This window comes from Perognathus longimembris, chromosome 7 (genome assembly GCF_023159225.1).
Source record: "Perognathus longimembris pacificus isolate PPM17 chromosome 7, ASM2315922v1, whole genome shotgun sequence".
In the NCBI taxonomy this organism is placed as follows: Eukaryota; Metazoa; Chordata; class Mammalia; order Rodentia; family Heteromyidae; genus Perognathus; species Perognathus longimembris.
In genome coordinates, this window is record NC_063167.1 from 25,726,693 (window position 1) to 25,796,570 (window position 69,878).

The window sequence follows — 69,878 nt, forward strand, 5'->3', positions numbered from 1 at the left end:
CTGTGTGACCTCACTAAGACACCTAACCTCTTTGAGCATCCATTATTCGTTATTAAAACTAGTCCAGTTATAGTCCTCCTTGCAGCATTACAGAAGGGTTGTTTTTTTTTTGGCCAGTCCTGGGGCTTGGACTCAGGGCCTGAGCACTGTCCCTGGCTTCTTCCCGCTCAAGGCTAGCACTCTGCCACTTGAGCCACAGCGCCACTTCTGGCCGTTTTCTGTATATGTGGTGCTGGGGAATCGAACCCAGGGCCTCATGTATACGAGGCAGGCACTGTTGCCATTAGGCCATATCCCCAGCCCCACAGAAGGGTTTTGATGTGACCAATACTCCACAGAGATTAGCTCCCATGCTCACCCTGTCTCCAGGCCTGTAAGTTGGAGAACTTGGATTGCAGGTGCCCCTTGCTGTCACTCACATTTTGGACTCCAGCCTCTTTCTTTCCCCATCAAAGCAGAGCTGAGCTTTCCTGGCTTTCACACTTCCACAGCTGTTCCCAGACCAGACAGACTGCTAGACATGACCAGCTGCATGGACATGAAACCTGTGTGCCACACAGGGCCCACGCTTGATTCAAGGGAGTCACTAGCTTGCAGTGTGTGTGTGTGTGTGTGTGTGTGTGTGTGTGTGTGTGTGTGTGCTGGTACTGGGGCTTGAACTCAGACCCTAGGTGCTGTCCCTGATTTCCTCCACTTCTTTCTTGCTTTTCTGGTACTTAAGATTCTCATGGACTCTCTTGCTTAGGCTGGCTTCAAACCATGATCCTCATATCTCACCCTCCTGAGTAGCTAGGATTACAGGTATGAGCCACTGGTGCCCTATCTAATGACTTTTTTGGGAGTGGAGGAGGACTTTGCATTCAGCACTTCGTGCTTTTGACTGGATTTTTCACTCAAGGCTGGAGCTCAGTCACTTGAGCCATACCTATTCTTCTGGCTTTTTGCTGGCTAACTAGGGTAAATGTTTGGGGATTTGTCTGCCTAGGCTGGCATTTAAGTGTAATTCTCAGATCTCAGCCTCTTGAATAGTTGGGATTACAGGAATAAGCCACCATTGCTTATGAATTTTTCATCAGGTTTTTAATCATAAACTATGTCTTTAGGGGGCTGGGAATATGGCCTAGTGGCAAGAGCACTTGCCTCGTATACATGAAACCCTGGGTTCAATTCCCCAGCACCACATATATAGAAAATGGCCAGAAGTGGCGCTGTGGCTCAAGTGGCAGAGTGCTAGCCTTGAGCAAAAGGAAGCCAGGGACAGTGCTCAGGCCTTGAGTCCAAGCCCCAGGGAAGGCCAAAAAAATAAAATAAAATAATAATAAAATAAAATAAAATAAAATAAACTATATCTTTAGGACATAAAACTCAAAGGTACAATTAAGTACTGAAGCTTCTGCTGCCACACAAATCCTCCAGCCATCCAATCTCCATAAGAGTAACTAATATTACCAGCTGTTAGAAACATATTCAAAGTTACTGACACACAAACCACTAAATCGCTCTCCAGAAAAGATATGTTGTAAGAGACTGATTGTCTTATAACTTTGCTACACTTTCATATTCTTTTATTTTTAATTTTAAAATTTTGATTAAGTTTTTAAATGTAATGCTCCTTTTTCAGTTTTTAGTTACATGGCAAGTCAAGCTCAGTGAAATAAATTTATCTAATAAAAGAGAATATAAAAGCCAGGTATTGGTGGTGCATGCCTGTAATCCTAGCTACTCAAGAGGCTGAGATCTGAGGATTGTGGTTCAAAGCTAGCTTGGGCAGGAGACTCATCTCCACTTAACCACCAGAAAACCAGAAGTAGCATTGTGGCTCAAAGTGGTAGAGTGCTAGCCTTAAGCAAAATGTTCAGGGACAGTGCCCAAGTCCTGAGTTCAAGCCCCAGGACTGACCAATCAATAAATAAATGGAAAATAAAAGTCCTTTCCTACCACTCCACTTCATTCCTGCTGCTGCTTCTTCAAGGGCATCCTTAATTAATCTTGGAATATTTCCTTCCTTCTAGAACATTCTTTTTATTTATAAACCTTACACACACACACACATACACACACACACGTGTGTGATTGTTTCTAATTCATTTAATCAGTTCCCCTATAAATGGGTATTACTGTGGTTTGAATACGATTTGAGTATGTCCCAAAGGAGTCATGCTGAAATTTAATCCCCATTGTGAGTTGTTAGAAGGATGGAAACTGAATCTGACTATGGCATTTAGAAGTGAGGCTTTGAGAGATGATTAGGATTACATAAGGTGATCGGGGCAAATCCCCATCATTGAATCCTGCAGCCTTATAAGATGAGGAAGAGAAACCAGAAGAGATACACACATTCCTACCCACCGTCCCTGTCTCTTGTCAAGTGAAGCCCTGTACAACCTTAGGGCACTGCCAGCAAGGCCATTGTTCGGTGTGGGCCCTTGGCCTTAGACCAACACTGTGTGCCAAAAGCAGCCTCTTTTTAAATACAAGTTACCCAGCCTTGGGTATTTGCTTATAGTAGCATAAAACAAACCAACACAGATACTTACAATTATCTTCTACTTTTCATTGCTAGCAAGCTTACTTGAGGAAACCTGTACATATAGTATAACTGTTCTGTAAGCTAAAATCATTTGCCTATCTTATAGGTATCAAAGTTTTTTTTCTGTTTGTATCTTTTATGTTTATTTAGTGTTTATTTATTTATTTGTTTGTTTATTATTTATTGGTCATGGGACTTGAACTCAGGACCTGGGCACTATCCCTAAGCTTTTTCATTTAAGGCTAGGGCTCTACTGCTTTGAGTCACAGCTCCTCTTCCAGTTTTTAAATGGTTAATTGGAGATAAGAATCTCACAGAGTTTCCCAGCCCAGCCTCCTGAATAGCTAGGATTACAGGCATGAACCATTAGTGTCTGGCTATGTTTAGGATATTTTTGGTGCACAGAATTTTCTCATTTCACATAGCAAAGTCTGTCATCTTGTTCTACATTTCTTTTTGGCCTCTTTACAGTTTTGTTTTGTATCTTTAGGTTTTGCTCAAATTGCAACTTATTTCAATATATGTTGTGAACTACCTATCCAATCTTAGTTTTTTCCTTGAACTCAGGGCAGGAATGCTTTCCCTTAGCTTTTTTGCTCAAGATCGGTCCTCTTCCACCTGAGCCACAATCCACCTCTGGCATTTTTGGTGGTTCATTAGAGATAAGAGTTTTATGGACTTCCTTACCCAAACTGGCTTTGAACCGTGATTTTCAGACCTCGGCCTCTTTAGTAAGCTAGGATTTTATGCAAGAGCTACTGGCATCTGGCATATTTTCCATTTTTTATTTTTCTTTTTAAAAAATCCATTCCTAGCCAGGAAGTAATGGTGCACTAACCTTGGCACAAAAGCTCAGGGACAGCATCCAGGCCCTGAGTTCAAGCCCCAGACTGGCACGCATATACACACCAAAAAATCTATTCCTAAAAGGGTTGAAATCATTTTCGTAGGGTCTAGGTAGCAATGGTGAGATAGAAATTTCCCAGGGGAGATGACTGAGAGTTTGTTAGGGCCATGGTAGGATAATGGTAATTATTCTTTGACTATGTTCCACACCCAAATTCTTATGGCATATTTTGAGGCAGGAACTATCTATGTGTGTTAGATTCTGGATTCTGTGTTCCCGGTTGAGGGCTGTGATTTTTTTTTGAGAGGAAATGGAGGGCAAAGGAGAAGCCCAGGAAGGTTCATGAGGAGCCTGGGGTGGGTTTGTGAGGGAGGGAAGTGTGAGGAACAGTGGGTGGAAAAGAAAAGCCTCAGAGTCCAATAGATGGGAGGAAAAAAGATGACGACACAGGGCTTGGCTGCATAACGGAAATGATTTTTCTGCTGAAAAAGAACAAGCAAATGGAAAATCTGAAAGGAGAATTTGCAGGTGGGGAGAGATTTGTCACAAAATAACCCAGCTCTGCCCCACCCCCCATTCACTGGAGCGGCAGGCATGAAACAAAGCAGGTAGGAAGGAGAGTTGCCAGGACATTGCCATATCCACTTACTGGTGGAGAAATGGTAAACAGCTGCAATGCAGAGCAAAAATTTGAAAAGCAAACTAATTTTTTATAAGATGTGATATAAACTCGTTAGGATACCATCATGACCATTGATAAATGAGTCTCCCAAAATAGCAAGCTCTGAGAAACATTAGCAATGCTCCCGTTCCCTCCTTTCCTCGCCCACCACCTCCCAGCAGACAGCGAGCAGCACTGCATTGCTCATTCTTTATGAAGAACTCAGTGCTTTAGAGGAATCATCGTGTTTATCTTTATCCTAAATTACCCACTCGTCAATTCTTCTATAGAGTCTAGGCTTCACTTTGGCTCCCTTGATTGCCCATTATAATAGTTGTAGTAAATGTGCAGGGTTTGGTATTTTCTCTCTCTCTCTCTCTCTCTGTCTCTGTCTCTCTCTCTCTCTCTGTCTCTGTCTCTGTCTCTGTCTCTGTCTCTCTCTCTCTCTGCCACTGCTGGAATTTAAAGTCAGGGCCTGAACACTGTCCCTGGGCTTCTTTTTGCTCAAGGCTAGCTCTCTACCATTTGAGCCACAGTGCCACTTCCAGCCTTTTCTGTTTATATGATACTGAGGAATGTGCACATTAGGCAAGCATTCTACCATGAAGCCACATTCCCAGTCCAGGGTTTGGTATTTTTACAGGATCCAGAACCTAAAGTTGAATGCCCAAGGCTAAACAGGCTATAGCTTTTGCATCTCTACTCCCAAAGACCATCCACTTCTTGCATGGATAACTGGAAAAGCCTTGAGTTTGCATCCCTCCACACCCACCTGCTGCTATACACCGCATGTAGTTATACCAAAACCGGAGTGGCCCAGTGCTGTGGCTGTGGCTCACACTTGTAATTCTTGCTATTCAGGAGGCTCAGATCTGGCGATCACAGTTCAAAGCCAAACTGGGTAGGAAAGTCCATAAGACTCTGCCAATTAACCAGCAAAAGTCAGATGTGGAGCTGTGGTGGTAGAGTGCCAGCCTTGAGAAAAAAAGCTAAGGGACAATACTCAGGTCCCGAGTTCCAACTCCAGTATCAGCACACACATAAAAAAGGGACTGGCCTTTCAAAAGCAGAATCTGTTCTTTTAGCCACCCTCATGCTTCCCCTCTGCCCCTGTGTCATAGATCCTATTCCTTCTTCACCGTCCTCCGCTACTCTGGTCTCTATTAGTGAAAGTCCTCTAGAGCAACAGAACCGGTAGAGTACATATGAGATACACAGAAATGCAGTTTTTTCTAACAAATTGGCTCATATGATTGCAAGACCAGCAAGTCTGAGATCTGTATGGCAGGCCAGCATGCTGGAAATTCAGGCAAAGTTGATTGTGCAGTCTCTGAATGGGAAGGTTGGAAACACAGAATCTCTATGCTGCAGCCAAAGAGGCAGGCACTTTGTTTCTCAGAAGACCTCAGTCTTTGCTCTTCGTGCCTGCCCGCATTACAGGGGGAATCTGCTTTACTGAAAATCTGTTGACTTGGAGGTTGATCAGATCCAAAAGAACATCTTCACAGTGATAGCTAAACTAGTGTCTAACCCAACTGCTGGATACCACAGCCTGGCCATGTTGAGCCGTAGGAAATTTAAATCCACAGCCTCTTTGCCATCTTTGAAGGTAGGCATACATTCTATCTAAGGTCCATTTTGCTTCCTATCCTTTCTGCTCAGAGGCTCTCTTCCCAGATATCCACAAGGCTCTAGGATATGTCCTTTGGAGTTTTCAGGATGTCTCTGTAGTGCAGCCTTCTTTGACCACTCCATTGCAGGATTTCTCCGACCTAGCCCTCCCTGTCCCCCTCTGCTGGCCTTCTGTGCATGGCGGTCTCAAAGTGTGGCATGCTTCACAAAAGAGACGTCTTCTACTCTGTTGCCTTCTAGGCCTAAACAATTTTGTCCTGGACTTTAAGCTCCTTAATAGTGTGGGCCTTATCTAACTTGCACACGGTGCCAGTGATTAAGCTGTGATCCCTCCATTCCCAGCCCTCCCTTCTATAATCTTCTTTGGGTGGCTGGGACTGCAGCTCTGCTAACAGGCTCCATGTTAGGGGGTGTTTTCAGGCCACCTAGGTTTCCTCAGAGATGGTAAGGCAGTCATAAAGGAAGTGCCTTGCAGTTTCCTGGAACCTGAAGGGAGGCCCCTTGGTGGCTGGGGGGAGGGGACCAGAGAAGCAGAGAAGCAGAGAGAGCAAGGGGGAAATGTGGACAAAGACTTTTCCCTAGAAGAACCAGGAGAGGGTGGGTAAATGGTTGTGGGATCAGCCAGTTTGAATCATTTCATCAGGCCCTGGGGGCACAAGGAGCTGTCTGTCTTTAGTTGTTCCATTACCTGACCCTGGTGAATAGGGTGCGTGGATGGATAGTGGCCCAGTAACAGAGCTCAGTAGAACTGGTGTTTGGGATTACAGGTTATGGCTTGAGGCGTATGAAGTGATTTATTTTGCATATGAAAAGCATGCTGTAGAGTGACTAATCCTTTTCTGACGTAACAGAATTAATACAATATACACAATTATAAAAGGGGATGTGGGGGGTTGGGGATATGGCCTAGTGGCAAGAGTGCTTGCCTCGTATACATGAGGCCCTGGGTTCGATTCCCCAGCACCACATATACAGAAAACGGCCAGAAGTGGTGCTGTGGCTCAAGTGGCAGAGTGCTAGCTTTGTGCAAAAAGAAGCCAGGGACAGTGCTCAGGCCCTGAGTTCAAGCCCCAGGATTGGCCAAAAAAAAAAGTAAAAGGGGATGTGTTGGATTGACTCACAGAACCGGAAGCTGGTAGTGCCACAGTGGTTATGGGCATGCTGAAGAGTAAGAGAACCCAGTAGCTGCCTGAGAAGCTGATGTAGTCTCGGTCCAAGGCAAAAGGTCTGGCAGCCCTGCGGAGAGTCGCTAGCATGAGGCCATAATGCAAGGCTGGAGAAGCCAGTGTCTGATGTCCCTATGTAAGAGGAACAGACATCTAAATATGCTCACTACTGTGGTTTCAGCTCAATGACTAGCCAGGATGCTTTCCATTACACAAGTTTGAAAAACATTTATTTTTCTTTCTGGATCGCCAATCTCCTCTTCCAATTCTGCACCAAGCAAGGTCACCATGTCTCCTTCTCTCCTTATCCTGATGACAATGACAATGAAGGAATGTTCAGGAAAGCAGGAAATACGACTCCAGAGATGAATGTCTGTGCACCAGGAAATAAGTGGGTCCGATGCCACCATCCAGCCTGAAGTCAGCTCAGCAAGTCTGGAAGCCCATGTTACTGGAATTTTCTATAATATTCCATCTTCCTACACTCTCCCTCCCCTCCCCCGCACATACACAATCAAATTGTGCCATGTGCTAGATTGTTTATAGAAGAAAAATAATGGTTCCAATGAATATTCAGTTGGGATTATAACCAAATTTGGCAGATAATTAATATACCTTAGAAATTGATTCTATGTCTCTCAAAGATTAATATCACAATTATCAAAACTTTGTATCATCTCATTTGGAAAGAGAATTAGATGTGTCTGTGTGAAAAATAGTTCTATCCTCTCAGGCAGAAATATAGGCAAGAATTTCCAAATTAATTCAGGAAAAAGAGTTATGGTTTGGACTTGAAAAATGAAAAAGGCAAAGGATTTAAGAAACCAGAGTGTGGTTTGGATCTTAAATGTCCCACAAAAGCCCACGTGCTGGTTTGGTCCCCTGTGTAACAGTGCTCAGGGACTTTGGGAAGTAATTGGATCACGAGGGCTCTGATCTTGTGATTAACCCGTTTGTGGACTCATAGCTTCATGGGTTCAGGGAAGGACATTGTTATAAAAATAGGCTCTTCCTTTTTGTTTCCTTGCCACCATGAGGTGAGCAGCTTTGTTCTATGGTGAGCTCTCACCACAGCCCCAAAGCAGTGGAGCCAAGGAGCCATAAAACAACACCCAGGAAGCTGAAAGCCAAAGTAAGTCTGTCTTCATTTGAGGTGATTTTGTGTGTATGTGCTGATACTGAGGCTTGAACTCAAGAGCTCACCTAAATACTCTCCCTTAGCTTTTCAATTAAGGATGTTTTTGCTCTACAACTTGAGTTGCACCTCCACTTCTGGCTTTTTGCTGGCTAATTGGAGATAAAAGTCGCAAACTTTTCTGTCTAGGCTGGCTTTGAGCCTGAATCCTTAGATCTCAGCCTCCCGAGTAGCTGGGATTATAAGTGTGAACTAGCAACACTTTGTTGAGTTGCTTTTCTCATATATCTTATCATAATAACAGAAAGAGACTAACATAGAGATATCTAGATTTATTATTTTCACAAATAGCCCTGCACTGGTGTGCCATCTGTTGGAAGGGAAGCAAAGAGATAAGAGTAGCCCCAAGCAAGAATACCACATTAGGGTTCACGTGGTAGAGCACTACTCTTGAGCAAAAAGAGCTCGGGGACTGATCATAAGCCAAACCAGTTCAAGACCCAGGATGAGCATCAAAGAGAGGAGGGAAGGGGAAGAATGCCACATTATACTGGCATCTTGTTGTCTTAGAATTAGCTTGGATATGCTTAAGAATGTCTTTATTTTTTTCATATGAACCATAATCTATTTAATTTTTTGCATAATAAGTCCTGCTGAGTTCTTATTAGAGTGAGTTAAATTTAGGTGTAGATGATTCATTAATATGTAGAAGGTATGTTAATAGAGGTAGGTTACTATCTCCCATCTATTCTTTTTTGCAATATACAACTCCCAGGGACTAATAAATTACTTAGCTTTTCTAAGGCTCCATTTCCACACTTGTAAAATGTAAACAATAATACATATTTAAAAGAGCACAAGGTTTAATTGATTCTTTTAGCATGTGTGTGTGTATACACCAATCTATGGTCCATGACTGCCCCCTAGAGGTAAAATTAAAATATTGATTCCATAACGAATTCCTAATAACCTTTTTCTTCCTAAACTGCTCAAGCAAAAAGCCAGTAGTTCTGCAAGTAAAGTGATTTGTTAATAACTAGTCATTCTGTGTGTGTGTGTGTGTGTGTGTGTGTGTGTGTGTGTGCGTGCGCTGGTCCTAAGTCTTGAAATCAGGACTGCAGCAGTGTCCCTGAGCTTCCTTTGCTCAAAGCTAGCACTCTACCACTTGAGCCACAGCACCACTTCCAGCTTATTCTGAGTAGTTTATTGGAGGTAAGAATCTCATGGACTTTCCTGCCCAGACTGGCTTTGAACTGTGGTCATCAGATCTCAGACTTCTGAGTAGCTAGGAGTACAGGCATGAGTCATCAGTGTCTGGCAACAAATGGTCATTCTTGTCTCCAATGTCTTTGGATAGCAAAATTGGGCTTCTGCAAGGGAAGCAGGAAGACCAAGTTAGGTTCTACAGGGCACAAGTGCACCAAAGAACGAATTCCCATGAAAAAAAGGAAGTTTTCCACTACCCACCCCCCGAGCTCATACAGATTTACAAACAAGTTTCCCACGTTTTTTTTTGTTTTTTTTTGGCCAGTCCTGGGGCTTGAACTCTGGGCCTGAGCACTGTCCCTGGCTTCTTTTTGCTCAAGGCTAGCACTCTGCCACTTGAGCCACAGCGCCACTTCTGGCCATTTTCTGTATATGTGGTGCTGGGGATTCAAACCCAGGGCCTCATGTATATGAGGCAGGCACTCTTGCCACTAGGCCATATCCCCAGCCCCCCACATTTTTTTTTAATGGACCAAGGATTGAACGCAGAGCCTTGTGTTTGTGTTTAACCACTTGAACCACATTCCCAGTCCTTTTGATTTTAGTTGGTTTTGCAGATACATTCTTGTGCTAACTTTGTCTGGACTAGCCTTGAATCATGATTCTCCTACCTCTGCCTCCAGAGTAAGTGGGATTATAGGCATGTGCCACCACAGCCAGACCCCCATACTTTAAGGAAACATATTGAAGTTCCTAGCCAGCATAATAAGAGAAATAAATAAGAGGTATAAAAATTAGAAAGAAATAGCAAAACAGGAACCTTACTTACTTGCAGGTGATTATTACTGTCAATTAAAAAAAACTAAAAAAATCTGGGAAACTAATAAGAGAGTTCAGGGACGCTTTTAAAAACAAGATCGATATACATAAATCAATATATTACTTATAGGAATAAAAATCTAGAAGGTATAATAGGGAAAATATACCACTTACACTGTCGATTAAAAAAATAAGGCATTTAGGGGGGCTGGGGATATGGCCTAGTGGCAAGAGCGCTTGCCTCCTACACATGAAGCTCTCGGTTCGATTCCCCAGCACCACATATATGGAAAACGGCCAGAAGTGGCGCTGTGGCTCAAGTGGCAGAGTGCTAGCCTTGAGCAAAAAGAAGCCAGGGACAGTGCTCAGGCCCTGAGTCCAAGCCCCAGGACTGGCCAAAAATAATAATAATAATAATAAGGCATTTAGGAATAAAAGGTGTGCTAGACCTTTGTGGAGGCTGAGATCTGAGATTGAGGTTTGAAACCAGCCCAGGCAGAAAAGTCCATGACAGTCTTATTGCTAATTAACCATGTGGCTTAAGTGGTAGAATACTAGTCTTGAGCACAAAGCTCAGGGACAGCACCCAAGTCCAGTCCCTGAGTTCAAGCCCCAGGACTGGCATACATGCAAATAAAGCAATAAAAATACAAAGTGTGCTAAGTGTGATTGTGATGTCCAATAGCACTCATCAGATATGTAGGATAGAAAATGATGTCCCTCACTCTCTCGGTGACTTCATCTACTTTAGGTGAAGCTCTCCTGCCAGGTGCTGGTGGTTCATACCTATAATTCTAGCTACCAAGTGGGCTGAGATCTGAGGACTGCATTCAAAGCTAGCCTGGGAAGGAAAGTTCGTGAGACTCTTAGCTCCAATTAACCACCAGACAACTGGAAGTCGTGCTGTGGCTGGGAGTGTTAGAGCACTAGCTTTGAGCAAAAAAGCTCAGGGACAGCATCCAGGCCTCGAGTTCCAGCCCCATGACTGACAAAAATAAACTAAAATTGTAATAAAAAGCACTCTTGCTAAAAACAGTAACTGTAAGATGGGTGCTAGTGGCATATAGCTGTAATCCTAGCTATTCAGGTGGCTGATATCTGAGGAATATGGTTCAAAGCCAGCCTGGGAAGGAAAATCGGTGAGACTCTTATCTCCAATTAAACACCAAAAAAGCTGGAAGTATACTTAGTAGTTATTATGTTAAAAATGAACCATACAATTAATGGGTAGGGACAGGAGGGAAAAACTGGGAGAAACTAAGGGAAGGGGTGACATTGTCCAAAAAGAAATATATTCACTACCTGACTTTGGTAACTATAACCCCTTTGTATGTCACCTTTACACTAACAATTAAAAATTTTAAAAAGATGGAAGTGGAATTGTGGCTTAAGTGGTATAGTGCTAGCTTTGAGCACAAAAGCTCAGTGACAGTGCCCAGGTCCTTAATTCAAGCCCCAAGATGGGCACACATACTTACATAAAGTCACTATAGCTTTGCACACTCCACAGGCAAACTGAATTTCTACTTTGTTTAGGCAAGCAAACTACTTGAGTTCACTCACTGAAAGCCCTATGTAAAATGAGATGGTACCTTTATCTCCAAAAGCTTGTATGGAACTGGGTAAGGTGTTGTAAGCCTGCAGTCCCAGCTGCTCAGCGAAGCAGAGGCAAAAGAATCTCTGGAGCCCAGGAGTTCAAGGCCAGCATAGGCAACATAGCAGATCTCCCTCCCCCTCTGTCTAGAACTCTTTCCAGCACAGGACTTGACACAGCATGACTACTCTGGTTTCATTTCATCTTCCCTTTCTAAATGTGCTATATGTATATAGACCTGTGAACTTATGCATGTCCCTGGCCTCTGTGGCATTTATATGCCACTGCTTCCCCACCACAGACTGAATTCAGTCAGACCCTGGCTTCTCCCCTCGCCCTGGACACAGCATTCAAGTGTTGTGTGGGTGGACTGTTCCACCTTCAAGCTGTCCCTTCCTTGGTGCTCACATGCGGCCTCTCCTGGTTTCTGGATGCTCCTGCCAGAGTCTATGTACATGGGGAGGAGCCTTGATTTTTTTTCAAAATGGAAAAACTATTGTTTTTGTTTGGTTTGTTTTGTGGTGATACTGGGGCTTGAATTCAAGGCCTCTTGTGCTATTGTTTGGCTTTTTCTGCACAAGACTGGTACTCTACCACTTGAACCACACCTATACTTCCAGCTTTTTGTTGGTTAATTGGAGATAAAAGTCTCTCAGATTTATCTGCTAGGCCTTGCTTCATTCAAACTATGATCCTCAGATCTCAGTCTACTGGATAGCTAGGATTTCAGGCATATGCCACCAGTTTCCAGCTAAAGATATTTTATATTGCCACTTAATGTGACTATAGGACTAGGACTCAAAGGTGTAGAAAATTGAGGGGCAAATAAATACTAAATAACTACATAAAGCATTAAAAGCGCCTTTTTGGGGTTCATCCTTAGTGTGTGGACTCAGGGCCCAAGCAATCTACTACCCGAGCCACACATCCCAGCCGTGTGTGTGTGTGTGTGTGTGTGTGTGTACTTTCGTTCACTTTTCAGATAGGGTCTTCTTTCAGATAGGGTGCTCCAACACCCACAGACAGCAATCCTCCTATTTCTGACTCCCACGTAGGTGAGATGACCGCTGTGAGCCCCCACAACCTGCATAAAAAACCATCCCTCCCCTCCTGGATTGTCCAAAAGCAGGCAGCCAGATGGCCCCTAGACCACAGCTAATTTGTGGCTGATCTTTGACTTATAAAACCCTAGCTGAGTAAGCCAAGGTTTGTTTTCCAGGACGCCACTATCTCTGACACTATCTCTGGAAGGGTCCGCCCCACGTTTATCCATCCATTCATCGCCGGTAGGTAAGGGATGGCAGGAAGCCAGGGGCTACGGGCTGCACGAGAGAGAGAAGAGTGCGCAAGCGCCGGCAAGGAACAAGCCTCGAGCGGGCGTGGCTGTGGCGAGGGGGCGTGGCATCCGCGGAGGGGGCGGGCCGAGCATCGGCTTCCGGCGGAACTGTGCGGGAGCAAGATGGCTACCACCAAGCGAGTGCTGTACGTGGGTGAGCAGGCGCGGCCGCTGAGCGCTTTCCGGCGAACCGGCCGCGAGTGGGTCGGGGCGTGGGGAAGGGAGGGGTGATGGTGCCGCCGGAGCTGGTGTGCGGGAGCCACACAACGGCAGAGGCGTTCACTGCCGGGGAGCCGGAGGCCCCAAGGTGCCCACTAGCCTGGCACTTGTGTCAAGTGGGCTCTAATTTCATGAAACCCCAGGGAAATTAAGCAAGCCGAGTGTAAGGTGCCGGAACAGTTGGTAAAACTCAGGTTACAAAAACCTCGTGTACCTTACTACGGATAAGGTTTGGACTTTGAGAGAGACTGATGGGTTCAGAGATGTGGTAGGTTCAAGCGTGTGCTTTTTCGTTTTTTGTTTTTTGGGTTTTTTTGCCAGTCCTGGGGCTTGAACTCAGGACCTGAGCACTGTCCCTGGCTTCTTTTCGCTCAAGGCTAGCACTCTACCACTTGAGCCACCGCACCACATCTGGCTTTTTTCTATATATGTGGTGCTGAGGAATCGAACCCAGGGCTCCATATATACGAGGCGAGCACTTTATCACTATGCCATATTCCCAGCCCGCGTGTGCTTTTTTCACCAAGATCCTTCTGGTTGGCCTTGTGAGGCTGACAGAGTGGCTGGAGTCGGGGAGGTCTGTGATGAAGCTATTGCAGGAATCCTGTAGAGCTAACTTAAAGGTCTGAAAGAAGGACGGAGAGAAGTGTGCCCTAAGTATGGGCAGAGAGTAGATGAGACGGAGCTGTTTTTGTGGCCAGAGGACTGGAGGCAAAGATCTCTTCCTTTGGCCAGCATGGGACCTGGCTGTGGGTACTTTGGCTAGTGTCCAGGGCAGTAATTCAGAGGGCAATCTCCTCTGCATATGTGTAGGTGGTCTGGCAGAAGAAGTGGACGACAAGGTTCTTCATGCTGCATTTATTCCTTTTGGAGACATCACAGATATTCAGATTCCTCTTGATTATGAAACAGGTGAGTTCTTTGAATGTGTCTGATGTGAGTGAGGCAGCAGAAAAGCCTATCTTTTATAAATAAATATGCTTATTTATTTATATTGATTTTCTAAGGGCCTTTTTAATGTCTGAGTTCTAGAATTAATACTTGGGACTGACCTCTCTAGGCAGAACAGCATTTGCTTGAGGGTAAAACTGAACATCTTTATCAGGTTTTATGATTCATGCTTTTGCACACTTAATATTCAGACTATTTATTTGGTTGGTGTCTTTATGTATGTGCTGATACTAGGGCTTGAACTCCTGGGTCACCACTGGTACTCTACTACTTGAGCCATGCTTCAACTTCTGCCTTTTTGCTGGTTAATTGGAGAGTCTCTCAGATTTGTGCTCTGAACTATAACCCTCAGATCTCAGTCTGCTGAATAGCTAAGATCTAACTAGCTTGTTTTCTCTCTGTCTCCCGTTCTTGCTTTTCATGATCTGTAAGTAGTTGTGCAAAGGGGTTTTATTCAACAGTTTATGGGTGCAATGCAATATGTGAGTTTATGAGTATAATGCATCTGATCAGTGTCCTTTTTATTGATACAGTCTTGCTATGTTGCCTAGGCTGGCCTCAAAGTGACAATCCTTCTACCAGCTTGTGTTATAGGTGTACACCACTATGCCCAGTTTCGAATTATATATTTAAATGCATAACTGGTAGGTTAAATTAAGACTTTATTTTTCTAGGTGCCTGACATAAGAAGTTTAAAGTTTTAAGTTTGGATTTAGTAGGAGAATTGAGTGCTCATTTTTTAAGATGAAAAATACAGTTGATATTTAGCTCTGTTTATGAAAAGGTTTATTGCTTAAAATGTTGTTTAAGAGGACTCAAAGAATAAGATTCCTAAACAGTTGCTTGGTAGAATTTTTGGCATCTGGATCTGACATGTAACTAAGTTTATTTTGTGATCTTCTGTTTCTTCTCATTGTCCCAATGGTAATCACTTGTTTTATTTTTTTTTTCCTTTTTGCAGAAAAGCACCGAGGATTTGCTTTTGTTGAATTTGAGTTGGCAGAGGTGAGAAAATTCTGTATTACATTTTTTCTTTTCTTTTTTGACAGTTATAGGGCTTGAACTCAGGGCCTGGGCACTATTTCTGGGCCTCTTTGTGCTCAAGGCTGGAGTTCTACCACTTGAGCAATAGCACCACTTTGGGTTTTTGGGTGTTTTATTGGAAATAAGAGTCTCATCAGGACTTTTCTGCCCAGGCTCCCTGGGCTTTTTTTTTCCTTTTTTCTCTTAAGGCTAAATCTCTATCATTTAAGCCACACCTCCACTTCTGTGTTTTTTTTCTTTTGGTGGTTAATTGGAGATAAGAATCTTGACTCCTTCCTTAGCTAGCTTCAAACAGGAATCCTTAGATCTCAGACTTCTGAGTCACTAGGATTACAGGTGTCTGCCACTAGTGCTCTGCTCATCTGTACTGCCTTTGTATTGTTACTGATTACAAAGGTAACTTCTTTTGGTTTGACTTCTGGGCATTAGGCTGATGCCTTTACTGGTCAGAAGTACTGTTTAAAAGAAAGCATCCCTCACTTTATCTTTTTTTTTTTTTTTTGCCAGTCCTGGGCCTTGGAATCAGGGCCTGAGCACTGTCCCTGGCTTCTTTTTGCTCAAGGCTAGCACTCTGCCTCTTGAGCCACAGCACCACTTCTGGCCATTTTCTATATATGTGGTGCTGGGGAATCAAACCCAGGGCCTCATGTATATGAGGCAGGCACTCTTGCCACTAGGCCATATCCCCAGCCCCTCACTTTATCTTACTAAACTGAATGATGCCATTATGTCTTCAACCAGAGAGCAAATATACAGGATCACCAGCTCAAACATCAGCCAGGCAAGTGCTCTTTTGTTAGTCACACACACAAAATCTAGGCAAGTAGTATAGAGATTTTGCTGATGAGGGTATGTATGTTTAGCATTCAGGTGCAAACCTGGACTTACAGCTTCTTCTTGTTGTTTTTTTTTGGCAGGATGCTGCGGCAGCTATTGACAACATGGTATGGTATGGCTGTGAATCCTTAGTCACCTGGTGTTGCTTCTTGGTGGTACACAGGGTCCTCTGTCTCTCCCTCTCTCTCTCTCTCTCTGTTTCTTTATTTGTAGACTGTTTGTTTCTGGAATCAAACCCAGATAGATAAGTCTTTTCATACAGTGTGTTACCCCTGTACAAATGGATAAAAACAAAATTGAATGTTTCTAGACCAATATTATTATGGTTCTTAATTTCTGTACTATGCCAATTCAACACCACAAACTAGTATACTTCTTTTTCCAAAATGAAAGCACAGCTAGCTAAAATTTCCGAGTATTCAAAAATATACGTGTGTATACAAAAAAATCAACAAGAGTAATAGCAGTATGTTATACATCAAGAACAGCAGTAGCAGCCAGGTGCTGGTGCCTCACATCTGTAATCCTAGCCACTCAGGAGGCTGAGATCTGAGGATTGTAGTTAACAGCCAGCCCTGGCAGGAATGTCTGTGAGACTTTTATTTCCAATTAACCATCCAAAAGCCAGAAGTGGAGCTGTGGCTCAGGTGGTAGAATACTAAAAGCTTAGGGACAGCTTAGGACTACAGTTTCAGCTCCAGGGCCAACAAAAAAGAAAAAAAAAAAAAAAGAAGAAGTAGCAGTAGCTTTTCCAAGTCCTATAGTCATCTGAGTAAACTTATAGTAAAGATATCCAGCACACTCCATTTTTTTAAAAAAGCAAAAAACACCCAATAACAGCAAAACCCCAAGATCCTAGAAAACAGCAACATTCTGTTACAGTTTCGATACCTGACTTTTTTTTAAAGCCCTTCTTGAATTTTTGGTTGTTGTTGTTGTTTATTTTGTTTGGCAGTACTATGGTTTTGAATCCAAGTTTTCATGCATACTAGGTAGGCATTCTACTTCAGAGCCACACCTCTAGCCCTGCTTTTAACTGGGGTGTGTGTGTGTGTGTGTGTGTGTCTCTGTGTGTGTGTGTCTCTGTGTGTGTGTGTGTGTGTCAGTCCCAAGACTTGAATTGAGAACCTGGGCACCGTCCCTGAGCTTCTTTTGCTCAAGGCTGGTGTTCTACCACTGGAGTCACAAATCCACTTCTGGCTTTTGGGGTGCTTAATTGGAGATAAGAGTCTCACAGACTTATGGAAGCCCAGGCTGGATTTAGCTAGGGTTACAGGCATGAGCCACCTGTACCTGGATGGCTACTTTTAAGATAGTTTCATATTCTGCTTGGACATAGACCCTGGCCTACCTATTTTAGTCTTTTTGTCCTTGCTAGGATGACAGGTAGGTGCAACTGTGACCTGCTTGTCCTTTTGTTTAGATGAAATTTGGTGGGCTTTTCTACCTGGATTATCCTCGAACCACAACCCTCCAGTTCTCAGCCTCCCACATAGCTAGGATTATAGGTGTGAGCCACTAGCATACAGCTTTCACTGGTTGTTTTGAGATAGGGTTTTGCTTTTTGACTCGGGTGGTCCAGGATTGTGATCTCCTATTTTAACACTTCTTACCGCATCTGGGATGTCAGGTGTGCTTTTGGTTGAGAAAGGAGTCTCCTGAACTTTTTGCTGCAGCTGACCTCAAACTATGATCTTCCCGATCTCAGCCTCTCAAGTAGCTAGTATAAATATTTTTCCACCTTTTACCATGTTAAGTTATCCATCCCAATGCCCATTATCTTTGGATAACGAAGTTCTTTATTTTTTGTTCTCTATTACCTATTCATCAAACACATTCCTTCACTGTCAGAGAGAAATCATGTTTCACCAGTTCAAAGCTGATCTTGGCTTTTGAAGGTGAACTCAGATTCTTGGAAAATGCATTTATTCTTGTAATTTTAAGTCCCCTGAACCCAGGTTGGTAGACAGACCTTTACTGGTGTTGACAGAAAGGAAGTATATGACCATTTAAGGGAAGAAATTGCCTGCTGCTTCCTGTGTTGTGATAAGAGCAGCGCTTTTGCTAGGGGTTTGGGTTAAGGGAAGAGAAAATAAGAATGGGGCTCAAAATAAATGGAGAGCTTTTTGGCTCTTTGGCAGTGTAGGCAGCTAGATTTTTTTTATTTGTTTATTAATTGAACATAAATTTTTTTACAAGGTGTTGTGCAAAAAGTGTACAGTTACATAGTAGGGCAGTGTGTACATTTCTTGTGATATCTTATGTCCTGTTTTTCTATCCCTTGTCTAGGTCAGGTAGACATATATACAATATACAATGTATCAAGAACATATACAGTATTCACAGACTTGGTCTCTACTGTCTCTTTGTTTCCCTTTGTTAACAGTCATATATCAGGGAGATCATGCCCCTTTGTTTTCTGTGTTCTAGGCTTGTCTCGCTCAACATTATTTGTTCGAGTTCTGACCATTTCCCTGCGAACAACAATATTTCACCATTCCTAATCGCTATGTAGTATTCCATTGTGTATAAGTACCATATTTTTTGGATCCATTCATCTGTGGAGGGGCATCTGGGTTGTTTCCATATTTTGGCTATTGTGAATTGTGCCGCGATAAACATGGAAGTACAAATGTCTTTTTGATATCTTGGGTTTTGCTGTTTAGGATAGATGCCTAGGAGTGGTATGGCTGGGTCATAGGGTAGGTCTATATTGAGCTTTTTGAGAAACCTCCATACTGTTCTCCAAAGTGGTTGTACTAATTTGCACTCCCACCAACAATGGAGAAGGGTTCCTCTTTCCCCACAGCCCCTCCAGCATTTGTTGTTTCCTGAGTTCAGAGTATAGGCCATTCTAACTGGGGTGAGGTGGTATCTCAGGGTTGTTTTTATTTGCATTTCCTTTACTAGCAGGGATGTTGAGCATTTCCTCATGTGTTTCTTTGCCATTTTTATATCTTCTCTTGTGAAGTCTCTCTTTAGCTCTTTTGCCCATTTCCTAATAGGTTTATTGGGCTTGGGGGGGCTTAGTTTTTTGAGTTCTCTGTAGATGACAGATATCAGGTCTTTGTCTGTTGCTGTGGCAGCTAGATTTTTTATCTTTCAGAATGAATCTGAGCTCTTTGGACGGACAATTCGTGTCAATTTGGCTAAACCAATGAGAATTAAGGAGGGCTCTTCCAGACCAGGTAAGAAGGGGCTCCTTGGATTTCTTGTCATGTCCTCCAGTTTGGCTTCAGTGCATTGTTATCACTATCTAAATGCATGCTAAGTGCCACTTCCTGCTGGACAGAGTGGAGGGTTTTCCACCCTGGTGAAGAGCATGTGCTACTTTGATTCTGGCTTCACAGCCAGAATAATATCTAGTATGAGAAAAATCCTACCTAGCTTTGTGATCTTCCCATTTTCTTAGTACTCCATTCCTATGAAATGACAATTACCCCAGGTGTTCTCAGAAGGGATGCCATTGGCCTAGAGTGCCAGCGACACTTTCCAGGTGGGAGTGACTGAGCAGAGCATCTCCTAGCAGTTGGCTGATACTTTGAATTTCTTAACGTTTGTTCCACTCTTCTGGTTCAGTTTGGTCAGATGATGACTGGCTGAAGAAGTTCTCTGGGAAGACTCTTGAAGAGAATAAAGAGGAAGAAGGGTCCGAACCTCCCAAAGCTGAAACCCAGGAGGTGAGAATGAAGGCTCCTGCTCTGGAGGAGGGGCTGGTGCCTAGGTCTCACAGAAATTTGCGTATATTTGCAAAAAAACAGAAAGGATAGATTTTTTTTTAATGTACTCCTTTGACAAAGGCTGTGTTGAGTGACTGAGAGGGAGAAGCTTTGGGTTTTCTTGTGTTCCACTCAGGCGTGATCTTATGACTTGGCTGATGAAGAACCTGATTGTTCATCACACCACTGCAGTAAGGATTTCGGTACCAGGCTCTCTGTCCTCCTGTTCTTGCCTTGTGATGAGGAGACAGGACAGGGTTGATAGCTTCCCTTCAGCCTGTGTAAGAATTCAGGGTTCTCCCCTCCTAGGAGAGAGAGCACTGCCCTGGGCTTTCTCCTCGTTCTTAGCACACCCCCCGACCAGTGCATTGTGGGCTTCCCCTTCTGCATAACTTGTGAGCATTGTCTTCTCTGCTTTATCTTTAGCTCATAATTTTTTCCTCCTCCTTCAGTTAAAAGTCTCAATCCATCTTGGATTGCACAAAGCTCCTGTGCTGCACTGGTGACTTTTATGGTCTCTGTTCCTAACACTGAAGTTCACATATTTCTGCCAGTGAGTTTGATGATGCCTTAAACTTGCCTGGAATGGATTCTTACCTTCTCTAAACATGACTTCCTGTATTCTCAACTTTGGTTCATTTGCTACCATCCATGCACATTTCAACCTAAGCCAGAAATTGAGAGGCCTTATGACCCTCACAGTAGAAGCCCTTGGGTTACTCTAGACTTTCCTGAGGTGGAGCCAGCACAGCACTGTATTCTGCAAACTTTCTCTGAAATCTTAGAAGCCTTTGTGCCCCAATTTAGCCTGTCATTTGGATAAATTGCAACAGTTCCCTAGGTTGTCTCTGGCTGCAATCTTTCCTAAGGAGAGCTAGAATGAGCTTTCTCAGACACCAGTCTAGTCGTTAACTCTCATGTTCAGAACTTTCCACTTCTCCCACCACTTCTCTCATGGGACCTACACTGGAAAGGACTCTCCAGTTCCTGGTCCTGTGTCTCCCTTCCCATTCTCCACAGTGAAGTGCTCTTCTGAAATACTTAGTAAAATAATCCTTTGTATTTCTGTGTTTGTCTTTGCTTTTGCACATACTACTTGGATTCCATCTGTCCTTTTCTGAGCAGTAAATTCTGTAAGGCTGGGGGCCTTGTGTTCACCTTTTTAATACAAGTGAGAGGTGGAGTGTATGATGACGAGCATGGACTTGAGGGGAAGGGAGGTGACATGTTCAGTTCTAGTTACCCCCTCATTACACAGCAGGTGCTGGGAGTATGGCTACTGCTACGTGTGAGGCCTCCACATGTGCTTGGTCGGCTGAACCCCAAACAGGCTAACATCTATCTGTGCTCTTCAAACAGATGTCTTAATTGTGTTAGATCTCTTGTCGATTCTCTGCTTAGTCTTACCTACTTAGAGCATAAAGCTAAGCCTGGTCCTCCATTGCACTCTGAGCACTTAGACCCCAACAAGAAGGCTCCATATCACGTGACAGTCCTGCTGGCCATGGAGGGAGGAGGTGGTACGTGAGCATGACTGCTGATTGCAGTAGAGTGTGGCCTTGACTGGGGCTGAAGACGGGGAGGTTAAATATTCTGGGCCAGCTGCAGGACAGAGAGAAGTCAACCGGTGCATCTGTGGGTGAGCGTGGTGAGACGCACCTGTTAGATAGCACTGAGGTCTGTCACCTGGTTGGTGTGCAGCTGGGCCGTTGGGGCCACAGCCTTCCCTGTGGGCACCTTTGTCTAGTCTGTTCGGTAGTGTTTTGAGAATGTGCAGAACTCACTCTACTTGTGCCGTTGGAAGTTCCCACTAACTAGCAGTCTCCTCTGCACCTAGGGAGAGCCCGCTGCAAAAAAGGCTCGGTCAAATCCTCAAGTGTACATGGACATCAAGATCGGGAATAAGCCGGCCGGCCGCATCCACATGCTCCTGCGTTCCGATGTGGTGCCCATGACAGCAGGTAAGGCGGGGCCTGCGGGCCTGCTGGTGGGAAGCTTGGTGGCTGACCAACGTTTTTGACCTGAGTTAATTTGATACATTCCAGATCCTAATAACTAGTAACAAGCGAGTCAAAGCAGGCATTTTTGAAGTTTTATAAGCTCTTGTTTGCCATGGTTTAATATAATTTAATTTAAGTAAATAAGGTAGTCATGGCTAAAAAAATAATACCACACACATATATTCCAACAATATGGCAACTGCACTCAATAAACATGTTCCTGCACTCCAAAAGTAACATGTATTGCTTTTTGAGTATCCTTTCTAGTTTATAAATTCTGACTTGAATTTATTTTTTAATGTAAATTTTACTGTTTACACATATGATTAAAGAGTTAGTATCACAAAACTTTTTTTAAGGGGCTGGGAATATGGCCTAGTGGCAAGAGTGCTTGCCTCATATACATGAGGCCCTGGGTTCGATTCCTCAGCACCACATACACAGAAAATGGCCAGAAGTGGTGCTGTGGCTCAAGTGGCAGAGTGCTAGCCTTGAGCAAAAAAGAAGCCAGGGACAGTGCTCAGGCCCTGAGTTCACGGCCTAGGACTGGCCAAAAAAAAAAAAAAAACTTTTTTTAAGAAAACATAAGTTTCACACCCCCACCACACCCCCAGTATTGTCCCTAGGTCTGCTTTTCCACGAACACCATCTGCTGCTCCTTTGAGCAGCTGGTTTCAGCTCTTAGCTGATTCTCTTGGTTTTGACTTCTATGTTGATAGTTAACAGCTTTATGATCCTGGTTCTTTTCATTTTAGATATTATATTTTGATTTCCTGCTTCAGGAAGGAATTTGTTTTTAAATCCCCCTTTGTGTCCTTTCAAATCTTCTCTTTGTAGTTACCTTAATATTTAATTTGCTCATAGGTTATTTTAGCTATGTAAAAATCATAGGATAACTTGTGTACAGCATTTTGTTTTGTTTAAAATAAAAAATTGCCTCTATTTTTTATTTCCTCCTACTTTAGAGGGAGGAAACTACTGTATATCCAGTAGTTTGCTATCTTAGCAAGGGGAGATAGATAAAGGCTGAATGTCTTAACATTAAGAATGTATGAACTTAGCTGGGCACCAGTGGTTCACGCCTGTAATCCTAGTTAATCAGGAGGCTGAGATCTAAGAATCTCGGTTCAAAGCCAGCTGCATCAGAAAGGCAGAAAACTTCATGTGAGTCTTATCTCCAGTAAACTACTAAAAAAAAACTGGTAGTGGCACTGTGGCTCAATGGTAGAGCATTTGCCTTGAGCAAAAGAAGCTCAGGGACAGCCCCCAGGCCCAGAGTTCAAGCCCCAGAACTGGCAAAAAAAAAAAAAAAGAATATATGAACTTGCACTCAGTCCATTTTTCATTATGTACTTCAACCTCCAGCTGTATATAAGGTATCGGGGCTCAGAGACCCTCTGCTTTAATCTCCAACTGGCTGCCAGGACAGGAGAGAAGCAGCCTCCAAATGCAGAGTCAGAGATCTCAGGGCTGTCTGTGTTCTTACGATTCAGACTTGCTGACTTTAAAATTGTTGACGGCCACTGTCATACTTGGATCTGAGCTTTTGAATATATCAGTTATAGCTCATCTAACAAAGTTTCAAGTTTCTTTGTGGCTTTTGTCCGTCTCTCTTTTTTTTTTTTTTTTTGCCAGTCCTGGGCCTTGGACTCAGGGCCTGAGCACTGTCCCTGGCTTCTTCCCGCTCAAGGCTAGCACTCTGCCACTTGAGCCACAGCGCCGCTTCTGGCCGTTTTCTGTATATGTGGTGCTGGGGAATCGAACCTAGGGCCTCGTGTATCCGAGGCAGGCACTCTTGCCGCTAGGCTATATCCCCAGCCCATCTGTCTCTCTTTTTTAAATTAAGTTTTTGGCTGTTTTAACCATTAGCCTCATTTTGATGAGCAAGGTATGAGGTTTGTAATTTCCCCACATCGTCTTCAGCAGTTATAAAGTAATATCTCATTGTGGGTTATGTTTCTGTTTCTCTAATGACTAATGATGAGTGTCTTTTTTTGGTGCTTACTTGCCACTTGTCCATCTTCTGTGGGAAAATGTTCAGTTCTTTGGTCCATTTGTTAGTGGGTGTGTTTACCTTTTAGTTACTAAGTTGTAGGAATTCTTATATTTCTGAATATTAAACCCTACCAAATATTATTGACACATATTTTTCCCATTCTGTGGATTGCCTTTCACTCTATTAATAGTGTCCTTCAATACCTATATATTTTCTATTTTGATGAAACCTAATTTATCTATTTTTCTTTTATTACCCTTGCATTTGGTATTATATATAACCAAACTTCAAATAATGAACAATTGCCCTGCATTTCCTTCAAGATCCTTTGGGTTTTCTTAAAAAAAATAAAACACACACACAACAAAAACACTTTATCCAGCTGGGTACCAGTGGCTCATACCTGTAATCCTAGCTATGCAGGAGGCTGAGCTCTGAGGATTGTGGTTAGAAGTTAGCCTCAGCAGAGAAGTCCATGAAACTATTATCTTCATCTAGCCATTAAAAGCCAGAAGTGAAGCTGTAGCTAAAGTGGTAGAGCACTAACCTTCAGCAAAAAGTTCAGAGACAGCATCTAGGCCCTGAGTTCAAGCTCTAGGACCAGCACAAAGCAAAACAAACAAAATACTTTTGCTACCACTTTAGTGTCTTTGGGAGGCAGCAGAGCTAGAATGCACATATTCAATCTTCTTCTTTCATCAGTATGCACTCCTGTCATTGTTTAGGCAGTCAGCATCACTGAGGTGGGCATGGGCATCTCTTAGAATGAAAATATATTTAGCCCTCCCCATCCTTGGGATCCATTGTCTAGATCCAACCAAACACAGGTCAAAAGTATTTGGAGGAAAAATTGCATCTGGGGCTGGCATGTAGATCAGTGGCAGAGCTCCTCAGTACCAAAAAAAAAAAAAAGACAAAAAAAATTTTATTTGTACTCTATGTGTTTGAACTTTTCCCTCTGTTGTTATTCCCTACACAGTGCGGTATATATAACATCACATTTACACTGTATTACAAGTCATCTAGAGATGATATAAAATGTAGAAAGATGATGCCAGGCTCAAGTGACTCACGCCTTTAATCCTGGCTACTCAGAAGGCTGAGATCTGGGGATTGTGCTTTGAAGCCAGCCAGGGCAAGTCTATAAGACTCTTTTCTCCAATTAACCATCAAAAAGTCAGAAGTAGAGCTGTGTCTCAAGTGAAAAAGCTTAGAGACAGCACTCAGGCTGTTCAAGTGTGTGTGTGTGTACATATATAGATGAAGAATATACATCCCTTTCGCATACCAAGATTTTGAAGTACCTGGAATCATTCCTGTGTGGACACCAAGGACAGCTATACAAACTCTAAACAAATAAAATACTATTTTTCAGAAGTTTTCTTTGTTTGTTTTTTGGGTTTTTTTGCTTGTCTTCATTTGGTGTTTTAACCTCACACACACCCTTTCCTCTCCCACCCTCAGAGAACTTCCGCTGCCTGTGCACCCATGAGAAGGGCTTTGGCTTCAAGGGGAGCAGCTTCCACCGTATCATCCCCCAGTTCATGTGCCAGGGCGGTGACTTCACAAACCACAACGGCACCGGGGGCAAGTCCATCTATGGGAAGAAGTTTGATGATGAAAACTTTATCCTCAAGCACACAGGACCAGGTAGCTGCCACTGGGCTGTGGCAACAAGGAAGGCCAGGCCTGGGCAGAGAGGCGGTGCAGGCTGGAAGGACAGACAGTGGTTAGGCTGAAGGGCAGGGGTTGGGGCAGAGCTGACCGCTGGACAGAAGAGAAATATGCACCCTTGCCTGGGGTGTGTTCAGTTGCAGTGATCATGTAGTCATAGACCGTCGGTTCCCACACTCCACCATGTCAGTCCGTACTCGCTGGTAGCCTTAGATTCTGTGGCCTGCCATGGGAAGTTCTCTCTTGTACTCTCACCCTCTCAGTCATCCCATCTTCTTTATCTAGTAAATCTCAGGGGTTGCCTTCTCCCACAGCTTGAGACAGAATTGTAATACGTGACCCTACTTGAAATTGGTTGCTACAGTTCTGGTCAGAATGCCCCTGTTGGTGGTGCTCAGTCCCAATCGGAGATGATGATTCCTGCCCATCTTCACTCCTGAGGCCTCTGATCCCCCTCCTGCCTCATCCTCTGCCTCTCCTGCTTCTCCACACAAGCACACTCCTGCTTCTGGCTTCTGCTCCTCCCCGCCACCTGTGCACGGCCATCCTTCTCCCTGGTCACTTCAGTGTCCTCTGCCTTGTGTAATGCATTTCCCCTGCTCTGCTGGATGGCCCATCAGCATACAAGCAGGTGCTATTGCTCTGGAAACAAATGGAAAGTCAGCCAGACGCTGGTGCCTCACACCTGTAATCCCAGTCAGGGTTCAGAGCCAGCATGGGCAGACAGACCCGAGAGATTCTTATCTGTGATTAGCTGGCAAAAAGCTGGAAGTGGAAGTGTGTCTCCAAGTGGTAGAATCAGCAAAAAAGCTAAGCACAGGTATTAGGCCTGGAGTCCGAAGGAGACAGGAATTTGCTACGTGAATGAGTATGAACTGATTGAAACAGCCCTGCTCATCCTGTCTCACTATTGGATGAGAGATGAAGTGCCCCATCTGCCTGCAGTGTGCATTCCAGAGCATGAGCCTGCCTGCAGGAGGCTGTCTGTGCATGGTCTGCACAGGCTTTAAGGGTCAAAGCAGGATGGAGGCAACTGACACTGTCATTCTCTCCCCAGGCCTCCTTTCCATGGCCAATTCTGGCCCAAACACCAATGGCTCCCAGTTCTTCCTGACCTGTGACAAGACAGACTGGCTGGATGGCAAGCACGTGGTATTTGGGGAAGTCACTGAAGGCCTGGATGTCTTGCGGCAGATTGAGGTAGATTGGGCAGATTGGCCCCAAATTGCCCTCTCTTCAACTGGGCCGTTGGCATATGCCCCTGTGGGACTCTAGAGGGGGCTCTAGATAGGAAGGGGCTGAACCACTCCTTGTTCCCTGACTTTTTTTCTACCTTGCTTGCAAAGGCCCAGGGCAGCAAGGATGGGAAGCCAAAGCAGAAGGTGATCATCTCTGACTGTGGGGAGTACATGTGAGGCGGTGTGCTCTGCTTCCCTCTGCACTTGCCCCTGCTCGTCCCAGGAGGAGCCAGCGCTCAGCGTGCTCTGTCCAGCAAGCTGCGTTACAGCCCAAGCAGGGTGGACTCTCTCAGGAGCAGCTCCTCTGCAGCATGGCCTGGACCTCCTTCATCTGGGCTTTTTTCAGCACATGTGTTGTCCTCCCCACCAGGCAATGGTGTCCAGCCACTGGCAGTCCTAGCTGTGATGCCAGGGCCTGGCCTGGGCCACATGAGACCCCTGGGTGGTTTCTTTGATAAAAATAAATCCTAGTTTCTTAATACTGTGGCGTTCAGGGAGTTCCTGGGACTTGTCCAACAGAGAACACATCCATGGTGAAGCTGTTCCCTAAAGCCAAGCTGGTGAAGGGGTGGGGCATGGTGCCTTCCTGGGGCCTATCAATTCCCTTGATGCTGGGTGATTATGTCCTTGTTAGACCAGGTAAGGACTTGAGAATTCAGTATAAAAGTTGCATCTGCTCCTAAAGGCATGCTGGCTGCCTTGTGGCCAGTGTATTGATTGGCCTCTGCTTCCTGTCAGTTTGAATCTATAGGCTCTTTGTTTTAGGCAGTATTAGAATTTGAGCTCAGGGCCTCACACTTGCAAGGCACATGCTCTACTGCTGAGCCATTCCTCCAGCCCTTTTTTGCACTGGTTATTTTTGAGAGGTCTCATTTCCTGTTCAGGGGTGGAAGCTAGGCCTGATTTTCATAGTTTAGACTTCTTACCATAGTTAGATGACTAGTTTGTGCCACCATGGCACCCAGCTTTGTCTGTTTATAAGAGATCTCATGGACTTTTCTGCCTGGATCATAATCCTCTTGATCTCAGCCTCCCAAATAGCTGGGATTACACCCACTTAGCATCTAGCAGGTACATAGGCTTTTAAGACATTTTATGACTCGAAAGTGCCTTCTGTCAGGTAAGCCTTTTTACCAGGAGCCAGGAGGTCAGCAAACTACCAGGGCCTGTTTTTTGTTAACAAAGTGTAGTTAGGCCTCAGCCACATGCATTTGTTTGCATACATCTGTGGTTGCTTTTTCACTACAAAACAGAGTTGAGTAGTTGATGACTGCCACTGTATGGACCCTATATCTGGCGTGAACAGTAAGGGGGGGTGTCTGTAGTGGGGGGTTAATACAAAGAGAGAGAGACAGATTTGTGTTAAGTAACTGGTTGGCTCACTCAGTGGTAGGGACCAGCAAATCTGAAATCTGAGAGCAGTCAGCAGGCTGGAGTCAGCAGGCCAGGGGAGGGGGAGGGCATGATGCCATTGCCATCCTCAGTGTAGAAGCAGAGTTCCTCTGGTGATTGTAGTCATTTTCCTCATAGGACTTTACTACACTCACCTTATAGAATACTAATACTAATCCATCTAAAAAGTACCTTCACAGCAGCGTCTAGATGGTGTTTGGCCATACTGGGTACCATGATTGACCCAGCAGTCACCAGCTGTAGAGTAAGCATTTTAACCTGGGGACCAGCACTGACCAGGGCTTGTATAAGAGTTAAGAGCCACATACCGATGGCTCACACCTGTAATCCTAGCTACTCAGGAGGCTGAGATCTGAGGATCATGGTTTGATGCCAGCCAGGCAGGAAAGTCTGTTGAGATTTTATCTCCATTTAACTACTAAAAAGCTGGAAGTGTTGCTGTGGCTCCAAGTGGTAGAGGACCATCTTAAAGCAAAAAAGACAAGGAACAGTGCCCAGGCCCTGAGTTCAAGGGCTAGTACTGGCACCAAAAAGTAAAACAAAGCAAAAGCCTGAGAGGATGCTATCCTGAGAGGTTAGCACAGCCCATCCTCCCATGAGCAGATGGTGTCCTGTGATGCTGATCCAGTCACTGCTTCCCTCCTAGCCTGTGGAGGTGGGGCCTGTGGGCGGCTCCAACAGCTTAGCAGAACTGGAGCCGCTTGAGTGCCCAATGATTGAATCCATACTGAAACCTTTCCCAGGTAAACTGAAGTTCATGTGACATGATTACCTGAGGTCATACCGAACGGTGTGGCCCAGCCCATGTAACAACATAGCCTGCCCCTTGCCAGTGGCAGTGAGTCCTGGGAGACTTCATGGACTCAGCCTCCATACATGGGGCAGGGTTTGAGGACCACAGTCTGCTGCAGGACAGCTGGGACCCAAGGCCTTGGAGGGAGACATGGTCCATAGTTGCCTGGACCCTTAGTGAGTAAACAGGAACATGTCCTACTCTGCCAGGAATGGGGGGAAGAGGGGCCCCAGAGCACGGAGGACGTCATGACGCAGTAGCCTGGCTGCCTCAGCTGCTGACACACCAGCCCCTATGGTCTCTGGAGGGATTCACCTATCTGGGGAGTGGATCCAGCAACACCAGGGTGGGCCAGAGGGCAAAGCTGCTTTCCCTGGGACTGCTTGGTTCCTGTCCCAGGTTCTTCCCCTCAGCACTCCTGCTGCTCCAATGCCACAGCTAAGGGCCCAGGCTCCGCTTTGCCCACTCATGCAGAGTTGGGCCTTGTAGGGTGCCTCTGCCCAGCTGTGATGGCTGGACCAAGGCAGAGACCAGTATGTTCCTCCATCAGGAGACCGCTGGTGTTTCCTCCCACATGATGATGTCTCTAACTCTGCCGTGTCCAGCTCGGTCAGGAGAGCCTTAGCAGCCCTGTGTGGGAGGAATGGGACTATAGACCAACGTTTCACTGGTGCAGACAGAGTCTAGGTGATGGGAAACTAGACAGTCATGTTTCAAAAAGTACTTATTAACAGGGAAATGCTCACTCTATATAAAGCGGGAAAGGCTCACCAAAAAGCTGGGAACATGGCTTTGTGGTAGGGTGTTTGCCTAACATGCATGAAGCCCTGGGTTTGATTCCTCAGTATCACATAAGCAGAAAAAGCCAGAAGTGGCGCTGTGGCTCAAGTGGTAGAGTGCTAGCCTTGAGCAAAAGAAGCTCAGAGACAGAGCTCAGGCCCTGAGTTTAAGCCCCAGGACTGGCAAAAAAAAGAATGGTACAGTATTCCAGTTTTATAAAAATGATCTCGTGTGTGTGTGTGTGTGTGTGTGTGTGTGTGTGTGTGTGTAGAGATCACAAAAACTGACTTAGAAATAAGTTGATCAACATTAATGGTGGTTTTAATTAGATGATAGCGTTTTGTATTAGCTACTTCTGAAAACCATTTTCCCCTGCCACTACTGGCTTTAACTTAGGGCCTTGTAATTGCTGGTAGGTGCTCTACCACTTGAGCCATGCTCTCAGACAGACTTCAATTTTTTTTCAAAAAAATGAAAAAAGGAGGGCCAATAGGAAAGGGATGGGGAAAGGGATAGGAAAGGAAGTGGGGAACAAATACAGTGACAATACTCAATGCGCATATGTGAAAAAGGAAGGGGGACAGAGTAGAAGGATGGCAGGGTGCTGATCAGGAAGCATGCGACACACGTGGACATGTTAAATTGTAACCCCCGCATACAACCATCAGAAGATTCAAATAAAAATAAAACTACTTCTAAAAATGGGTCAAGTGTTTATGTAAGGTCTGTTTTTATTACTGGTAAAACCCTGAGTGGGCAGCTGGCCCATCCAGAGTGCTATGGTGATACCTTATGGGTGCACATGTCCTTCAGCAGATGTGGGCCTCCATGTCGGAACACCGGCGTGAGGGCTCACAGCCCAGACACCACCAGACACCTGCCAGGTCTTTAGAGGTGGTGAGAAGACAGGTCTTGCTCTCAAGGAATGCAGTGTGCAGACTTTTCTGAAAAAGAACAGCTCTGAAATATGCCGTCACTTGCACATCACATTTTTGTACAGAAGCAGCTCCAAATGAGAAGATCTACTTGTAGTGATAATAGGTAGCAATTGTTAATTATCCATATGCCAGGCATCCCAGATATTTGTAGGTATCTGGTTTTTTATAGTTCTACAGTGGAAGAAGCCAAGGTTGGATTCACATCCATTTGCTGCCACACTGACTTTTTCTTTTTTTTTTTTTTTTTTTGGCCAGTCCTGGGGCTTGGACTCAGGGCCTGAGCACTGTCCCTGGCTTCTTTTTGCTCAAGGCTAGCACTCTGCCACTTGAGCCACAGCGCCACTTCTGGCCATTTTCTGTATATGTGGTGCTGGGGAATCGAACCCAGGGCCTCATGTATATGAGGCAGGCACTCTTGCCACTAGGCCATATCCCCAGCCCACACTGACTTTTTCTATTTCATAGGAATTTTTCAGAAACATTTTCTTTCCTTAGAAGACAGTCAACATAGCTAGATGCTGGTGGCTCATGCCTGTAATTCTAGCTACTCAGGAGTCAGACTTGAGGATCAAGGTTCAGAGCCAAATAACAAATGTGGGTGGACAAATCCAAGAGACTCTTAGCTCTAATTAGCAAAAAGCTGGAAGTAGAGGTGTGGCTCAAGTGGTAGAGCACTAGCCATGAACAAAAAGTAAGAGAGAACTTACTTAGGTCTGGAGTTCAGGCCTTAGTATTGGCACATGCACACACAAAGACAGTGAATACTAGTCCTTTGGTGTGTGGCCTGAGTTCAGTATTGACAGTATGTCTTCCCTTTCTGACAGCTGTCAGATTTCTCCCTGCTGTCAGTAGGTCTGAACTGAACACCTTTATAGTACTTCCTGCTCTGGAGCAACCAGATAAACAGGTCTCCCAAACAAGAGGGGAAATGGTGCTACCACAGTTGCTGTCAGTCAAGATACCCATGTAGCTGCTGTGTATGGCCCAACAAATAGGAAACTCCTTGAAAAATAGTGTACATTCATAACTGTTTTCACTGTCCAAGGGCTTTTCCATTTTTCATTTGGTGACCATCAAAAATTGGAAGTCCAGCCAAGTCCAAGACTTTCTCATTGCCAATTAAACACCAAAAGGCTGAAAGTGGAGCTGTACCTTGTGGTAAAGCACTAGCCTTTAGCAAAATTCAGGGACAGTGCCCAGGCCCTGAGTTCAAGCCCCAGTATGTGTACACACACACACACACAGTCTGATGGCCACATAGATAGGTAATTCCTTGTTTTATCTTTCTGTATTAAAAAAAAAAAAAAGGATGATTGCCTGGTGCCAATGGCTCACATGTAATCCTAGCTACTTAGGGGGCCGAGATCTGAGGATTATGGTGGCTCAAATCCAGCTCAGGCAAGAAGGTCCATGAGAGTCTTGTCTGCATTTAGCCACCACAAAACTAGTAGTAGTGCTATGGCTCAAAGTGATAGAGCGCTGCTACCCTTGAGCCAAAAAGCTCAAGAACAGCACCCCACCACTGACAAAAAAAAAAAAAAAAAAAAGATAACTACTCTTGCTCCTTGATGGACGCTGTGTCAGAAACCTTTTCGACTGAGCCCCAGACTATGCCAGGTCATGGCTAGACACACAAAACACCAGAAGTAAAGAATAATAAATTTTATTTACAATTTTCTAAAAGACAGTCTTTGATGTTGAAATCGGTTGTTACAGGAGTCCTGGAATGTCATCTCTACTGTATGCCAGCTGCCTTGTGACAGCCACTTGGGCTCCACACTCCAATCGTGAGGCTGCTTGTGTGCTCAGTGCAAGAAAGCCTTGGTAGACAGATACCCTGGCTGAAGACTCATTGAAAGCCCAAAGGCCCAATTCTCTCCAGGTCCAGAGGTAGCTACCAGACATGGTAGCTAGCAGCTCTGCTTACACTGAGAACCACGCATATGGAGAGTCTCTCAGTCCAGGTCCGCCCTTTGTGTCCAAGGGAGGGTCCCTTCTTCTCTACTCCAGAGGTGCTCTCAGTCTCAGAGGCTGCTGTCCTGCAGTGAAGCCCCAGCCTCGCCTGTGCAGCCAGACCTGCCTCCCTGCGGCCCATTCAAGAAGGTAGTGTGAACTCCAGAGCAGCTCATCCCTGGACCTCTGGGTGGGTCCACCTCAGTTGGGTGTGCCCCCGTGGGTGGGCCCAGGACCTGCTCTTAATGACACAGTTTACACAGCTGGACTCTGTTCCCGCAGGTAAATGACAGGCTTCACGAGGCCAAATAAACACTGCCACTCCCAGTGGCTGCTCCAATGGAGAACCGCCATTTCCGGTAACAGCGGAGGCAGAGACAGTCCTCCCCTCCCAACTCTGCCTAATTACCAGCCACCGCTCCCCTGGGACAGGGGCCTTTTCTTTGACTCAGAAACCGGACTGGGCTGCTGGGTCCCTAGCATGATGCTAACTTTGGTTACAACTCTCGGACACAAGCAGGTACTGACAAGCCCCTGACCTTGCCCCCAGGCCTGGTGACAGGCTGCCCAGTGTTAAGACATGTGAGACATGATATTGTGGGAGGAATGCCTTGCTCCTTATTATGGCAGAAGACATCAGTCAATTCTCAATTCACAGTCGATGGTGATGCATTGCCAGTGGCTGCCTGAAGTCCAGTGATGGGTCAGACACTTGGTACTCCAGGTCCATAAATGTACACACTGAGGGTGTGACTCCAGAAACTCCCAGTTTGCACCTGAGAGAGAGGCTGAGTTGGGAGGAGGGGGTTGGACTAGACTGTTACTTCGGGTAATGGAGAGTGAAAGGTTTGAGGTGGCTAATCCATAGCTCCAGCTGCCTTTCAGGTCATCCCACATGTGAGTGGCATGGATAGGTCTGTACAGCAGACTTTTGTGCCAATCCTAGAGTCAGTGCGTACATGGCTCTGGGCGAGGGCAGGGCTGCAGCTGAGGACTCAGACCATGGGGCTGCAGGCAGGCCTTTCTCCAGCCTCAGATGGGGAGTGGCAGAAGGGCTTGGAGAGGACTGAGCCCTGGCACAAAGGAAGAAGACACAGACATGAGTTTTGAGGACCCTTCTTGCCACCCTGGCCTTGGGGCTTCCTAGCTCACAGGGTTTCCTGCCTCTGAGAGGGGCCTGCCTGCAGGGAGGGGAGGCTGGCCCAGGGCCAGCGGGTCAGCGGGGCCTTTGGCTCAGTGGCAGCCACAGGCCTTGACCACCATGTTGCGGTGCTTGCGTAGGATGACATTGTTGCTGCTGTCATAGTAGAGCACGGAGGTGGCACTCAGCTTGGTGGGCGCACAGCATGCCTTGGGGACCGTGTCTGGCTTCATCAGGTGCACCTGGCCAGGGAAGGGACACATGCAGAGGCCATGAGCCCAGTGGTCTCCCCGGGGACCCACCCACCCTGAGCAGCCCCGGCTCCTGCCTCTGTCTGCTTGCCCCAGCCTGTCTCAGGTCTCAATGCCCTGGCCGCACCTCGGGTCATTTCCCCCCCTGCAGCCAATGCAGGTTCCACAGTGCAGATGCGCCTGCCACCGGCCTCAGGTTGAGCTGGGAGGCCTGGTACGGCTTTCCAGGCCCAGCACCCTGCCCATCCTCTCCCACACCTGTGCCCCCTCCTGCACAGACAGGGACCATGCTGCTGCTCCGCCACACCCCCTGCCCAGGGCACCTCGGCAGCAGTGCCGCCGTCGCGTCCTTATGGGGTCTCTATCCTCCTTCTCAACCTCTGAACAGCACCTTCATCCTCCAAGGGACTCAGCTACCACTGGAGCCTCCTGGACTCCCCTCCTTCCCTCCTCCTTCCCTCTACTAAACCCTGAGCCAGGAGAGGATACGCAGCCTCCCCCTGTCCCTTCTCTTAGGCCTCAGCCCCCTTCACACCCCACCAATCCCTCCTTGCCTCCTGTCCTGCCACAGCGTCCTACCCGGCCTCCCTGCCTCCTCCACTCTCCACCCCAGGACTCCGCCCTGCCACACAGGTGTCTAGAGAGGAGCTTTGCCATGATGCTGCTGCGCTAACCCCCAACAGCTTCTCAGTAACCTGGGAATCAATTCCGCCCTCCTTACAGGGAGCCCAGCCCCAGGGAGCCAGCCCTGCCTGCCCCACCTCATGTCCTGCCCTCCCCTGCTGACCTGGACCCTCCAGGACCCCCTTCCTGTCTTGGGGCCTCTGCACTGCTGCTCACCCCTGCGGCTCCCGCAGAGCAGAGGCCTCGCAGCCTCCCTGTTGGTCTTAGGGCATCTTCATCGCTGGCTTGCCAGGTGCTCCCCACAGCTCCCCACAGCCCAGCGACTGTCAGCTCATGAGCGCTCACTTTCCTGGCCACCATGCGGGCCTGCGCAGAGGCAGTACGGGGCAGAGGGGGAGCTCTGGAAGGGGCGGCACTGGTCCCCAGGGGCCTCCCCACCTGGGGCATCAGGGCAGGGCCGCCCTATGGCCATCCTGGGTACTTCTCCCTGACCTCAGCAGCTGGCACGCAGCGAGGGCCCTGCCATTGTGAAACAGGTCCAGCACACAGGGTAGGAAGGCCTGGCCAGTGTAGCGAGGGTGTGCACTTAAGAGATCACACAGGTGCCCTGCAGAGCACTGGCTACCAAGCATGTGAGCACAGGGCCGTGCCCCTGTGGGTGTGCACCCCATACACGGTCACCACGGCCCACAGGGGAAGTGCAGTGCACGGGACAGGGTGTGCACGTGTCTGCGTGGTTGGCCAGGTGCATCTGCAGAGTAGGCCGTGGGCTACATGGCAAGTCCGGTGGAAAAAGTGCCTCCTGGCAGCTGCTCCCCCCACCATCCTGGCAGAGAGGCCTCATCCTCAACCCCCAGGCCGGGGTCCCGCCCACAGGGCTGCGGTACTGACCAGGGACTGCAGGATGGCGTGGTTGGTGGCGTTCATACAGGAGTCCAGCGGGAAGGAGCACTCGCCCTCACAGTAATAGGCTGAGTAGCCCTGGGGAGCGATGACCCAGTCCTGGGGGATGGGAGAGGTGAGTCCTGTCCACATGGGCCCTTCGCACCCCCCTCCCTCGGCCTGATGCAGGACGCCTGGGGCTGCCCCACACTCCCTGAGCCCCAGCGCCCCACTCTGGCTCCTCCCGGGCAGCCTCCACCCCAGGACCTGAGTCCACCCAGAGACCCCAGCAGGCAGGCCTGGGCCAGAGCTGTGTCCCTGTCACACCCCCTCCCTGGAGCTAATGCTCCAGGCTCTGCCTACTCTGCCTCAGTTTCCCCATAGCCAAGTTGGCAGTTTAGTTGGCTGGGGGCTGAGGTCATCTCTGCTTCCAACTATTTTTAAAAAATGACTTTCACACGGTGAAAGCAGCCTATTCTCAGTAGAAAAGTTGGGAAACCCAGAAGAAAAATCTTCAGAAGAGACCTTCAGATGCACACCCCTCCCCAGGGCCTGGGGTGGGGGGGGGGAGGAAGGGGGGGAATGTCCCAGGTCGGAGGGGAGGCAGGGATTACCAGCCAGCCGAGGTCCTGGAAGCTGACATACAGCTCGTGCCGACGGCAAACCTGCCGCCCGTGGGAGCCGTGACGGTCATCTGTGGGGACAGACGGCGCAGGTCAGCTCTGGGGCTCCTGCGCTGTGCAGTTGCCATGGAGTGGGGCGTGTTTGTTCAATCAAGGAGGGAGAGGACACTCCTCCACTGGCTGTCACAACCCATCCCTGGGCCCCTGCCTGGGCTGTGACCCCGCTGAGCAACCTCCTTGGCCCCGGCCGCTCCACGGGCCCTGTGTTCAGCGCCTGTCCCTTGCCTTGCGGATTGTGGGCTCCAGGCCCTCCACGCCATGCCACACTGGACACTCAGCCATCCCATGGCTTCGCTCCCTCCTGCCTGTAGTCACCCGCCCGCCAGGCCCATCTGTGGGTCCAGGGGCTCCGTCTAGACCAGCAGCAGGGCTCCTCCCTGGGAAGAAGGCTCCAGCCCAGCCCCAGCCCCTGCCCTCACCAAAGATCCCTGGGAGTTTGTTGGGGTGCGGCAGCTCATTGGGCTTTTTGGGTTGCCTCCTCTTCAGGGGTCTTGCTGCCCTCGGGGCCCGGGCAGGACTGGAGCTGGCCCTGAAGAAGGTGACCATGAACGGCTGTCGGGAGCGTGGAGCCCGTTGCCCCAGCAGACCGGCCACGCCAGGATCCACGCTGTGCCCTGAGACAGAGGAGAGGGGGTCACTCATGGGCGGCGGACCTGCCAGGGATCGGCAGAGGCCTCTGCTCCTCAGCAGCAGCTGTGGGCTGGGGGCCTGTGGGGATCCCTACACGTCAGGGTCCTCATCTGGAGCAGGAATCCCAAGTGAGGCCACAGCCCCCTGGCCGCTGTTGGAGGCAGCAGCAGAACAGAGGCCTCGGGGAATGCGGCCATCACTGCTAGGAACACGGATGTGTGTGAAGCTCTGGGCCGCCTCAGCGTTTGTCCCACTGTTACCTGGGTTGGTCCTTAGGGCAACCACAGCAGAGTCACCAGTGATGCGCGGAGTCCACTGCAGCGATGCTCAGAAGCAGGGACCCTCCTCACGAGGAGGACCTGAGGTCCCGTCACTGTCCTGTAACTGTGTGATTTATGATACCAACAGCTCAGGGCAGCCTCTTCTAGGACACAGACTGGACTTGCTCTGCCCAGCATGGCATTCTCCAGGTACAAAACATACAAACAAAAAATCCAGCTCTGCCGGTACAGTACGGTGGCTCACGCCCATAATCCTAGCTACTCAAGAGGCTGAGATCTGAGGATCATGGTTTGAAGCCAGCCCGGAAGGAAAGTCTGAGACTCTTATTTCCAAGAAACTGCTCAGAAAAAGCCAGAAGTGACACTGTGGCTCAAGTGGCAGTTTGCTAACCTTGAACAAGGATGGTGCCCAGGCCTTGAGTTCAATCCCCAGGACCAGCAAAAACAAAACCAAACAAAAATCCTAAAAACAAGCAGCACCTTCATTCAGTACATTGTACCTTCATGTGACAAGTGCCAACACACAAGTATACACCACATATCTAAACACACGTACATTGACGTGTGCATTAGACATTCAGGTGGCTGACCAGGTTTTCTGCTACACACTACGTATCAAGAACACTACCTACCCTACCCACAGTCCACTTAAAGGTCAGCTCCTTGGAGGTTAGGCCTCAAACCAGGTATTCACTAGCCAATTGATAGAACAACCCATCAATCCAGAGACCAAGCTTATACCTGTGCCATCAGCTGCCCCACAACAAATGCACTGGGCCCTCCAGGCTCCACTTCAGGAATGTGCCAGAGAACATGGGGAACTTAAGTTCCCATTTCACAGAAGTATGAACTAAGGCCCAGAGTGTTCAAGGGCTCAAAGCAACAATTGCAAAGCCAAGATGTTTGTATCCTGCCCAGATGACAGAGGCCTGGCTGGGGTAGGGGCAAGAAGGCAAGAGGACAGACTATGGTTTTCCTTCTTTCAGTGTTCTGCATCTGGCAGGCCTGGGGAAGCTGAGCCCAGAGCTCCCCCATCCCTACAGCTCTGTTCATCCTAGGGCAGGCCCTTCCCTCCATCTGGCAGAAGGGCCCGATGGGCCTGGTGGTGGGGCCAGCTGGTCCTTCCTACAGCCCCAGCTTCACTCCAGCCTTCAGGTGGACACATCTGCTGCCAATGGACCATGTCTAAGTTTTTCCTTTGTACTCTTCTAGCAGATCTCCCCCTCTCCCCACATTAAGACACCCTCTTCCCCAGCTCTCCTTGCCAATTCTGAAGACTTCTTCTTGTTGGGGATTCATCTTGGCCTTAAGGGGGGAAGGGCAATGAGCGAGACACCGCCCTTCCCCCAGCCCTGGGGAAGTGTGGAAGTGAGCCACACCTATCTCCTTCTGGGTCCAGAACCAGAAGGGATAGCTTTGAGACCATCCCCCACCTTGCGCCAGCGAGCATGTGTGCTCCCTTTTCACAGGCTTTGCCCAGAGGGTGGTACTATGGGAAGTGACCTTAGCCCATGAGGGAGGTCCTTGGAAGCTGCTCTTGGATGGACAAGTTCGCCAGCCTATCGCCAGCTCATGCGCAATCCTGTCATCATCATTATATGACTGTAAGCCCCTCCCAATTAAATCAGATTGCTCTCCGAAGTGTCTCCGAGATCCATCGGCGCCTGGCTTCCTTGGTGGGTAAGGAGGGAGGAAAAGGGGATCTTGTTCGGCCTCCTGCACTTCAGGCTTGCCCGTGTCCCTTCGCTCCACCTTGGCCGCCCGTGGGTCGGGTGCCCAGGGGAGAGGGTGAAAAGGGGAGCACTGATAAGGGAGTAAGCTTAGCATCCCCGCACCAGGGGAGGTAAATCTAGCCCAGCACTTCTGACCCACAAGGCTGACCAGGTGCCTCAGAAGGCCTAAACTTTGGGCTGTGCACTTAGTGATCTTCCATCCACCCCATCTGCTATGGTCCCTGTCACTGCCCTGCACCCATGCGGTCCCTTCCTGTCTCTCCATTGGGACTTGGCCATTCCTTGGGATGAGAGTTGCTGGAATCTCCTCTGAGCAGCATTCCCATGGCACTGAGGTCTGGAGCTGCACACAGCAAGTGCGCCCTGCACCACGCACACGGAGCTACAAATTTTGCTTTCACTTTAGCCGTGAGACAAATTCAGGAGGCCCACACACCCCAGAGCCCCTGTTGAGTTAGGAGGGAACATTCCATGCAAGGCCTCTGGGGCTGTGGAAGAGATGGATGTCAGTGTGGTGTGGACTGAGCGGGTCATGTCATGCAGGCCTTGGGTTGTTTCTAAGACTCGCCCTATGGTAAGCTGAAGCCTTTGGAAGCAGATTATTTATGGAGGGGTCTTCTGGACGGAATTCAAACAGCACTGTCTCCTTGGGGCTCTGCAGTTACCAGGTCTTGCCCTATGGAGGGAGGAGTAAGCTGGAGGGCATGATTCAGGAAAACCAAATTAGGAAAAAATGTGAGCCTAGAAGAGAAGTTGGGGGGCTGAAGGGGAGACCTTTCTTGTTTTTTATAGCAGCAGCAAATGCGACCTAAAGTGATTTCTGCCTCGCCACTTCCCTCCATGGCAGGGTTCAGTTATGAGGGAAGCACTGAGGGCAAAGGGACTGGGCACCCTCTACAGTGCACGTGATTATGACAAACTGCAGAGTGGGGGAAGCAAGCATGGCAGGGGCTCTGCAGCACCCAGGACACAGGATCTGAGCTTAGTTTCCTTCTACTTTTAATCAAACACATGTGACTCCTGACGGATCACAGCCTGCCTAGTGGCAGAAGCCTGGAGTAGCCAGCAGCAAGTCCAGGTGTCCCAACATCCTCCCCAGGTGATCTCAGCAGAGGAAGTCCCAAAATCCACACCAGGCTCAGGGCTTCCACCCTCAGATTGACACCTGCTGCATGGGCCGGAGTTTCGGGGACACAATAAAGTCGCAGGCTGTGCACTTCTTGAGCTCTTCCATGGAACAGCCTTCCCAGAGCTCCTTCAGGACCAGCCCTTTGCTGTTGCACACGTCGAACACAGCCTTCTCAGTGATGATGCGGTTCACACAGTTCTTCCCAGTCAGCGGCATGGTGCATTTCTCCAGAATTTTGGGCTTTTTATCCTTCGAGCAGTGCTCCATGGTGACCACAACTCTGGTCTTGTCACCACTGGACACCAAGTCCATGGCACCACCCATCCCTTTCACCTTCTTCCCCGGGATCATCCAGTTGGCCAGGTCCCCATATTTGGAAACCTGCATGGCGCCCAGCATGGTCAGCTGCAGGTGGCCCCCTCGAATCATGGCAAAGGACTCATCGCTGCCGAAGAAACTGCCCCCAGGGAGCACGGTGACTGTCTGCTTGCCTGCATTGATGATGTCCGGGTCCACCTCCTCCTTTAACGGGAATGGGCCCAAGCCCAGCAGCCCGTTCTCACTGTGCAGAAACACTGAGATGTCGGGGCTGATGAAGTTGCTGGCCAGCACCGGAATCCCGATGCCCAGGTTGGCATACATGCCATCCTCGAATTCCAGAGCTGCGCGCTTGATGATCCGGGTCCTGACGTCATCTCCCTTTTTGGTTTTGGCATCACCTTTCTCACTTCGTGTGATTAAACGCTCGATTCTCTTCTCAAACTTCGGCCCCTTTATCACGCGATCTACATAAATGTTGGGAACATGGATATCTTCTTTGGGAAAACTGCCCACATCCACGATCTCTTCCACCTCCACCACGGCGATATCAGCGGCTTTGCACATGGGCAAGTTGAAGTTCTGGGCGCTCCCCCTGAAGATCACATTGCCAGAACGGTCAGCCTTCCAGGCCTTTACAAGGGCAAAGTCGGCACCAATGGCACTCTCCAGGAGGCAGTGCCGGCCATTGAATTCCCGTACCTCGCGGGGCTTGCTCAGTTTGATTCGGTGGCCATCTTTACCATAGAGGATGGGCGCACCCCCTTCTTGCACCAATGTCCCATAGCCGGTGGGCGTGTAAAAGGCGGGCACGCCCACCGCAGCGGCGCGGATCCGCTCGGCCAGAGTGCCCTGCGGGGTCATCTCCAGCTCCAGCTCACCAGCCAGGTACATCTTCTCGCAGAGCGCGTTTTCCCCCAGGTAGGAGCAGACCACGCGCTTGACCTGCTTGGAGGCCAGCAGGAGCCCCAGGCCGAAGTCGTCCACGCCCACGTTGCTGCTGACCACCTTGAGGTTCTTCACGCGCGTCTTGAGCAGCGCCCCGATCAGGTTCTCGGGGATCCCGCACAGCCCGAAGCCCCCGAGCATGATGGTCGCCCCGTCCTTGATGTCCTTCACCGCCTCCACCGGGTCGGTGTAGATCTGGACGAGGGAGCGACGGCTGGTGGAGAAGGAGCGAGGGCAGCCCCGGGACAGCGCCGGTCCCCAGAGGCCGGCCGGGGCGCGCCGCCCGAGGGCCGCCGACGCCAGGAGCCGCAGCGCCGCCATGGTCCGTCCGTGCGCAGCCTGGGCGGTGGGGACAGGCCGGGGAGAGGCCGCGTGCCGCCCGGTGCCCCCGTGAGAGCGCCCGGGCCTCGCCGCGTCACAGAGCAGGGAGGGGGCCGCGTCCTCACCGGCCGCCGCCCACCGCGAGCCGGGCCGGTGGGGACCCACGCCCCCACCTGCTGGAGCCCGCTGGAGCTCCTGGACGCGGACCGGCGACCCAAAGGCTCCACTTCTAATTTGCACGTATCCTAGACTGAGGCCAGCCTTAGACCACGGTCCCGACCCACACCATCCGGAGTGTGGGCATCAGACACCAAGGGCCACACTTTTTATTAGCTGACAGAGGCTCTAACGTGTTGCCTGGGCTGGCCTTGAGTCCCGAAACTCCTGGTTCGGATTCACAGGGTTCTTTTTGAAATCTGAGTCATCCCATTGCTCCAAATGCCCTGCCCAGGTCAGAGGGACCCTAACCCAAAGAGTGACTTCTGCTGCTGCCTTGTCACCTCTCCCTCCCTCCCTCCCTCCGCTCCTCCGTGTGGCCTCTTGGGGGACCACAGGCCCGTTTTGTGCCCACCTTGGCCTTTCTATCCTCCCTGCCTGGTGTAAAAAAGATGCCACCCATGGGCCTGGCAATGTGGCTTAGTGGTACAGTGTTTGCCTCATATACATGAAGCCCTGGGCTGGATTCCTCAGTACCATATAAACAGAAAATGCTGGAAGCAGCACTGTGGCTCAAGTGGTAGAGTGCCAGCCTTGAGCAAAAGGAGGTAAGGGACAGTGCCCAGGCCCCGAGTTCAAGCCCCAGGACTGGCAAATAAAAAAGCTACTGAAACACCTGTGTGTGAATGAGTGAACTGCATGCTGACGAGAGGGAAAGTTGGGCCTAGGTAGGGCAGTAACTACTGCCTGGGTCCCTGAGTCAGGGCACCTCGGAGCCAGGATCCTAACCCAGGGCCCTGGCATTCAGAGCCTGAAGGTGCAGCCCCTCCCCCTACAGTTGTCCAGAGCAGAACCTCCCAGTACCCAGGCTGCTGCACAGGGACAGGCGCCATTACCTGGGAAAGGCCACAGGGACTGGCCCCAGTGCGCTGCAGTCCTGGATCAGGACTTCCTATGAGGACCTCACTCTACCCAAGGAGTACCAAGGAGTCCTCACAGGGCTCAAAGCCAAGAGAGGCCGCTCTGCCCGCAGCCTCTGCAGAAACCACCTCCCCGGAGTCCTGGGGCAGCTCCCAGCCAAGCCCTGAGCCTCACCATCCTCGGCTTCCACACAGAGGCGGAGTCCCAGGTCCTTGTTGCGGTTCAGCAACCAGCGGTCACTGGCTGCCGTGATGTCCAGCACCAGCCAGCCCTCATCCCCAGCGCGGAGCGTCTGAAGATCCAAAAAGAACAAGTCAGACTCCCTGTGGACACGAAAGAACAATTAACCAAGCATCCAGGGTTGGCACCAAGCCTCTGTGCGTCTGGTTCTCCTGGGGGTCTGTTCCTGGGACCTCACCCTGCCCTGGTTTGACTAGGCCCTCTGGCATCATGAAAACCCTTGTACAGATGAGGAAACTGAGGCTCAGTGACCCATCCAAGTCCCTGAGCCAGAATGAGAGGTGAGGACATCTGGCTAAGTATCTTGCCCATTTCTCCATTCTGAGGCTGTTATCCAGTAAACTTCCCCTCCTCACATCCTCCCCACCCCCAAATACCATGGCTGGGGCAAGACACACTGGCAGACCCTGACCCTGAGCCCCTGAGGAAGGACAGCTGCTTGGGCAAAGAGGGGGTACCTGTTGAGGTGCTCCTGGACCACCTCGAACACGCTGACATGGAGGGTTGTGTTGAGCAGGTGGGTGCTGGGCACCTTATAAATCCGGAACTCAGCAGCTGTGACCGCCTCCCCAGCAGGAATCTGGGTCAGGTCGAAGTGGAACTCCTTCCAGTGGGGTTCCTGGGGGCCCAGGCCTCGGTCTCGCTCCACTGAAAGACAAAGCGGGAGCCAGGCAGTCACTAGCTGCCCACATGGCTTGGGTCCAAGTAGGGTCCCAGGCAGCCTGGCAGGGACCAGCTTCCTCCTCTACAAGCTGGCTTGTTCCAGGCTCTACTCGGGTATAGACAGCACTCCATGAAGTCCTGTAGTGAGAACTCCATGAATTCTCAACAGGCCCTGAGCCCCAAACCCCACTTGTGAGTCTCCTGGAGTCCTCTACTGGCCCAGGACCCACAGAAGAGACAACTGAAGGGGAGACAGATACCGGAGCCAAGGCAGAAAAGGACACAGTGTGTGTGTGTGGGGGGGGGGGAGACGCTTGGTGGGTGGCCCAGCATTTGATGCATTTCAAGGGGACAGAGGACACCCCAGAGCCTGACCTTGTGCCTAGACTGGGAGATGGGGAAGAGGGAGCTCAGCTCTGGCAGCTGAGCTGCCTACGGAGGCTGAGTGTAGATTTGCCTGTGTTTAGGGAGAAGGCAATCAGAGGATGGCTCAGCAGAGCAAGGCCATGGGTGGAGGAGCTGAGGATGGCAGGGAGAACCATGCCACAGAACCCAGAGCACCCGAGTTCCTTTCAGGGGTCAAGAGAAACAAGGAACGAGGTGAAAAAGAACAGGAACACCAGGTAAGGATGACAAGCTCCTGGAGAGGCCTTCAAGAGCCAGGGAAGTCACAGGGTGGAGGGGGTGACATCCCAATCTTGAGGGCTGAGAAGGCATCTTGCTGGCGGAGGAAGCACAGGGGTGCTCTGGAAAGAGGGGAGCTGGTGTGCATGGTGACTGAACCAAGAGCTGCCCACAGGCCTGTGCTATGGGGTGCGTGCATTTGGCTGGGCCTGCCTGCAGGGAGCCAGAATCCAGCACTGGGAGGGAGGCTGGGCCTTTGGCCAGTGTGGAACATGGTGATCCGAGAGGCCACATGAAGGTGAGGGTGAGGATGAAGGACAGGCATGGGGTGCGAGCCAAGATGGGGACCAGGCTGGGACAGGCCCAGCTGTCTGGGCAAAGGTCAAGGTTGTGGAATATACCCATGTTTGCCCAGCTGCACGGAAATGCCTAGGATGGTATATTTAGGGCAGTGTCACTTTAGCCTCCTGTCACTTTCAAACACCAACAATCTGTGTTTCCGGATGGCAGGGGTGGGAACCGCCCAACCCCAACACTGAGATTTTAGTTATAGTGTGGGTGTCTTTTAGAAACCATCTCTCACTACTGGCCTTAGCGACCACATGTCAGGCTTTAAAAAGCACCAAGCTGTGCAGCCAGGCGGATGTGGGGAGCACTTCCTGTTCTAGTGGTGGGGACAGGGTCCAGGGATGGACACATGCACACAGCTGTTCTGGGAGGGACAGGGCACAGGCCTGCTGGGCAGGAGTAGGTGGGGGGACGCCATTCCCAGACCAGGGAGTAGGAGAAATGGAACATGCAGTGTCCCACCGCAGCTTGGGATGTTGTTCTTTGTTTTAGTTTTATTTTAAGATCAGATCAAGACTTTGAATGTTGTTTCAAAATAGATGTATTTATTCACTCATTTGTTCTTATATAACAGTGTTCCTAAGAACACTGCAGTAAAGAAAGACAGGTAAGATTTCTGCACTTGGGGCTTATAGAATAAAATCAAGAGATGTAGATAAAGCCAGGCACTAGTGGCTCATACCTATAATTCTAGCAACTCAGGATTCTGAGATCTGTGGATTGTATTTCAGTGCCAATGGTTTGATGCCAGTCCAGGCAGAAGTCCAAGAGACTGTTATCTCCAATAAAGTACTCAGAAAAAGCCAGGAGTGGTGCTGTGGCTAAAGTGGTACAGCACTAGTCCTGAACCCAAAGAGGCTCAGGGACAGTGCCCAGGCCCTGAGTTCAAGCCTCAGAACTGGCAAAAAAAAAAAAAGTTGATAAAATTCAGTGGTGAAAAAGCATGGGGAAGACAGAATAACATCAAAAATCAAATAAATGTGTGAAGCCCTAGGTCGGATCCTTAGCACCACAAAACAACAAATAAAATGCATTTTATCATAGGCAAATACAGAGAGGATCATGAATTCTAGGATGAAGGAGAGTGGTGGCTCTCAGTGTGGCTGGTATAAGTCTGGGAAAGGAACAGGTAAGATCAGATTGCTAATGTTGGGTAACATGAATTTTGTAATGCCTAGGACAATTTTGTAGAAATTTACCATTTTGCCCCAGAACCCCAAAGACGTTCTAGTAAAACCATGAAAAGACACGTAGAAGCAACCCATTAGACATCAGGAAGCTATGCCTGCTTCCACTGGCACCCCTAAATGTTTACTTTCCACAAAATCATAAAAGCTGCCTAAAATGTTCAGACAATGAACCAGCTTCTGTCTGGGGAAGCAGCAAATGGATTTACTTTCTTTCTGCCTTTATGTGGCTCCCAGAAAAATAAACAATCATGAATCACCCTGGGCAAACTTCTTAGTGTCTGACCAAACCACTGTGGAGCCCACGCTTCCACTGTGGGCAGGAGGCAGCCATGGTACTGTCCTCATTCTGTCTGTTCACATCTGGGGTCTGGGCCCACCACTCAGAGGCTAGACCTCCAGATGCCAAACTCTACATCCATCAGCTCAAAACCAGTAAAGCATTGCCCATATCTGTTTCCTAGACAAAATCAGACTCACCTGGATGACCTAAATCTGTCTTGCTTCTGACCAAAAGAGAGACTTTGAAAGCTATCTTCCTCCTCCTCCTCAGAGTGGCTGACAATCAGATGGGGTGTGTGTGTGTGTGTGTGTGTGTGTGTGTGTGTGTGTGTGTGTGTGTCCTGGGCCTTGAACTCAGAGCCTGAATGCTATCCTTGGCTGGTGCTCTACCACTTGAGCTACAGCTCCACATCCACCTTTTTGGTGGTTAATTGAAGATAAAAGAGTCTCACAGGGCTGGGGATATAGCCTAGTGGCAAGAGTGCCTGCCTCGGATACACGAGGCCCTAGGTTCGATTCCCCAGCACCACATATACAGAAAACGGCCAGAAGCGGCACTGTGGCTCAAGTGGCAGAGTGCTAGCCTTGAGCGGGAAGAAGCCAGGGATAGTGCTCAGGCCCTGAGTCCAAGGCCCAGGACTGGCAAAAAAATAAATAAATAAATAAATAAAAAATAATAATAATAAATAAAAAAAAGAGTCTCACAGGCTTTCCTCCCCAAGCTAGATTTGAACTGTGATCCTCAGACTTCAGCCACTAGTTCTTGGCTTAAATTGGATCTTCTGGGCTGTCTGACCTGTCTGGCCTCCCCTCAAATCCTTCCTGGCCCGCTCCAGAACTCTGACAGGAGCCTAAGCTCAGGCATGTGTTCCGAGCCCTTCTCAAGCTGGTCCAGTCTTGGGCCTGTCTGTGTTCTGTCTTGTGCTCTCTGCCTGTAGCTACCTTCCTCCTAGAGTCCCCTTTTTGAGGCGGTACTGTCCTACTTTGTTCCCTCTGCCTCATCCTCCCCTCCCCTACCCCCCAGTCCTGGGGCTTGAGCTCAGGGCCTGAGCACGGTCCCTAATGCTAATGCTCTACCACTTGAGCCATAGCACCACTTCTGGCTTTTTCTGAGTAGTTAATTGGAGATAATAGTCTCATGGACTTTTCTGGGCTGGCATTGAACCTCAATCCTCAGAGCTCAGCTTCCTGAGAGTAGCTAAGATTACAGGCATAAGCTGCTGGAGCCAGCTTCCCTCTTTCTTTTTTAAAGAGGATTTCCCCACTGTGCAGCTGAGCAGTCTCCTCATCTCCCTCCCACCTCTTACAGGCCAGGCGGTTGGTCTGCCCCTCTCCCCTGGGCCAGAGTCCCTGGCTTAGCTGGCCTATGATACTTTTATTTTCCAGTCCTGGGTCTGAACTAAGGGCCTGAGCACTGTCCCTGACCTACTTTTGCTCAAGGATAGCACTCTATCACTTGAGCCCCAGTGCCGCTTCTGGCTTTTTCTGCTTATGTGGTACTGAAGAATGGAACCCAAGGCTTCATGCAGGGTAGGCAAGTACTCTACCACTAAGCCACATTCCTAGCCTCTCTAATACACTCTTTAGAGAGAACATGTGTGGTGGATGGGCCGCTCTCAGCAGCCTGCTCATCAAGCCCCTGTGTTCCACAAGACAGCAGGGGCACCACCTGTCCTTCCTTGAGGCTGCCTGTCCCAAGACAGAGGCTCTGGGTCCAGCCTCATAGCCCCTTGGCCTGGGGCTGCTGGTCTGGGAGTAGCCCCCATATCACATCACAGCATCTCCATTGGACGCCACTGAGGTTCTTACATTGCTGTGGGACTTGCTGCCTCTCTCACCTGACCCCTGTGGGTGGGGACAGGCTCCTCAGGGACCTGGGAGGGGACAGGCTGAGCCTGTCTGGCTACTCTCACCAGTAACAAAGGCCAAGGGGCCCCAGTTCCATCAAAACAAGACTCTGATCTCCGGAGTCCCTGCTGGCTGGAGGAAGAGCTGAGGGCCTGGTGACTGGGCAGCGAGCATCCTGAAGGCCTTTCTCCCACAGAAGCCCACGCTGCGGGCAGGAGGCCCAGGTGCACTGTGAGGCATTTGCAGCCAGGCTCAGTACTGACTTTCCTCAAGAGCCCTTTCCTCAGTGACTCTGCACACATAATTATGGGTCCAGGCCTTAGATGGCTTCAGACTCTAAATTAAAAGGGAACACCCACCCAGGCCACCACATCAAACCTGCCAAGGCCCAAAATAGTCCCAAGGGATGTGAACAAGAAGGATGCGATTCCTCCTGTTGCAAAGTGGGCACGACTTGAACTGTGGGAATTTTCCAGATCGACACAGTCATGGTGACACATCTCTTGCCTATAGAGAGGGACTTCTGTGAGCAGATGGGCTTGGTGAATCTCCCCACCCCATCAGCAGGCAGGGTGTGGGCACATTCTTTGATCAAAACTGAGAAGGCTTTAGAGCAACACTGCAGAGCTGGGGAAACTGAGGCCCAGATGCTTTGTAAGTGACTGTGGAGGTCACATGATAGGTTCAGGTCCTGTAATGTGGACTTGGAGCTAATGTGAAATGAGTGGTCCTAGACTCCAGTAGTAGGTGATACTGGGATGGTGGGTACCTGTCAACAAGGGCCCATCAAGCTGGGTACTGGTGGCTCACACCTGTAATCCTAGTTACTCAGGAGGCTGAGATCTGATGATCATGATTCAAAGCCAGCCCAAGAAAGACTTTTATCTCCAATTAACCACCAGAAAGCCAGTAGTGGCATTGTGGCTCAAAGTGGTCCAACACTAGCCTTGAGCAAAAAAGCAACCAAGGGCTCCTTGAGTGCCTGTGGAAGACACCTTCCTCCGTGCAGGACCTTGTATGACTCAGAGTTCCATTGGACAGCTCGGGAGATGCTGTACCCACTGTGGGCCCTACAAAGATGGGGGGAACTTCTTCCCCACCTGACAGAGCCCAGTCTCTGTCACCAGGCTCTGGAACCCTTGGGCCTCCTGCTGCTCTTATCCTTCACCAGTTGTTGGGTTTGTAGTAGTTGTTTTTGAGCTGTTCATGGAGCTTGAACTCAGGGAATGGGTGCTATCTCAGCTTTTTTGCTCAAGGCGGGCACTCTACCACTCTAACCACAGGCCCACATCTGGCTTTTTTGGTGATTTAGTGGAGGTGATAGTCTCATGGACTTTCCTGCCTGGGGCTGGCTTCAAATCACCATCCATGTATCTCATTTGCCTGAGTAGCTAGGATTACAGGTGTAAGCCACCAATGCCTGGCTTCCTGTCCTTTGCCTTTGCATCTGCCCTGAGCTCTTGCAGGCAGAGGTTGGAACACATGGAGGGGTGGGGTGCTACAAGGAGTCAGACTGGGCTCCCGTTTTTAGGTTGTCCAATTTTCCAAGGAACAGGAGAAAGAAGGGCTGGATGTGCCACTAAATTAGACAGTCAGAGAGAACCTGGGATCCTAAGAGAGTGAGCCTGTCTGGATAGAGTTGGGCAGGGAACTGTCAGATTTATGAAAACACTTGTCTATACCCTTTTAAAAGGGGTGGAGTTTGTGTGTGTGTGTATCTGTGTGTGTGTGTGTGTGTGTGTGTGTGTGTGTGTGTGTGTGTGTGTGCTGGTTCTGAGGCTTGAATTCAGGGCCTGGATGTTGTCCCTGAGCTTCTTTGTGCTTAAGGCTAGCAGTCTACAACTTGAGTCACAGCACCCTGAGTAGTTTTTATTAGAGATGAGCGTCCTTCCCAGGCTGGATTTGAACCATGATCCCCAGATCTCAGCCTCCTGAGTAGCTAGGGTTACAGGCATGAACCACCAGTACCTGGCAGAGGTGGAGTTATTTTTTTTTTTATAGATTTTTTCCCAGAGCTGAGGACCAAACTCGGGGTCTTGCGCTTGCCAGGCAGGCGCTCTACCGCTGAGCTAAATCCCCAGCACCCAGAGGCAGAGTTCTTATAAGCAGAAGTGGTGGTGAAGATATTTGGGCAGTCAAAACAAGCAAAAGCCCAGAATTGGGACTGAGACAGGCAGATAAAGGGTAAGACCAACCTGTAGATCTACCCATACTTAAAGGAAAGTCTCAAGACCATCTTGAAAGACCCCCTCTACGCCCACCAAGTTCTGATAAGATTATGTCTACCTCATTTTATGATCAGCCAAATGGGTGCTACATCCTGATAACTTGGATGTTTGTCCAGTGAAACAATATCTCATGAAGGCCCATGCACAGAAGGTAAGAGCTATGTTATTCCATAATCTTTCAGGAAAGAAACTCGTGTTTATGCATTGCATATAATTAATATTATAACAACACATTATTGGAATCATCATGTACAGTCTAAAAACTTATGTAACTACCACCACCACTACCACCAGTCATTCTATTTTAATTTTTTGCTGGCCTGGGGCTTGAACTCAGGGCCTGGGCTCTGTCCCTAAGCCTCTCTGTGCTCAAGGCTAGCACTCTACCACTTGAGCTGCAGGGCTGCTTCTGCCTCTTTCCATTTATATGGTACTAAGTAATCGAACCAGGGCTTCATGCATGCTAGGCAAGCACTCTACCACTAATCCACATTTCCAATCCCCACTGATCACTCTAAACTGTCCATCACAAACAAAACCTCATCAGCCCAGTGCTAGTGGCTTATGCCTGTAATCCTAGCTACTCAAGAGACTGAGATCTGAGGATAATGGTTCAAAGCCAGCCCAGGAAGGAAAATCCAGGGACTCTTCTCTTGGATTAACCACCAGAAAACTGGAAGTGGAGCTGTGACTCAAAGTGGTAGAGAACTAGCCTTGCCTTAAAGAGCTCAGGGACAGTGCCTAGGCCCTGAGTTCAAGCCCACGACTGACAAAAAAAGAAAAGCAAAGAAAACCTCCTGTAGAAAGCCCCCTTCCCTCAAATCCTATCAGCCTTAAATTGTCCCAGACACTCCCTGGGGCCTTGGAGCACTCTTGCTCGGGCCAGATCCCAACTGTGGTGCGTATTCCCACTTTGCTTGTACTTTCACTTCACTGAACCTGGTTGCTTGCTCACTTCTTTCTTTGAGATGCCGGAAACCTGGAATCACAGCAAAGTGAGGCTACTACCTGGTAAAATGACATAATTCATCAGCTTCATGTATTTGTTTCTTTGTTTTGTTTTTTTCCAGTCCTGGGGCTTGGACTCAGGGCCTGAGCACTGTCCTTGGCTTCTTTATGCTCAAGGCTAGCACTCTGCCACTTGAGCCACAGTGCCACTTCTGGCCTTTCTATATATATATATATATATATATATGGTGCTGAGGAATTGAACCCAGGGCTTCATGTATACGAGGCAAGCACTCTTGCCACTAGGCCATATTCCCAGCCCATCAGCTCCATGTATTTGAGTTTCTACCTAGTTCCCACATTCAGCTAGCCACTGAGATCGTTTTTGTCCTACCCAAGCCTGGGCAGCAGCTTTACGTTTTTGCTTTAAATGTGTGGAAATGGAGGTTCCGAGACTTCAAGCACCCTGTCCAATACCGCACAGTTCTCAGTGCATTCAGGATTAAAATCCAGGTTTAACATGTCCAAAGACTGGGGGGGGGGGCGGGGCAGGAGGAGGCGGGCTAGGAACCCTGGTCCTGCTGGCCAGCCTGCTAAATGACTGCTTTCTATCACCACAGCTTGGTTTGGCCTGTGTTAAACTTTATATAAATGAAATCATAAAGGGTAGAATCTTGTGTCTAGTCTTTTAACATAAATTTTGAAATTCATCCAAGGTATTGTTGCTTCTATACTTTTGTTTTATAATTGGGTGTATTCCATTGCATATATAAATGATGATTTGCCCTTATTACTTTGTTCCTACTAGTAGGCATTTACATAGTTTCTAGTTTAGAGTTTATGAAAAAGGTTGCTCTGAACATTGTGTGTGTGTGTGTGTCTGTGTGTGTCTGTGTGTGTGTGTGTGAGAGAGAGAGAGAGAGAAGTGAGAGAGAGAGAGAGAGAGAGAGAGAGAGAGAGAGAGAGATCAGGAATCAAAACCAGCACCACAGAAAAAGCCAGAAGTGGTATTGTGGCTCAAGTGGATAGAGTGCTAGTCTTGAACAAAAAGAAGCCTTGGACAGTACTCAGGCCCTGAGTTCAAGCTCCAGGACTGGCCAAGAAAAGAAAAAGACTTGACACAAGATTCTGCCCTTTATGATTCCATTTATATAAAGTTTAACAGGCCAAACCAAGCTGTGGTGATAGCAGTCATATGGCAGGCTGGCCAGCAGGACTAGGGTTCCTAGCCACAGTCATATGGCAGGCTGACCAGCAGGACTAGGGTTTCTAGCCCTCCCCCGCTCCCATTCAGTTTTTATGTGCTCTGAGTTTTATGTAATGAGCATGAGAAACGTCTGTAAATCTCAAAACAGTAATGGCACAGTCAGAACAAGATCATCAGTGCGCAGCATGCATTCATATTCAGCCCAAGTCAGCAGCACTTGCTGCATCTGATGATGGGTCAGGCCCTGGGCTGTGGGGAGAGGGGCTGCTGGCTGTGTAGGGGACAAGCTCAGGATGTGGAGGTCAGGAGATGACCTGCTGCGTGGCCTTGAGAAAAACACCTACTCTGAGAAAGCATCAGCCTACAAGGTCTCAGGCCTGGGAATGTCAGAGCAAGAACCGGGCTAGAACTCCAGTCCCCACTCAGCCCACATCCTCCCAGACCCCAAAGCCTCAGCTCTGCACCATCCCTGTCCTCAGGCACTGAAGACATTAGTCAGATTCACCAAAGGGTCAGGACAAAGATGAAGATCCTGCCTTCACTTCTGCCTGCTAGCACTGTTGTTGCCTCAGTTTTAGTCTGGAGCAATTGCACTTGATTTTCCACTGATGAGGGAAAGGATGCAGGGAGCACATGCAATTAATCTTTCCTGCCTCCTCCCTCAGGAGGGCCAGGCAGGCCTAGATGCCCAGGTGATGGGACAGCATTGTGAGCAAGGGCCTCTGATGAGGAGCTAAGGGTCAGGGCTGGGAGGTGCCTCATTTTCCTGGCACCATCCATGTCACCTGAACAAGCAGGAACTGAAGGAAGGCCCAGGGGTGAGGATCAGAATGCAGGTGCTGTGCTCAGGACATCAGCTCAGCTCAGAGAGCACAGGGAGATGAGGGACAGGACCCATTTGCTCCACATGGTAACAGCCCCATCACTGTACCCTGACTGAGCGGGCCTGATGGTCTTTGGTCTGGGATGGATGGAAAGACAAGCCAGGCAGGACAAGTGGTTCTGACCATAGCCCTGGCTCCCAACACAGGCCCTGCAAACCATGCTTCCTAAGGCACCTGCTCCACATGGGCACAAGCCCTGGCAGGAGGTCTGGGGTGGACCTGTGGCTCCGGGCCCTCCAGGTGACCATCAACAGCCAGAGGCCTGGCTTCCCAGAGGCCAGATGAGGCCCACAGGAAACGTGCAGCTGAAGCTCACAGCTGTGAGAAGCAGGTATAGTCATGACCACAGGCACTCTACTGTTTAGACCCCATGCTGCTTCTGGGGCCCTGACCTTCAGGATTGGTATGAGTATAAATCCCCACACACAGCCTGGGTAATTACCAATTAAAACTACTCTGGCCAAGGGAGTTGTACCAGTGCAAAGTGTCCATCAGAATAAAGAGGGCCCTTCTGAAGGTGCCGCCCACAGCCGCTGCCACCCAACAAAGGCCTGCTTATTAATCCCACAGCGTCCGAGGCCCAGATCCCAATGGAACATGCAGAGCCAGTGTGGGAAGAAATGGGATTTGGAATCCACAGCCATGGATGTCACCCTGGATGCACTGTGTGACCTGGGCTGGCCATCTCCCACTCTGAGCCCTTGAAATGGAGCCAGCAAAACAGTTTCACACACTATTGCCAGGACTAGGTGAGGAATAGAAGCATGGAAGTTCAAATGATAGTTGTTCTTACAACTAGTACACAAACACCTTTCCTTTTGGTTGGTTTCTAGAAACCATTTCTAGGTTCCTATGTGCACAAAGCATGTTGGGTGTGGGGGGAGGGTCATGGGACAAGTCCTCACCAAGACCCAGCCATCCTGGGAAAGATCAAGGGTAGGAGGTAAAGGGAGAAGCCTGAGGACATTCTCAAGCAACTCCCTCCTCAGTTCTTGATTCTGAGGTCCCAGCTGGCTTGTCCTGAGGATGGAACTCCAGTCCCTGTCCCACATTTGGCCCCCTCTATTCTAGGTCCCCACTCTGCCTTCTAAGCAGGAGGGCAGCATCCAGATCCGGCTGGCTGCAGGCCTGGCTCTGGCCCTGGGCTCTCAGCGCTGGTTAACTGATGTCTCTGGCTGTGAGCTCCCTAACCTCAACCTGCCACCAGCTCTGGGTTGGGACAGCAAAGGCCTGGCTGTCCCCTCTCCCTGCCCTGTAGGAAACAAAGGGCTAAGGACCCACAAACCCTGCTGCTGTTGGGTCCCTTGAGTTCCTCTGCCTACATCCCCTAGGAAACTGTCCATCCCCAAAGCCTGGCCAGCCGGCAGAAATGTCACCACCTTGAGCACAGGGAGTAGACACAGAGACCCTGCGTGATTCAGGGTACCACTGCCTGTCTGGGCCTCCTTGTCCTCACCTGGGATCCTCGCCTGGGAGCTGGGGAGAGAGAGATGGCTGCTCCCAGGGATGCTGGAAGGATAAAAACCCTGCTCTGGGGAGAAGGGCTCCTGGCCATGACAAGGGCTCCTCCCTCTCCCTGCGAGGTCTCAGCCCCACTGCCTGGTCCCCAGACCCAGCCCAACCACATCCTGCCTGTCACTAGACAGACAGGAGCAGAAGTGCATGGGGACCTGTCCCACAGTAGGTAATCGTGGCTCTAGATGACAGTGTTGAGAAAATAGCACTGCGACCTCAGGAATAAATGGCTACTCAGTTTCTATAAGTTTCTCAGGGAGGAAGAACCAAGCTTTGTCTTGGAGGAAGAAGGTCCAGTCCTTCCATCTGGTAACTCAGAGGCGCAGATATGCACTTTAAGGCAGGCCAGCAGTACCCAGGTACAAGGTTTCCTGAAGAGAAAAGCCCACAGTCGCTGCCGCAGGGAGCTGTCTGTCCTTCCTTCCCCGGCCCTCCCCGACAGCGCCCCACCCACCCAGGGCTTCCTGCTGCGCAGGCAGAGCCTGCCGTGGACTCGGGGCCTGTGGGGCGGCTCTGGTCACTCTGATGATGTGACCACAGGTTTCCACGCTGACCTTTGCCCCTCTTCTCAGGCCTGCCCTTATCACGGTGTTTACTCATCTCTCCTCAGGACCCACTGTCTTCCTGGTGCCACCCCGGTGGGCCCGGACCTCACCAGACTTTCCCCCAGGTGTGTTTGGGGTCAGGTGGACCCCAAAGCCCAGGGAGCCCTGCGCCTGCCCCTCACACTTCCACCGCGGTCCCCACGCCCCTGTGGTGGTGCCCCTGCACCCAGACTCCCCGTCCTGGCCCGGGGCTGGCACCGCCCAAGGATGCGCCCTGTCGCGGCTACCCGAGGTCACGCGAGGCCGCCGTGGGCGCCCCGACGCCGGGGGCGGGCGCCCCGCCACCCCAGGTCCCCCCCCCGCCCCCGCCGCACTCACCCACGTTGACGAAGCTCATGACCAGGTCGGCGCGGCCCGGACGCCGCTCGGGGGTGCCGCCGTCGTCGTCGTCGTCGCCGGCCATGGCGTGGTAGAGGTCCAGCATGAAGAGAGGCGCGGACGCGGGCAGCCGCGCGGCGGCGGGCTGCGCGCGGGGCCGGGGCCGCCCGGGCAGCCCGAGCACCGCCAGGATCTCGCGCTGCATGTCGCGGCGCTCGCGCGCGCCCAGGGAACGCTGGGGACAGCCGTGCGGGGGTCGCGGGCCGGGGCCGCCGCCCAGCGCGCACAGAGCCAGGCCCAGGAGCCACAGGGGCCCCGGGCGCGCGGCCATGGCGGGCCGGCCGAGCGCTCAGCGGTCGCGCATCCGCTCCGCAGCCGGCCCAGAACCCAAGGCCGGCGGACGCCCCGACGGCGAGTGGGCGCTGGGCTCCGCGGCCTGGGGGACGGGACGGGCGCCTCCTCCCGCCTTAGCGGGGCCCCGCGGCGTGGTGTCGACGGGCGGTCGACACCACGAGGAGCAGGCACTACTTCAGGTTTGGGGGCTACCGGCTAATCCGTCTGTGGCCTCGGGGTCCGCCAGTCCTCCGGAGACCGAGAACCGCGCGGCTGTCAGGGGCAGCGGCCGAGCTCTGTGGGGATCCCGCGGCTCGGACCCGCGAGTGGCCGGTGCGTGGCCGTCCGGGCGGAGGGCGGCTCCGCCTCGGGCCCCGCCCCTTCCCGGAAGGACCAATTGGAGCGGGGGGCGTGGCTAACGCTCGGCCCCCCCCCACACCCCCGCCTGGTCTCCGGTGACAGGTAGTCGCCACCCCGAGCGGGATCTGCACGGTGGAGGGACTGACGTCCTCTAGAGCCGAGGAGGGGTCGGCAGCCCCAAGCTAGCGCCGTCAGGGGTGGCCTGGGTCCCCCATCCATCCACCGCAGGGCTGCGCAGGGCTCGGTTCCGAGGCCCCGGTGCCTCTCCTGTCCCTGGAAAGCGGGAGCCTGCGCTCCCGGGATGCTGTCCTCGGGCGCCCCGGCGGGGAGCTGAGTCCTGGTCCTGCCAGCCCGCAGCCTCGCCTGGCGCGCCGGTGTCCGCAAGGCCCCAGGCCATGCAGGTGTGTCTGGCGCTTTCAGCCACGCCCCGAGGGCAGGTTCCTCCGCCCGCGGCAGCCCGGTCCCCTCTGCGGTCCTCTGGCGCGTCCCGAGCCGGACGCCTGCTGCTCAGGCGAGTGCGCCCCGCTGCTCCCGCGGCGCCCTGTCTGCGGCTCCCGCGCGCTCGGGGGCAGCGCTGGTCCCGGACCCCTCCCGGTCCCCGCCGGTCTCCGCCGTGCGCCCTGTGGCGTTAGCTGAGTCCAGTCCTGGTGGAGGGAGCGATGCACTGGCAAGTACCAGTGCCTGTCTGATGCCCTTATCAGTTCTGAAATGCCACCCGTTGTTATTGAGTGCAACCGTGGGTGCTGGAGGGGCTGCCAAGAAACAGACCATAAAAGGCTTGCAGGGAACTCCACGAAGACCCCAGACACTCCGCAATGGTGTCTCACATGGAATCAAAATTAAACTTCCAAATTAGAGCATTGTGCCCACTAAAATCACATTTTGCTGTGACCACTTTAAAGTTTAAATATCCAATAAAGTTTTTTTTTTTTTTTTTTTTTTTTTTTTGTTTTTTGCCAGTCCTGGGCCTTGGACTCAGGGCCTGAGCACTGTCCCTGGCTTCTTTTTGCTCAAGGCTAGCACTCTGCCACTTGAGCCACAGCGCCACTTCTGGCCGTTTTCTGTGTATGTGGTGCTGGGGAATGGAACCCAGGGCCTTATGTATAGGAGGCAAGCTCTCTTGCCACTAGGCCATATCTCCAGCCCCCCAATAAAGTTTTCATGTAAACATTTTTGCTGGCACTTCAGAAGGCATATGCCTAGCCTACCTTTTTACTCAATGAGTAAATTTCCACACTGAGTGCAAGTTCCCTAGCCCCGGAACTTTAACTGAAGGATTCATATTAGCCATTGAGGTGCTCTAGATGAGACCAGAGCCAGAATGCTGATGGCAATGGCATCAGGGTCTGAAGCTGAGCCTCTGATGGTGCTGAGATGGAGGCCCAGAGAAAGCTGTTCCGCAGAGGCAGAGTCCACGGGGCTTGGTCACAGACAGGGGTACCAAGGGGTTGTGTGATTCTTATGACAACCCAGGAGACAGGAGGGAAAGCTGTTGTTTAGTGAGTGGAGTTTCATTTGGGAGACATAAGAGTTCTAGAGATATGTGAAGAGTTGTAGAGATAGGTGGTTGCACAGTGTGAAAATACTTAATGCCACTCACCTAAAATGACTATCATAGTAATAGTAAATCCTAAAATAGTAAATCCTAAAATGTAAATCCTAAATGTAAATCCATAGTAAATCCTAAAATGACTATCATAGTAATAGTATGACAGTAGTTTTCCATACAATAAAACATGGCCAACACTAACCATTCATACTCTAGTCATTCTCTAGATGGATTAAGCAGAGTACAGAAGCAGGTATAAGAGACGCTGTGGCTCAAGTGGTAGAGAGCTAGCCTTGAGCAGAAAGAAGCCAGGGGAAGTGCTCAGGCACTGAGTTCAAGCCCCAGGACTGGCAAAAAAAAAAAATTCCAGAAGCAGGTATAAAGGCCTCTGCGGACATCTTATCCTTCAAGGCTGTGCATATGGACACACCCTGGAGTGTTATGGGAAAGTACTTGTGAAGTAAAGGCCATGGGCTCTGTAGTCAGACAGGAGTTTGCATCAAAGCTCCACTCTACCTGACACGTTACTTCTCTCAGTCCGACTCCTCGTGTGTATGATGGGATGACAATCACATCTGCAGAGAGCTAGCCACAGGAACAGCATTGCCACTATCCCCCCTGCACCTTGGGACCCAGACAGAGCCCTGGTGTCTACCACAGGACCAGGCTCAGGATGCATCCCGCACAGGTGCTCATCTGATGAATAAGGCAGAGATTGGTCAAAGGAAAAGAGAGGCTGTCCTGAGGGTGGGCAGGTGGGGAACTACAGCTGGCATTAGAGTCCCAGAACCACACACACACACACACACACACACACACACACACACGAGGCCATGGCGGCTGGCTGTGGGACTCAAGTCAGGTGCCACACACCCCTGCCCCAGGTGGCTGCTGGGCAGCTCCCCACTGAGGACACAAACAGCAGCAACAGCACACTAGCACTCTGTGCTGGGAACTTCCTCTGTGGCCAGTGCTGGGTGTCCAGCTCACAGGGATGCAGTCACAACGAGCCTGGCTCAGGAAATGGCAGCGGTGGCCTGTCCATGTGCAGCGCAGTATGGACTGTGTGGAGTTTGTGTGTCTGTGGGGTTCCCAGGCTGGGCCCAGGTTCCATGCCCTTCTCCTACCTCCCCCAGGCTCCAGGACTGGCAGGCTGGAGGCCTGGGTTCTGGTCCAGGTCTACCCTTGATTAGCTCTACCCCGGGGGGAGGGGGTGGGCGGGAAGCCACTGTCACTCCATGGGCCTGTTTGCCTCATGGGAAAGTGAGAATTAGAGAGGCAAACTTCTTGATCAGCAGGGATCTCTCACTGTCACTGTCGGAGAGAGGCTCAGGGAAGTTCAGGAACACATAGGGCCTGTCTGAATCTCTGGCCTCTCTTTGCCCCCTGGTGGCCAAGAGCAGCCTAGCAACCAGGTGAGTGATGGCCACCGAAGACTTGAGTCTCAGAAGCTTGTAAACATGCTGTGATTACAACCAAGGATCCTACCCCATGGATTTCAGTGGCCATCTGCTAAATGGCAATGGTATGATATGATATGATAGGATAGGATAGGATATATGATATGATACGATATATGATATAGATATTATATCTTTAAGCTGTTGTGAGGGTGGGCAAAGATTAAATAGACCAAGTGCTTGAGGGGTAGGTACAGCCTAGTCAGTCTAAAGAAGGCAGAGCCTTGATTAGGATGGCAAGTCTGTCTTCAGTGAAAGAATGACTGCCCGGCTCAGGAGAGGCATTTGTTATTGGAAACCTCTGCCATTTACTTAAGCTGTAAATAAGACTATGATCCCTAGGATAAATGTTCCCTGCTGGGATCTTCCCTTCTTTATTTACTCTTTCCTTTCCTTTGTTAAAGACCCATGAACTTCCCACATTTTTCTGTCATCACAAACAATACTGACATGAAAGAACTCATGCAAGGAGCACCCAGGACTGATGATGGGGTGGGAGTATCAAAGGAATGGCGGTACCAGCACAATTGAAACTGGGACAATGAATACATTTAATTCATGATGGAGCTCTGTTCTAAACTCTTTAGTTCCACCTTGGATTAGAGGATTCCAAGGACTTCTCAGGGGTGCCTTGCCTTGCAGGCATCTGAGCAGTGTTAGAACCTTTAAGATGGGGAGGCTTCAGCCTCTGCCTGGATGGGCAGTGAGATGGTGTGACTCTGAGCATTGGTGACAGGGCCCTCTGTATTGCAGGAGAATTGTAGTTTTTTGTTTTCCAATGCTGGAGACCAGGGTTCCATGTAAGTGATCTACCACTGAGCAACACCCCTAGCCTAATCCTTAATTTACATCATTGCTACTGCTTCTAGTTTAGTATCTGCTGAGCTCTTATTTGGTTCATTTTTTTATATATGGTTAAGTCATTTGATAGTTTAGAGGTATGAAACATTAAAAACTACCAAAATGAAGCATGAATAATTTTTACATTTCTGTTTTGCTTTTACATTTCTTAATTTTTCCCCCCAATCCTGGGGCTTAGACTGGGGGCCTGAGCACTGTCCCTGGCTTCTTTTTTTGCTCAAGGCTAGCACTCTGACACTTGAGCCACAGCACCACTTCTGGCCTTTTCTATATATGTGGTGCTGAGGAATCGAACCCAGAGCTTCATGTATATGAGGCAAGCACTCTTGCTACTAGGCCATATACCCAGCCCCCTACATTTCTTAATTTTTTAAAATGATCCTACATATGAGTCTGCTCTCTGGAAGAGGAGGAGGAGCAGGAGGAGTAGAAGGAGGAAGGAAGGAAGGAAGGAAGGAAGGAAGGAAGGAAAGAAGGAAGGAAGGAAGGAAGGAAGGAAGGCAGCAACAATAAGGAGTAACAGTCCAGACTCTTACATGATGTACCAAAATCTGGACATTTGTTGATAAGGTACAAGAACCAGTACCTGTATTTGTGGAATTAAAAACAAAACAAAACTGTAGGGCTGGGAATGTGGCTTAGCGGTAGAGTGCTTGCCTAGCATGCATGAAGCCCTGGGTTCAGAAAAAGCTGGAAGTGGTATTGTGGCTCAAGTGGCAGAGTGCTAGCCTTGAGCAAAAAGAAGCCAAGGACAGTGCTTAGACCCTGAGTTCAAGCCCCAGGACTGGGGGAAAAAAAACAAAACCTTTGGCTAGGTGCCAGTGGCTCACGTCTATAATCCTAGCTAGACAGAAGGCTGAGACCTGAGGATCAAGGTTGAAGATAACCTAGGCAGGAAAGTCTATGACTCCAATTAACCACCAAAGAAAAGAAAAAGCTGGAAGTGGACCTGTGGATCAAGTGATAGAACACTAGCTTTGAGGGGGAAAAAAACCCCCAAAACTCAAGGACAGTACCCAGGACCTGAGTTCAAGCCCAAGGATTACCACTCATGCATGCAGAGTGTTACAGACTTCTCCTTCACAAAATGATGGGCTCTGTGATTCCAAGTAACCCTATTTCTAAGAATACCTAGGTGCTTATTGTAGTGCACAATAATTCAGTCCCCTCCTCCAGAGAGTAAAGAGATGTTTATAGTCACTCCAGCTCCCAGGACCTTCTTAGTCACTGTGATAAGCAACATGAACTACTGTCAATCAAGTTGTTTGGTGTAGCTCAGCAGGGGTATTTCGGGACTCTCAGTGACCCTGCGTGGCTGCCTTTCCCAACAGTTCACCCCTCAGCCTTACATGTTTTTTAGTAAATTCAAATTTTCACATGCATTTTGTAACCCTGTCATAAACTCTGATTAGAACACACTGGTTGGAGCTGGAAACACATCCATTCAAATGTTTTCAAACAATACTTGACTAGGCTTTGATGATGAGAAGAATCACAAGCACCAGTGTGCGGCTGACCATCAGTATTTATCTCATCATGCACCCAGGACCCTTGTGTCATCTAACTAAACTGTCCTGGAGGGGTCCCACAGGTATTGTGGGACTTTTAAGGAACTTTTCTTACAGCATGTGTGAACCATTAAGCCATTAATCTAAACATAACAGGAGGTATTGACAACCAAACAGCCCCCTCCCTTTCTTCCAGCCTCTTGACCATCACAGCTTTGCAGGCAATTGGACTGAGCTGCTGACCCAGGACTTGTGCCAGCTCATTACTGTAGTAGCTACAGGAGAGGTTTCTGACCATTGTCTCTAGAGCAGAGTCTCTGTTGACAAGAATAGGACTTTACTGTTGTAGAGGGTCATGATTCAGTGAATGCTTCAGGTAGAACTTCCCTCTTTACAGAGGATCCTAACCAAGGAAAACCTGATCCAACAGGCAGTGTGATTTGTCAAGAATCATAGAAGAGGGGCTGGGGATATGGCCTACTGGCAAGAGAGCTTGCCTTGTATACATGAGGCCCTGGGTTCGATTCCCCAGCACCACATATACAGAAAACGGCCAGAAGTGGCGCTGTGGCTCAAGTGGCAGAGTGCTAGCCTTGAGCAAAAGGAAGCCAGGGACAGTGCTCAGGCCCTGAGTCCAAGGCCCAGGACTGGCAAAAAAAAAAAAAAAAAAAAAAAAAAAAAAGAATCATAGAAGAATATGAGAGAACCGGAAAGCAAGCCTTGTCCCTAGTGGAAAGACATCCCATGGTCCGCTCCTGCTACAGTGGTGATGTTGTGGACTCATACACAGGCTATACAGGAAGAGGATTGTACCACAGGTGACAAGATCAGGGCAAAGGCACATCATCTTTTCATAAAACAGCGAGTCAGGCAGTCTTCCTGATGAGCCATTTCAGAGTGGTCCCACTCTGGGTACCCCATCAATTTGGTGGTCTATGCGACTAGCTACAGGACCTGCTTGGTATTAGAGGCTGTGAAACCCTGAAATGAAACACAGGTATATGAAGGAACACTCAAGGTCCAGGGTTGACTGCCTTTCCCAACAGAGACAGAGAGAGACAGAGATTCTGTATGAAGGTCTGTCTTACCAGTATAACCCTACATGCCGGGGCAAAACAGCTGCAAACCAAACCCAAAGTCTAAAAAACAACTAGAGGAAAGGACAATCTGCCTTTGAAGAAAGATTAATCCGATTGACATCCTACTCTCAACAGAAACAATGCAAGCCAGGAGACATTGAATAGCAGATTCAATGTGCTGGAATTCACTGCCTGTCTAGAATGCTGTGCTCAGGACACAGCTCACTAACAGAGGTGTTATAAGAAGAGGAATGCTGGGAATATGACCTAGTGGTAAAGTGCTCACCTCATATACATGAAGCCCTGGGTTCGATTCCTCAGCACCACATACATAGAAAAAGCTGAAGTGGCGCTGTGGCTCAAGTGGTAAAGTGCTAGCCTTGAGCAAAAAAGAGGCCAGGGACAGTGCTCAGGCCCTGAGTTCAAGGCCCAGGACTGGCAAAAACAAAACAAAACAGAAAAAGAGGTATGTTGTTGGGGCCGGTAACATGGCCTAGTGGCAAAAGTGCTTGCCACGTATACATGAAGCCCTGGGTTCAAATCTTCAGCACCACATATATAGGAAAGGCCAGAAGTAGTGCTGTGGCTCAAGTGGCAGAGTGCTAGCCTTGAGCAAAAAGAAGCCAGGGACGGTGCTCAGGCCCTGAGTTCAAGGCCCAGGACTGGCAAAAAAAAAAAAAAAAAAAAAAGAAGAGGCATGTTGGGTGACATTGTCCTAAAAGAAATGAACACCTTATCTGACATGCAATGGTAACCCCACTATACCTTCTTTATATATCTATATCTTTGTAAAAAAGAAATTTTTAAAAAGGAAGTGGCATGTTAATGTATCTATCTCTGAGGGGGAAATTGAGAGTGGCTGTCAAATAATCAAGAAGTATTTGTTATATCAAAACACAGAAAACTGAGGTTCTTATTAGGTCTTATTAGGTTCTTATTAGCACTGAAATTATCTTTCATATATTTTCTAAACATATTATTGGCAGTGGTACATTAAAGTTCATTCAAGCAAGAATATTTTTGTGAAGTAGCTAGAATGGACTTCTCAATTCATAAGCTCCATGGCTGTGTTATTTGCTGTCAATGTCAACAGCAGGCTCCAAAATGGATGGGAAGAAGCATTGGTACGATCAAGACAGTTGACTCAGATTAGGAAATTCAATTCTGAATTTTCCAGTGGCTTTTTGTGATGCAAACACAGGTTAAACATGGTAATTTTGAAATGAGACACTAATAGCAGGCATGAGTTCTGCTTCATAGAAAGGTTTAGTTTTGTTTTGTGCCAGTCCTGGGACTTGATCTCAGGGCCTAGGTGCTGTCCCTGAGATCTTTTGCTCAAGGTTAGCACTCTACCACTTGAGCTACTTCCAGCTCTTTGGTGGTTAATTGGAGAAAAGAATTTCATGAACTTTTCTGTCCAGGCTGGCTTCAAACCCAGATCTCCAGATCTCAGCCTCCTGAGGAGCTGGGATTATAGGCATGAGTCACTGGTGCCTAGCTCATTAAAAAGGTTTTTAAAGATACTTTGATTATGGCTTTTCATAAATAATATGTAATAAGAAAATAAACAGGGGCTGGGAATATGGCCTAGTGGCAAGAGCGCCTGCCTTATATACATGAAGCCCTGGGTTCGATTCCCTAGCACCACATATATAGAAAACGGCCAGAAGTGGCACTGTGGCTCAAGTATCAGAGTGCTAGCCTTGAACAAAAAGAAACCAGGGACAGGCCCTGAGTCCAAGGCCCAGAACTGGCAACAATAAATAAATAAATAAATAAACAGTACACACTTTTTATTTTTATTTGTTTTGTTTTTGTTGCCAGTCTTGGGGCGTGGACTCAGGGCCTGAGCACTGTCCCTGGCTTCTTTTTGCTCAAGGATAGCACTCTGCCACTTGAGCCACTGCGCCACTTCTGGCTTTTTTCTATATATGTGGTGCTGAGGAATCGAACCCAGGGCTTCATGTATATGAGGCAAGCACTTTACCACTAGGCCATATTCCCAGCCCAGTACACACTTTTTAAAAGAATTCTATAATGAGGAAAAATACTCTTCAAAAATTAAGTTATGCTGGGGGCTTCATGTAAGCAGAATCATAGGACTCTGGTCCACAGCTCTGGCCATGGTCCCTGAACAGAGATGGAAGGGGTCTGCCTCCTGTCTCTTCAATCAGATTCCGGCTATCCTACCTGAGTCCATGTCTTGTTCCCTGAGGCCCCAGGCCAGGCCTGTTCTTCACTTGATCCTTCAGTGGATGGGCAGAGGGAAGCACATCAGTGAGGGCAAATGGCCCTGCCAGAGGCCACATCTGTGCTCACTACTCTAAGGATGTCTCTGTGGAGTGGAGTCAGTGGTGGGCAGTGGGCCACGGACCTCTCTTCCTCCCCATTCTAAACAATAAGTTGTGACTCTCCAACGCACCGATGAAAGAATCGGGCCTGCCACCCCAGTACAAGCACCTGACTTGTTGAGAGGCTTCTCTGGGCCTTCAGCGTATTATCTCACAGACATCCAGCTTGGGAGAGAGGGAAAGGAGGCCTATGGAGGGTTCTGAACTCAGGCAGAGCCAGGAGAGACCACTAAAGTTGCCTTCCAATAAACAATCTCGGGACCATGGGGCCTGAGGGCAGGTAGGCTGGTGACAGATGTGGGGCAGGTCTTGGGGCTGAAAGGTGGAAGCTGCAGAGGTGATCATGCCCCTGAGGGCTAAGCTGAGGGGCATGGACCACCATGGAGATGGGTAGGTTTTGTGAAGTAGGTAGGCTGGGTGACTCGGTAGACACATAGAGGGCTAGAGAGACTGAGCAGACCAAGTGAGGCCCCACCTGGGGGCAGAGGGATGGAGAGGGGTGAGAAGAGCAGTGCTGAGAGACTGGTGATAGGAAAATAAGTAGTGCTCACGGCGCTTCCTACAACTGCGGTTCAGAAGCAAGAGTTTCCCATCTGTTATAGTACAAAGTCCTTGCAGCATCCTGATGACGTTAGTACTGTCAGCTCTATTAACAGAGGAGTGGCAGCTTTGGCAGAGGTGACTGGGGACTGTTCCGCTGCCATCTCCCCTGGGTGCTAGGCTGCTGTTGGCCACCAGAGGGCAGAGAGCGGCCAGGGATTCAGACAGGATCTCGTGTTTTCCTGGAACTTCCCTGAGCTACTCTTTGTGGTGAGAGATCTTGATGATCAAGGGGTCAGGCCCCCTTAATTGTCACTTCCCCTCGGGCCCTTGGAGGGATTGTGGCTGGCCCCCAGTGGCAGAGCCAATCAAGGGGAGACCTAGGCCAACACCCAGACCTCCAACCTGTCAGCCCTGGAGCCAGGGAGGGTGGAGGGGTGGGGGGGTGGGAGGGACATGGATGGCATGGGTCCTGAGCCCAGCCTGGGAACCCCACAGACACAGCAGAGTCCACACAGCCCACACTGCGCTGCACACAGAAAGGCCACCACTGCCATTTCCTGCGCCAGGCTCATTGTGACCACATTCCTGTGAGCTTGGAAGCAATGCCCCGCTGGGCGTCTAGCACTGGCCACAGAGCAAGTTCCCAGCAAGTGCTAGTGTGCTGTTGCTGCTGTTTTCGTCCTCAGTGGGGAGCTTCCCAACAGCCACCGGGGCAGGTGTGTGTGGCACCTGATTCCCAGGGATGACAGGGGACTTGAGTCCACAGCCAGCCGTGGTGGGGTAAGAGATTCAGAGACCTCAACACCCCTCCAGCAGTAGTGTCAGCCTACCCAGTCTCAGGAAGGCTTCTTTCTTCCTTTGACAACTCTCTGCGCCACCCCCCCCCCCCGCCCCGCGCCCCCAATCCTGAGGTTTGAACTCAGGGTCTTCTTTTGCTTCTGCTGTCCCTGAGCTACTTTTATTCAAGTGCTCTGCTACTTGGGCCACAGTGCCATTTCTGGCTTTTCCTGAGTAGTTTATTAGAGATAAGAGTCTCACAGACTTTCCTGCCTGGGCTTGCTTTGAAGCACAATCCTCAGCTCTCAGCCTCCTGAGTAGCTAGGATGACATGTGAGCCACTGGTGCTTGGCCCTTTGATACCTCTTATCTTGTTCACCGCATGGGCATCTGTGCAGGATGGACTCAGAGCCTGCTCCCATGGTGGGTACCAGGTGCCATCCTTGAGCCCTGAAGTGAATGAGGAGGAATTGAGCAAACTAAGTGAGGTCAGGCCTGGATCCTAGAGAATCCTTGCCTATTAGCCTTGAGTCATGAGCCCAGGATACCAAAGGCCAAGCTTGAGAGTGTGGCTTGTGCCACCACTAGCTAAGCAGGATTGGCTTGCCTTCCACATGAAATCACACACAGGAGGTCACAGCACATTCTGCCCTCAGGCTAGCCTCAGGCCCCTGCCTCTCACGGGCACTCCCTTAACTCACACTCCAGAAGGTTCTGCTAGGAAGAAGGCTCCTGCCAGTGGTGTAGGCTCTGCACTCTGGGACTGCTCCTGAGTCTTGGCCTCACTGTTGGAGGTTGGTTTAGGCCAGCGAAGGGTGGCCACATAGGTTGACCTCCTTTTCAGCCCCTGGAAATAGCAGGGTTAGGAGGCAGAGTTTGGCAGGGGATGAGGGGCCGTTGGTCATGTTTTAGACCATCCTAACATCCACCTCCCCTTGCATGGGAGAGCACAGTGGCCTGTGAGAGGTCACACCACTGAGAGGCAGGCAGAGGTTGAAGTTCAGTTCCATAGCCTGCCCTGCCTGGCACTGCGGGGACCCTGGAGCAGGTCTGTGCCCATCTACAGGAAATGGTCGCTTCTTCTAGGTCACTGTACAAAGCATGCAGGCTATGTCCCTGACAGCAGCAGGGCCGGGGCGAGGCTTGATGCCAGCCTGGTTCTCTGGAACCAGCCCTCCTTGAATGCAAAAGTGGCAGGGAGATAGATGGCCTCTTGTCTAGCCTCAGGCCCCTGAGCCTTCTGAGGACAACAGGAAGAGTGGAGGGGCTTCCTGCTCAGAAGCCAGACTTCCCCTCTGCAGATCTTCTAGTCCTGTGTTTCAGCAATGTTTACTGAGACCACCTTGCAAACCCTTGGGGGTCCAGAGGCCTCCCCACTTTCCATTCTCCCAGGCTCCCAGTTCAGGTTTATTCTTCAAAATGTCCTTGCATCCAAATTCCTCTGCAGAACCCTTCCTTCGGCACCACAGACAGGTCTGTCCAGCCTGTACCTTGAACAGATCAGGAGGACAGGAGGACAGTTGCCTCCAGAACTGTGCAGCCGGGCTGTCTGGAAGCCCTGGGGAAAGGGGCAATAATTAGACAATAGGAAGTAAGCCAGGCACTGGGGGCTCCTGCCTGTGATCCTAGCTACTCAGGATGCTGAGAAGAAGGAGGAGGAGAAGGGGAAGGGAACAAGGGGGAGGAGGAGGAGGGGGAGAATAGGAGGAAGAGGAGGGAGGGGAGGAAGGAAGGAAGGAAGGAAGGAAGGAAGGAAGGAAGGAAGGAAGGAAGGAAGGAAGGAAGGAAGGAGCCTCACAGAGTCGCTGGGTGGTGACCAACTTAGAATCTATTCATCATGGGATGACCCTGGGGACCCCTCTACCATGCCCCCCCAGGCCAGCGGGTCCAGGCTGAGCATCACACTGAAGCAGAAGCAGCCTTCTAAAGCTGTGTAAGGACCCAGCCTGGCCTGGCCTGGAGGTCAGAGTCATCGGCTGAGGTGCTACAGGGACAAGGAGAGGCAGCCAGTGTGGCGGGAGGACTCCTTTGTACCAGGTATTTTCTCAACGGCGGGGCTGGGCTGCCTGCCAGGTGCCAGGGCGCGGCTCTGGCCTCCCGCCCCACTAGCAGCTTTGCCGCCAAACTCTGTACCTGGCTCAGCAACTCCTTCCCGCGCTTCCTCTGCCAGGCCCGGCAAAGTGAGAGGCGAGGCCCGAGGAGAAGGCAGAGTCTGCCAGGCTCTCAGCCCCCCCAAGCCCACGACTTTGGCAAGGACCCCAAGTCTAGACAGACTGCACACTTCAGACTGCATACTTCCAGGGGAATGGGTTAAAAATACAAACTCTTGCTCAATAAAATTGGAATCGTGCCTCACCATTCACTAGATGTGGGACATAGACAAGTTACTCAACCTGCCTGTGCCTCATTTCTTTGTTAAAAAAAAAAATGGTATGATCATTGTACTCATCTCTTAGCGTTATTGTGGGGACTGGACAAGTTATTACCTGTGAGGCTGTCAGAAGTCCTGGGACCAGTACGAGCCACGGAAATGTTTGTTATGATTGTGATTCTGACATCAACGGGATGAATACTAACCACACACTGGTGGCTTATGTCTGAAGTCTTGATGATTCAGGAGGCTGAGATCTGAGAACTGAAGCGCAAAGCCCAGGCAGAATAGTCTGTGAGACTCTTATCGCCAATCAACCAGCAAGAAAAACAGACATGGAGCTATGACTCAAGTGGCAGAACACCAGCTTTGAGAAAAGCTCCAAGCAAGGACATGAGGCTATGAGTTCAAGCTCCAGTACTAGCATGTGTGCGTGCATGCGCAAACACACACACACACACACACATGCACACACACACATTTGCTCAGATGCAGAAAACAAAATCTCAGGCAAGCTAAATAAATGGGAAATGAATAAGCATTTCTCCCTCTCTGTGCCTCTCCATTCCCTACTGGCCTCCTTTCTATGCTTTTGCTTCATTTTCATCCCTCACAGCAAAGCTCCACATATTTGAACACATGTCAAACACAGCCAGCTCTGTTCTTGGATCAGGGACTGACTTATGGTTTGAGTGTGTACCGCACATGCTATTGGGAGCTTGATCCAGTATGGGGGCCTTCAGGTGATGGGACCTTCAAGAGGTAGAGCCTAGAGCAAGATGAGTTAGTCATCAGGAGAAGTGCCCTTGCAAGGAATTAAGGGAGTGCTCATGGGTCCCTGATTGGTTCTCTTGAGCAAAGTGTCATAATGAAGCAAGCCTGGCCCCTTTTGGTCCTCTGGCTTCCTGCCTTGCACTGCCATCTCTATTGACAGACTCTCATCATTGTGATACTGTCTGTTATGAGACCTCTACAAGAGCTAAGCAGAAGCAAACATGATGGTTTTAGACCTCTAGCACAGAGTGAAATTAAACCTCTTTTGTTTCAAAATCACTCAACCTCGAGTAGCAATGGAAAACTATAGACCAGCATCTCTGAATCATGGAAGGGAGAACCTATTGACCATTGGGGTTCATCAACTATGGCTATTGTGTGGACAAGCAGTATGGGACAGGAAGACATCCCCAAGGGTATCTGCTCCAATGGCACTCTGGCATGGGAGTCAAGATACTTGCACATTAGTTCTGGTATTACCACAGGAAATCCCCTTCTGCTTCTGTTTATGCACTG

General features: G+C 49.4%; 3 protein-coding genes across 4 annotated transcripts; 1 reads left to right on the forward strand and 2 right to left on the reverse strand.

Moving 5' to 3' along the window:
• The first annotated feature begins 13,022 nt into the window (after positions 1-13,022).
• On the forward strand, positions 13,023-27,081 carry Ppie (peptidylprolyl isomerase E). Of its 2 annotated transcripts, none has more exons than XM_048350978.1 (10): positions 13,023-13,072; positions 13,959-14,057; positions 15,058-15,101; positions 16,058-16,084; positions 19,084-19,165; positions 19,557-19,657; positions 21,534-21,657; positions 25,157-25,342; positions 26,424-26,566; positions 26,713-27,081. In XM_048350978.1, exons 4-10 carry the CDS (start codon positions 16,082-16,084, stop codon positions 26,779-26,781), a joined length of 708 nt encoding a protein of 235 aa, XP_048206935.1. In that variant the 5' UTR covers positions 13,023-13,072; positions 13,959-14,057; positions 15,058-15,101; positions 16,058-16,081; the 3' UTR covers positions 26,782-27,081. The 2 variants fall into 2 exon arrangements, with proteins under 2 accessions (XP_048206935.1, XP_048206934.1); XM_048350977.1 differs by having other exon boundaries at positions 13,036-13,080.
• A 6,633-nt stretch (positions 27,082-33,714) lies between these two features.
• LOC125354967 (bone morphogenetic protein 8A) lies at positions 33,715-55,727 on the reverse strand. Its single transcript, XM_048350976.1, has 7 exons — positions 55,397-55,727; positions 43,198-43,387; positions 42,674-42,822; positions 36,482-36,676; positions 35,994-36,073; positions 35,389-35,499; positions 33,715-33,864 (listed from the first exon to the last, which is right to left on the reverse strand). The coding sequence occupies exons 1-7, from the start codon at positions 55,725-55,727 to the stop codon at positions 33,715-33,717; spliced, it is 1,206 nt and encodes a 401-aa protein (XP_048206933.1).
• On the reverse strand, positions 36,783-41,422 carry LOC125354401 (succinyl-CoA:3-ketoacid coenzyme A transferase 2, mitochondrial-like). The gene is made up of 3 exons (XM_048349986.1): positions 39,872-41,422; positions 39,372-39,382; positions 36,783-36,963 (listed from the first exon to the last, which is right to left on the reverse strand). Exons 1-3 carry the CDS (start codon positions 41,420-41,422, stop codon positions 36,783-36,785), a joined length of 1,743 nt encoding a protein of 580 aa, XP_048205943.1.
• Positions 55,728-69,878: the final 14,151 nt, after the last annotated feature.

Excerpts from the sequence above, each read along its gene's own strand:
- LOC125354401 (XM_048349986.1), bottom strand. The coding sequence starts at position 41,422 with ATGGCGGCGCTGCGGCTCCTGGCGTCGGCGGCCCTCGGGCGGCGCGCC.
- LOC125354967 (XM_048350976.1), bottom strand. The coding sequence starts at position 55,727 with ATGGCCGCGCGCCCGGGGCCCCTGTGGCTCCTGGGCCTGGCTCTGTGC. Across the intron at positions 36,677-42,673 it reads CTGTGTGGAAGCCGAGGATG|GGCACAGCGTGGATCCTGGC; the intron begins GTGAGGCTCAGG and ends CCTCTGTCTCAG. Across the intron at positions 33,865-35,388 it reads ACGCCATCCTGCAGTCCCTG|GTGCACCTGATGAAGCCAGA; the intron begins GTCAGTACCGCA and ends TTCCCTGGCCAG.
- Ppie (XM_048350977.1), top strand. The coding sequence starts at position 13,050 with ATGGCTACCACCAAGCGAGTGCTGTACGTGG. Across the intron at positions 13,081-13,958 it reads CAAGCGAGTGCTGTACGTGG|GTGGTCTGGCAGAAGAAGTG; the intron begins GTGAGCAGGCGC and ends GCATATGTGTAG. Across the intron at positions 15,102-16,057 it reads TTGAATTTGAGTTGGCAGAG|GATGCTGCGGCAGCTATTGA; the intron begins GTGAGAAAATTC and ends TTTTTTTGGCAG.